General features: G+C 44.6%; 2 protein-coding genes across 4 annotated transcripts; both read right to left on the bottom strand.

The window, feature by feature from the left end:
- Window positions 1-18,100: 18,100 nt before the first annotated feature.
- On the bottom strand, window positions 18,101-28,465 carry LOC128780159 (zinc finger protein 93). Its single transcript, XM_053917972.1, has 4 exons — window positions 25,743-28,465; window positions 25,203-25,295; window positions 21,800-21,873; window positions 18,101-21,180 (listed from the first exon to the last, which is right to left on the bottom strand). Exons 1-4 carry the CDS (start codon window positions 25,912-25,914, stop codon window positions 19,537-19,539), a joined length of 1,983 nt encoding a protein of 660 aa, XP_053773947.1. The 5' UTR covers window positions 25,915-28,465; the 3' UTR covers window positions 18,101-19,536.
- A 15,526-nt stretch (window positions 28,466-43,991) lies between these two features.
- On the bottom strand, window positions 43,992-70,061 carry LOC128780160 (serine/threonine-protein phosphatase 2A 65 kDa regulatory subunit A alpha isoform). Of its 3 annotated transcripts, none has more exons than XM_053917973.2 (15): window positions 69,925-70,028; window positions 65,848-65,938; window positions 62,085-62,185; window positions 57,899-58,131; window positions 56,772-56,919; window positions 56,497-56,652; window positions 54,175-54,289; window positions 53,988-54,058; window positions 53,420-53,554; window positions 51,223-51,396; window positions 50,865-50,925; window positions 49,984-50,138; window positions 48,197-48,339; window positions 45,933-46,024; window positions 43,993-44,607 (listed from the first exon to the last, which is right to left on the bottom strand). In XM_053917973.2, the coding sequence occupies exons 1-15, from the start codon at window positions 69,994-69,996 to the stop codon at window positions 44,588-44,590; spliced, it is 1,767 nt and encodes a 588-aa protein (XP_053773948.1). In that variant the 5' UTR covers window positions 69,997-70,028; the 3' UTR covers window positions 43,993-44,587. The 3 variants fall into 3 exon arrangements, with proteins under 3 accessions (XP_053773950.1, XP_053773948.1, XP_053773949.1); XM_053917974.2 differs by lacking the exon at window positions 43,993-44,607 and adding an exon at window positions 45,325-45,769 and having other exon boundaries at window positions 69,925-70,061; XM_053917975.1 differs by lacking the exon at window positions 69,925-70,028 and having other exon boundaries at window positions 43,992-44,607.
- Window positions 70,062-71,532: the final 1,471 nt, after the last annotated feature.

Here is a 71,532-nt window from a genome sequence, read left to right as displayed (position 1 = left end):
CCATGTCCTTGGGTCTCTCATACATGATCCTTCAGCAGTTATTTCCCCTTATTTTCACCCTTAATGCCCTCCCCTTCTCCATTGGTTGCTCTCAGTCTTTTCCTTCTTCCCATGCCTCTGGCTCTGTTTTCCTCTTTTGTCTGTTTTCTTCCTTAGGTTCCTCTTATAGGTGAGTTCATATGGTATTTGTGCTTCACTACCTGGCTTATTTCACTTAGAATAACAGAAATAATAAAACACTTGTTCTGAGCTTGGAGAACTCAAGAAAATTACTTTGGCGACCAATACACAATGGGAGCGTATTTTTCTGTTTAATAAAGTAGAAATTTCATACATTCCCACCTAAAACTTCTTAGTATTAATTTCCACTTGTAGTCACCATAGTGGAAGAAATGGTAAAACATCCAGTGCTTGGTGTGCGCACTGAAACTGAGGAGCCCATACACTAGAGGGTTAAGATACTACCTTTAAAAAATGAGGCCACTGTGGAAAATAGTATGGAATGTCCTCAGAAAACTGAAAATGGAACTGCCCTTTGACCCAGCAATTCCTCTGCTGGGATTATACCCTAAGAACCCTGAAACACCAATCCAAAAGAACCTAGGCACCCCAATGTACCTAAATTAAAAAACAAAACCTTTAAGGGAGAACAGGCTGCACATCCATTGATAGTCAAACACATGGCTTCCGAGAATAGAGTATGATGAGAGTTTAGAGGTGTAAAGATTTGTCCAGGGTGGGCCTGGGGTGCTGTGACCTGCTGAAGGTATGACGCTTCAGCTGGTATCAGACTATGAAACCCAGGAACTGCATTTCCAGTTTCTCTCGATGGTCAGAAGAGGTTGCAGATGTAGCAGGACTTTAAAGGTATGAACGGCCAGGCGTTCACAAATGGACTCAGACTTCTTCCTAAGACTCTGATGAATGTTTACTCTTGAAACTGCTGGTTTCTTGGATAGAAAGACCCTGATTTTCATCCTTCAGATACTTCATTTCAGTATCTTTTTTGTGGGGGATGCCCATATGGGTTCCACTGTAGGACATAGTTGTTGAAAATGTTAGTAAAATATGTGTATAAATTGCATAGTGTAATTTTCCACCACTCGAAGGAAAAATAATGCTCTGTCATGTTTCTTAGGCTAGAAACATAAGGCACAATTTTACTCAATGAGAAAATTGCCAAGGAAGGAAAGATGTTGATTTCAAGCTTAGATAGGCCCTGGCTGGTGTACTTCAGGAGATTGAGTACTGGCCCGCAAACCAGAGGGTCACAACTTTCACTCTGAGTCAGGGCACATGTGTGGGCTGCAGGCCCAATCCCCTGCCGGGGAGGCTGGAGGCACAACTAGACATTGAAGTTTCAATCCCTGTCTTTCTTCCATGAATTCCCCTCTAATGATAAATAAAATCTTTTCCAAAAATATATTAAAGAAATTTGGATAGGAAGCAATATGTGTCATGGTTCATGTAGAACTATTAAAATATTTTTTATTTAATGCATTTTTATAGCATTTTGTCCTTGGAACTGGAAAGGTACATACAACAAAGAGACAAAGTAAGTGCTCCATAGATAAGAAGAAAAAGAGTTGCTGTAGGACCGGGTTTACTGAAAGAAGTGGAATGACACAGGTTCTCAAAGGAAGACTATTTGTGTGTCACTTGAGTATGCTCAGGTGCTACAGAATCAAGTATGTGGGGATCAAGCAGCACACAGTAAAGTAAAAGTAAATAGAGTGATGAAGAAAACCTAACTATGATATGTTTACACAATGGAACTCTACGCAGCAGAAAGAAGGAGCTTATACCCTTTGCAACAGCATGGATGGAACTGGAGAGCATTATGTTAAGTGAAATAAGCCAGACGGTGAGGGACAAATACCATATGACATCACCTTTAACTGGAACATAAGCAATAGAAGAAAAAAGCAAACAAAATATAACCAGAGACATTGAAGTTATGAACAATCTAATAATGGGCAGGAGGGAGTGGGGAGGGCACACTGAGGAGAGGGGATTACAGGAACTACTATAAAGGACACATGGACCAAATCAAGGGAGAGGGTGGAAGTGGGGGAAGGAGGGGGGTTCGGCTGGGGTGGGGTGGAAGGATGGGGTGAAAAGGCACACAACTGTAATTGAATAACAATAAAAAATTAAATTATAAAAAACATATCTCAGGATTTCGGGTGTGTTTCTAAAGAAGGAGACAATCTCCACTGCAAAATGTCGGTGGCTATTGGGCCATTTCTTCCTGACTGGTATGCATATTCAGAGCCAGCATATTTACCAGAAAAAGTGAGGTTTGCAGGGCTGTTACCATGGCTACTGACACCTGATGTCCTCCACCTATAATTTGTTCCCATCAGCCCCCCAAAATCGTTTTGTCTTATATGTGATTTTAACTTTTCCATTGCATTGAACACCATATTTCAATAGTCCTCACTTCAAAAATGAAGGAACTGATTTGCAGGCAGGACTTCAAGAGTGGAACTGTGACTCATCCCTGAGTCCTAAACTGAACATTAAGGAATAATTTGAGAGTCCACCTGAAGTTAAAACAGAAATCCCTGGCACACTCTAAATAAAGGACATGGCCCTCAGGCCCTTTGAAATAAGAGTCCATTTAATCTCAATGCCTCCAGTGAAATTCCATATTATAAATACAATGTACTAGTGATGGAAAACTATACTTGTTCTTCCAGGGAGAACTGAGAGGCAATACGACCCTGGAATAAACCTAAAAATCCATTCAGGAATTGCTAAAATGGTGAGTGTAGGTAAAAGAAAAAAAGGGAGCACTCTTGTTCTACACAAAGTGCTGTTTTGTAACATATATCCTGTGTGTTGTTTACAGTTGCACAAAGTTGTATCAGAACATTCACTATAACCTCAGAAACTTACAATACCCATTGAAAGTATGAATATTTATTAGTAGAAAGGAGCTGGACAAAGCTGCTTACTTCAGGACGAAGGCATAGTTTGTCGTACTAGTAATTAGGTTCAATCAGAAACAAGGAAACAGAAGGGCTAGATATTTATTCTCAGCACAACTGAAGTCAAAAAAAGGATCATTCCTTCCTCTGGCCCCCAGAAATAGGTCCCGGAACTACATTCTGCCCAGAAAAACTGCACATTTGTTGTAGACCAGAGTACTACGGGTACCAACTTTTTTTACTGAGTGGGAACAATATTGAGGTATTATTGTTGTGTTTGCGCACAACGTGTTATGTGAGGAGGATCCTACAAAGGGTTTTGAACCAGAGTAATCTCACTGAAGGTTTCTATACATTTGTGAGAGTAGTCATACATAGGAAGAACTTTCAAAAAAAACTTTTGTATCATTGGATTCATGTAAAATTTATCAAGAATTGCTGGGGTCGCAGACAGTGTTTGGTCTTGCTATAGCACTATGTGCATATTTAAAGGATGTGTATTTTTCTTTTGATAAGCAGAGTGTTCTCTGGAGAAAAAACGCAGTTTTCCTCTGCTGTTGTGGAGAAGCATTCCTAGTGTGTTTTTTCTCCTCTATGATCCATTTAGACAGACAAATATTATCCCAGCCACCATCACAGTAAAATCTGACACTCTTGGGTCACCAAATTGTGGGATATCCCACCACACCCATCAATTCCCTCTGACACCAGCTGGGAATCAGTGTATACGGTAACATATTGAACTGAGACTCATAAAGTATTAAACTACAGTGAATATAAATGTAAAAGAAAAATTACAAATATAACGTGTCAAACAAGCACTTGAAATTTTACTATAGAAGTATCATAATAATTTTTGACAGAAATTCATAAAGTTTCTAATTATGTTAAAGCCGTACAAAATGGTTCCTAAGTCAAATGGGGTGATCAGGTGAAGAATATCACCAAGGAGAAATATGCAGAAAGGAGACCTGGCCTCAACCCGAAGACCTCTTCACGGCTCAGCTCGGCACCTCTTCCCCACCACCTGGCGTGAGTTCAGACCCCGCCCATCGCCGGAAGTGCTCTGCTCAGACTCCGACCCCTGCCTGCTTGGAGAAAGTGCGCATGTGCACTTCGTGAGACTCCCGGAAGTAGTGGTAGAGCCATGATCTGCGTGCAAATCTTCCTCATTTGGGTGTTTCCGGTTTGCTACTAATTATCTGAGTTCCATTCCTCTGAAGTATAAACCGCACCGTCGCTACTATAGTTGAAATAGTCGTGAGTCCAGAGTACAGGTGAGACGCCCCCACACCCTGATCATTTCGCTGGTGCGCGGAGGGGCATGTTCGCGGAAACTCTGAGGCCCTTCCACCGGAGGTTTGTCCACCTTTCTTTTGTGGATTTTCTCCCAAGAGACGTGACCTGGGCAGCCGGGCCAGCCTTCACCATTTCAAGTCATAAGTCAGGTAGAGCAAACAATCCGTGTGCCTGATGGTTCGTGGCCCACGTTTGGAAGCCCCCTTTGATATCCTCCCTGTTGAATAAGATGCACTTCAGACAGAGAGAGTGCTTGTGAGGAGAGCAGTTGTGGCAGTGAGTGCAGGGGCAGCAAGCAGATTACAGATGTAAGTAGGGCTTTCAACCCAACGGATTCTGCATGGTTTTTAGGGCTAAACTATACCCCTTCGGGATGTTATTAGATCAGGTGAGGAGATCGAAGAAGTGGCATCACCTGTGTGCTCCCCCACAGAGTTAGTCAACTTCTCCAGTGGGGCATCATTGTTGAATGAGGTACCCAGGTGATACTCAGGTGGACCCACTGATTAGCAGGAGGGCTCTGGAATGCATGTGTGAGGGTGGGGAGCAAGCTTTGTTCAGGGGACATAAAGGAATACTCTGTTGGATGTGGGGTTCAGGAGAGCAGCACACGTTCTTATTGCTGTAGCAGTTTGTGGTCATCTGTGGTAGGAGAGAGCACATGAAGACAGAAAACAATCTCAGTGACGTGTCCATGTAGCAGCTTTTTGTGCCGCCCAGGGACTAAGGAGAGGAAAGGGTGGGGTATTCACTGTTTCCAGCTCGGTCTGCCAGTGATTGTGGTGGGAGTAGAGAAAAGCGCTGTGCCTTTGAAGACACATTCTCAGAGTGCAAACTTGACTCCTCAGCATATGGTCGCCTGAGAAAAGAATCCAGAGGAGGAGCAGGACCAGGACCAGGAGGACATGGCAGCTTCTCAGGTAAAAGATGTGTCCTGGGTCAGAAGCTGTGCTTGCTTATCCTCCTGATATGATTGGCTTAAAATCCAGCAACCTTTATTCTTCTCTCTGATGTTCTTGGATAGTGAGGTTGTTTTAATGTACTTATTTCCTTTTGTGTTTATGATTGTCAAAGGCAGAAGTTTATGTACAGTACTTCTCTCCTTTTTCCCAGGGCCTTCTCTACATTATCTTTATCTCGGCTGCCCGAGGTCTGGAACTACTGCCTTTACGTATTAACCTTCAAACACTGTATATAACCTCTGTGACAGATCAAGCTTGGAAGGCACCCATGTGCAACATATTTGTTGGGATGGGGTCAGAGGCTCGACTATTGGTGGAGAAGGCAAATATATGTTTAAGTTGATGTGGCTGCAGCATCACCTCTGTATATCAGAGTTAAGGAAATGCAGATTTTTCAGTGAGAATCGCTCTGAATGTTCTGAAAAAGAAGAGTCAGTAGAATAGACTTTGTCCCTCAATTGGTAAGAAAGTCTTGCTATTTAAATACATGATTACTGTACTGAATATGAGAGGTACCTGTGGGGTGACATTGAAAAAAATAAATATTTACTAATGATTATTTTCACATAATGACTTTCTCGTTTATGTATTTCAACAGTAGTGTCACACTGATAAGGACTTGTGTTCTGTGTGCATCAGTCAGCATATATTCATTGTTCCAATCCACCTGATAGTCACTTGGCTGAGGTGCTTTTTTCAGTGTAGAGTAAATAGTTTTCCTTTATCACTAACAAGAGTATAGCAGGGAATTATTGAGGGATGTGAAAAAACTATCACATTGCATCTGGACACTTTTGTTGTCTTTTTAAGTTCTGTTTGCTTAGGAAAATGAAGGCCGTACATTTATTTCATAGATAACATTGGCTTTTGAAATGAAGGATTTCATCAGTGAGGCCTTGTTCCTGTGCAGTTTTGTTATACTGCACACTCATGTCACAGACATACTCTACATGATCATTTTGCATATTTTCAGGCAATTTTACAAGAATCATATTATAAATGCAGGTTTAATTCAGTTCAGTTGGTAAGATCTAGCTCTCTAATGATATAGAAACATTTTCAAAGAAATAAAACACTTGAGAAACAATAGGTGTAATTGCTTCTCTATCATTATGTGTGTATTTCTCTTTGTTGTGTTTATAAAACACAAAGGGCATGTTTCACAGAGAGATTCACCAGATTTGCGGAATCACAAAATAACATTGATTACATTGCTGTAGACATTCTATGCTGGCTTATTTTTCATTTGCACCTACTTTCCATATGTACGAGTATGTCTGACTGTGTGCTTATAATGTTAACAATTGAGTTAGTTTGTCTTTTCCCTCTTAAGATGTTTTCATTCTTGTCAGTTACAAACAGAGCAGTGAACATCCATGAGGTCTCTACGTGTATATTTGTCTGTGTTTTATTGAAACTTGTAGCTCAAGTTTGGAGTGAACCTCAAGGTCTACCTTCTACTGTATGTTTCAGAAAATATGCTGATATCAAGAATAATCCTGTTCTGAAAGTAACTGCTAAATTTTAAAATAAAATCGTGGCTGCTATTTTCTTACAGCTTTAGAATTGTGAATGTTATAAAATACATTTAACTCAAACTTCCATTGAGTTATTTTCTGTGTTTTCCTTTTTGTGCTACTCAGAAGTATGCTAAGTGGTCCAGAGACCATGGCTTCATTAGTAAAAAGTGAGCTTCTCAGTGCCAGCCAAGATGGAGGCATAGGTAGACATGCTTTGCTTCCTACCTATGGAAATAGATTTCAGTTGTTTCACAGAACATGTGTACGGACAGGAATAGAAAAAAGGGGAGACACAGAAAAGTGCGGAGGGGCAGGGAAGAGACAAACAGATCCATACACAGAAATACATGGTAACAGGGAAGAAGAGGAACCCTGATATAGAGAAGTGGTGAGCTGATGGGATGTGGATTTAAGTTGTGAGATACCGACTTGTGGCTTTATATATTTAATATAACACTTGCTGAATTGTTTCCCTTAAATAGATTTGAAATGAGAATTACGAATCTTCAGTTTATAAGGCTTGTGAATTATATAATAATTTGTTTTCAATTGAAAACCCTTATTCACTCAGAGGGCAGAGACTTCTCTGTCCGTCATGGGTCCCTTATTTCCTGGGATGGCAAGAGGGACCTGACCTGGGACATGAAGTGACTAAGTCTGTTACCAAATGACGCTTTTTCAAGGAATATTAAAAATATCGGGCCTTATTTTTTTCCTGCCTTATGGATTTACATGTACATCTCACACTGAATTTATTTTTTTAAAAACATTGAGATAAATCTTACTCTGTTGAATACCTACATTTCTGTAACTAGTCATTAACTTTCGAAATAAGCATTGGGAATGTTTCTTAACCAACACTTAACATTCTTTTCTAACTATGAGATAATTTTAACTTTTTAAAACTATGACCATAGAAGTCATTAAAAAAAAAAAATCCCACCGAGAACCAAGATGGCGGCGTAGGTAGACACACTGCGCCTCCTCGCACAACCAAAACTGACAGAAAATTGAACGACAAGGAAGTCCAACACCAAGGAAATAAAAAATAAACATTCATCCAGACTGGTAGGAGGGGCGGAGACAGGCAGCCGGGGCGGAGAGGACTCGAGTGGCTGAGGTGGGACCAAGACTGGCGGAGTGTGGGATGAACGGGGCAGGCAGTCTGACCACTAGCAGACCCTGTGGCCCCACATTTGCGCAGATAAACCCAGAGGGCCGGACTCAGAGTGGCGGAGAACGGGGCAGGCACAGCGGCGGGTAGCGCCCCGTGGGCCCGCATTCGCCCACAGTTAAACCGGATAAACAGCGGGGAGCGAAGCAGACCGTGCAACCCAGGGCTCCAGAGCAGGGAAATAAAGCCTCAAACCTCTGATTGAAAACACCCGTGGGGGTTGGGGTGGCAGCAGGAGAGACTCCCAGACTCACGGGATTGGTTGTTGGAGAGACCTACAGGGGCCTAGAGTGTGCACAAGCCCACCCACTCGGGAACCAGCACCAGAGGGGCCCAGTTTGAATGTGGGTAGTGGAATGAAATGTTGAAATCCGGTGGAGAGTGGAGCGGGCGCCATTGCTCCCTCTCAGCCCCTCCCCCACATACAGCATCACAGCACAGCGACCAGCGTCACCCCGCCCCACCCCAGGGAACACCTAAGGCTCCGCCCCTTTAAGTAACAGACTCGCCAAAACAAAAAAAAAAAAAATGGCCCAAATGACAGAACATTTCAAAGCTCCAGAAAAAATGCAACTAAGCAAGGAAGAGATAGCCAACCTATCGGATGCACAGTTCAAAACACTGGTTATCAAGATGCTCACAGAATTGGTTGAATCTGTTCAAAAACCAGATGAAAAAATGAAGCTTATGCTAAGAGAAACAAAGGAAAATGTACAGGGAACCAATAGTGATGAGAAGGAAACTGGGACTCAAATCAATGGTGTGGACCAGAAGGAAGAAAGAAACATCCAACCAGAAAAGAATGAAGAAACAAGAACTTGGAAAAATGAGGAGAGGGTTAGGAACCTCCAGGACATCTTGAAACGTTCCAACATCCGAATTATAGGGGTGCCAGAAGGAGAAGAGGAAGAACAAAAAATTGAAAACTTATTTGAACAAATAATGAAGGAGAACTTCCCCAGTCTGGCAAAGGAAATAGACTTCCGGGAAGTCCAGGAAGCTCAGAGAGCCCCAAAGAAGCTGGACCCAAGGAGGAACACAACAAGGCACATCATCATTACATTACCCAAGATTAAATGCAAGGACCTACATCCAAGATTACTGTATCCAACAAAGCTATCATTTAGAATGGAAGGGAAGATAAAGTGCTTCTCAGATAAGGTCAAGTTAAAGAAGTTCATCATCACCAAGCCCTTATTATATGAAATGTTAAAGGGACTTACCTAAGAAAAAGAAGATAAAAAATATGAACAGTAAAAATGACAGCAAACTCACAGTTATTAACGACCACACCCAAAACAAAAACAAGAGCAAACTAGGCAAACAACTAGAACAGGAAGAGAACCATAGAGATGGAGATCACATGGAGGGTTGTCAATAGGGGAGTGGGAGGGGGAGAGGGGGGGAAAGGTAGAGAGAATAAGTAGCATAGGTGATAGATGGAAAAGAGACAGGGGGAGGGTAAGAATAATGTAGGAAATGTAGAAGCCAAAGAACTTATAAGTATGACCCATGGACATGGGCTATAGGGGGGGAATGTGGGAGGTAGGGGGTGGGCATGATGGAGTGGAGTGGGGAGGGAATGGGACAACTGTAATAGCATAATCAATAAGTATATTTTTTTAAAAAAAGGTCATACAATAACTGGAGATAAAGTCCCACCTATAACCTTTAATTTCAGAGGTTTAGGTAGTAAAGGAAAAAAAAGGGGTGGGAAGAGCATTTAAAGAAAAAAAAAACATGAAAAACAATGTACGAAATTAAAGTCTCTTAAAGAAAAACCAGTCAACTCTCTGAAAGCTTTGCTGTGGTAACACAAATTCCTAAATTTTCTTTGGCTTACCACAACAAACAACCCTTTATTTCCTCCTCATTTTATGTCTATGTATCTAGTAACTTATACCTAAGGCCATCTTCATATCAATGGGAAGAGATATATAATCTACAGGATGGTGGTGATCAGAAATAATAGCACAATATATAATGGTTCTGCTTCCATTCCAACTTATTTGTCCCTCCTTTGTTCACACAAAATACAATTACTTCTGTCCCAAAAGAAATTTTAAAAATTCCTACCTACACATGACGTCAATCACAGGTGATTATTGATTTTAGAAAGAGAGGAAGGGGGAGAAAGAGAAACATTTATTTGTTGTTCTACTCATTTATCCATTCATTGGTTGATTCTTCTATGTGCCCTGATCTGGGATAAAACCTGCAACCCTGGCATGTGGGGATGCTACTCTAACAGACTGAGCTACTCAGCCAGGACTTTATTGTAATATAGTGTCATATGCAGCTGAAATCAACATGGCATAAAAGTAGTATCTTTTGCTATCCTGATGTCTACATCAATGTATGTGATATCCAGGAGTGATCACCCACTTCCTAGGAAACATTTGCAAATATCAGGAGACTTTTTAAATTGTCACAACTGGGGTGGTACTAGTAGCGTCTAGAGAGTACAGTCCAGTGATAATGTGCACATCCAACGTTGCATGGGGCAGCTTCACACAACAGAGAATGAATGATCCGACGCCCAACACCAATAGGATAGAATTTTTCTTTTTAGATGAGACCTGCCTCCTTACCTAGACTAATCTATTTTTGATTTAAATAGGCGGATTTGGGCCTCTTAATGAATGTGTTTGTGTAGGGGCGGTGGCTGGAGGTCTCCAGATCCCCAGGCTGGGGTGAAATCTGGGGCCGAGAGTGGCAAGGCAGGTAAGAGGCACAAAGGGTTTGACTCCAACTCCTGAGACTTTAAACAAAGCAGGGTAGGAGGGCTGCCTCACAAAGGGCTTTAAAAAAACAACAACAACACGTGGCAGGTGGTATCCGAGGGGCAGAAGGCGAAGTGACCATGGGCAGGACACCCTTAAGAGTTTCCCTAAACCAACGGAGATCCTCCACCCGGCCGGCCGCAGAGCGGTCAGAGCAGCCACGCGGTCACGGTTGGGGAATCTCCTGGGGACGCCAGGCTCACCGCTGTAGGAAACGAAAGTGCGGGGATTTCAATGCCTTCATGGACCTTCAGGCTTCACACCTGTAGCAACACGGTCCGATCCCCTCAGTTTTACACTAGAAAGACCGAAACCAGGAAGGCCAGTGTATCCTTCCATGCACCGTAACTGCTTCCGGGTCTGTAAGAAGCTGCGCAAGCGCAAGTGCAGCCTGAAAGGCGGAGTCAGAGCAGCGGCAGTGGGCGGATGGGGCGGGCAATGCAGGGGCGGGGTGACGCAAGGACAAGGCCTGAGATCTTCTCAGACTTAGGCCTAGGGTGTCTGTATTTTCAGAATTTTGAAATCTATTGTACTTCGTTCCTGTCCTATAGAGCAGCGTGCCTTCCTGCCTATTTTAAGTTTATGTGTCAAACAGTTGAAGGTACATGCTTAGCGTTGTGTGTGCCACATATGTCAAAAGCAGAGATGTCTTCGTTTTAACTCATGAATTCTATTTGCAAAAGTGAAGAGTGTATTTGCATAGGTGGAACAAAGGTTGGATTCAGTAATGAAGCTCACCTGTAATTAGAATTTAATTCATTGCAGCGTTATTTATCAATACAATAATAACAAAGATCTGGAAGAAGCCTAAGTATACATCAGTGAATCAGTGGATAAAAAAGTTGTGATACATTTACACTATGGAATACTATTTTGCCACAAAAAAGAAAGAAATCTTACTCTTTGCAACAGCACTCTGGACAGCATTATGCTAAGTGAAATAAGCCAGTCAGAGAAAGACAGAACCAAATGAACAAAAGAAACTAACAGACAAAAGAGAAACAGACTCATCCATATAATAGCCTGACAGCTGTCAGAAGGGAGGGGGTCTAAGAGGGCTGAGTGAAAAAGGGGAAGGAATCAAGCAAAAAAAAAAATCTCACAGACAACAGTCTGGTGATTACCAGAGGGAAAGTGGGGTGGAGTAAGGTAGGAGAGAGTAAGGGGGGTGGGTAATTCATGACTGAATGAGACTTGATTTGGGGTAGTAAACACTATACAATATACAGATGATGTATTATAGGATTGTACACCTGAATGTATATAATTTATTAAGCAATGTGACCCCCATTAAGCAAGAGTATAATTTCTGTGCAGGGAATGCAAACTTGACTGTGAAAATCAAATTGGCCTCAGGCATGAGATAATTTAGGTCGCCAACCATTATTAAAAAAGAAAGAAAGAAAGAAAGAAAAAAAGAAAGAAAGAAAGAAAGAAAGAAAGAAAGAAAGAAAGAAAGAAAGAGAAAGAAGAAAGAAAAGAAAGAAAGAAAGAAAGAAAGAAAGAAAGAAAGAAAAGAAAGAAAAAAGAAAAGAAAAGAAAAGAAAGCGCTTTTGCTAGTGTGGCTCTGTGGGTTGAGCACCAGCCTGTGAACAGAGAGGTCACTGGTTTGATTCCCAGTCAGGGCACATGCCTGGATTGCAAACTAGATCCCCAGTTGGGGGCGTGTGAGAGGGAGCCAACTGATGTCTCTCTCGCTCTCTTTCTCCCCCCCTTCCCCTTTATCTGAAAATAAATAAATAAAATCTCTAAAAAAAAAAACCCTGATAATTACTATGATTAGTAAACTACTTAACCATGAATAAAAGCCATATTTCCAAATGTACCATCATACTCAACAGTGACTTTCAGAAACCTTCAGCTTCTTGATAAGGAAAAAGGCAAGGATAAATACTTTGGCACAAGTATTCAACAAAATACTGGCAGTCCTAGCCAGTGCAAATTAGACAAGAGAAAGAAAAGTCATCCAAATTGAAAAGAAGTAAATTTCTTTCTTTGCCAATTGAAAAACCTTACATGTGGAAAATCATAAAGATTTCACAAAGAAAATAATATTACAACTGCAGAACTATTATAGGAAAGTTGCCACGAAGAGTCCAAAAAAAAAAAAAAACTTATCAAAACAATCCTAATTACCAAGTTGAAAGGCCATACACTGAAAAAGGCCAAACAATGCTGAAGAAAGGAGATTGAGAAAGAAAGAAAGAAAGAAAGGAAGAAAGGAAGAAAGGAAGAAAGGAAGAAAGGAAGAAAGGAAGAAAGGAAGAAAGGAAGAAAAAAAAGAAAAGAAAAGAAAAGAAAAGAAAAGAAAAGAAAAGAAAAGAAAAGAAAAGGAAAGAAAGAAAGAAAGAAATCTCCTAACATGTCCAATCTATTCAAAGTATTCTACAGATTAAACGGATTGCCTATCAAAATTCCAAAGGCAAATTGGCAGAAAAAAAAAAAACCAGCCACCAAGAATTCACATGAAAACAAGCAAAAGGGATTCAGAAGAGCCAACACTCTTCAAATAGAAAAAAGTTGGAGGCTAAACTTTTTTATGCTGAAATCTTATTTCAAAACAAGAGTAATCATGGCAGTATGATATTGGATTAACATAGATACTTAAACCAATGGAACAGGAGAGAATGCCCTGTTCCACTGAGACAGGGCATAAACCCTGAAATAAACCCTGATGAAACCTTACCTGCATTAAACATAAAGACTTCTCTATGTCAAAGGATATAATCTACAGGGGGAAAATGCAGCAATGGGGACCTCCACTGAACTGACACTCCCCTTGGGGTCACAGGTCAGCCCTTATCAAACCCCAAACAGGGCAGTGACTATGAAAGGGATGCCTGAGAAGCTGAGAGACTACAGTAGAGAAGGATGTGAGGATTGGGATGAGGAGGGAGTCTTTCAGGACATGGGTGGGGTCGCCAAAATCCCAGGACCGAAAAAAGGACCTGCCTCCCCACCTCTCCCAGAGCCAGGTGGGGATGCTTCCAAACTGCAAGTTGGGGTCCTGCTACCTGCTGCCACCCTCTAAACAAAATTCCAGAGGCAAAGGTTTGGTGATAAATGAAGAGTCTTTATTCAAAACCTTCACAGCTTTCCACAAGAATTAGTCAGTTAGGCCTATCTATTAAACCTAAACTCTAACTTTTGAGTGGCAATTTTAATCACTTAAGCCTATCAGTTAAGGATAAACTTAACACCTGAGTTCTCCTATCATTACCCCCCCCCCCCGCCCCGTTCGTTTTAATTCTTATTTCTATAGGATTAGTTTGCAAACTAAAACAACATAAGATACAAAAGCTACACCATTTTGGAAGAATAGCAGGCTCTGCCACAGAGCTTGTTCCCTCCTTAGAACACCCCCCCCCCCCCGCAAAAAAATAACCCGCCACCCTCCGCCAGGCCAGCCAGATCCTAGGCTATGCCCAGAGTTCCTTCCCATTCAAAATACCGTCTGTTGGGAAATGTAGGCAGCCGCAGCACAATCACCCAAGTATCCTTGAGGAACAGCTGGAGAGCCACAGAGCCCCTGAGCCAGAGAGCCAGTCCTCTTTTTATGTCCATGCACACTGGAGGCCTTCAGTTTCTCAGCCAATCCCGTTCTAGACTGTTTATCATTGCCTGGCAACCTCGAACTGGCCCCTCCTACTTCTCCCAGTGATCTGATGACATGTTTGTGTCGGGGACGCTGCCCCCAGAGGCCTGGAGAGGGAGGATGTGGGGCGCGAATCCACCTCCTGGGGGACTTTAATGGTGCCTGAAGGCCAAAGATGTCAGTAAAGGGTAAGAAGGGAAATGACTTGAAAGCAGAGAAGTAGAAAGCAGTGAGGAGCTTGGCAGCCGTTTTAAAGCTTAAGGGAAGCACCGCGCCTCTCACCACACCACCTGAGTTTACAAGGGTGGCAGGACCGGTCACGGAGACTAGAGACCATGAAGACCACCACACCCTGAATGAAAATGGCCTTGTGAAAGGCACGTATAAACTAGAAGGGCAGAAACGCTCCGCGGTGTGACTTCTCTTGTCTCTCACCTCTCAGGTTCAGACAAAGGGGCGTCGGGAGGGAAAAGGGGACGTTCTGTGGGCGGAGTCTGGGCCGAGCGCCTGAGCGGGGGTTGTGGCTGCTGGGAGGCTGGGCTCGCGCTCCTTCAGCGTGGAGGTGACACGGAAGTTGGTGAAGTAACAGAAGTTGGTGAAGGAAACTGGCCTTTGAGGCGTTTAGCGAGAGAATGGGGCCTAATTAGAAGCCAGGCATGTGCAGTAACTGGGGGAATACTGGAGAAAGCGGCGTAGAGCAAGAACTTGGAGATAATAGCCAGGCTTGGATTTGTCGTGCGGGAACCAAAAGAAAAACCTATAGGGATACGGCCGACTGTGGTTTTACTGGAGTTTGCGAGGCCAGGGATGCATAGTGACCGCAAGCAACCCGAACTGAACCTGTGTGAGACCCAGGCTGGGGGGGGACGGGCCCTGAGCTTCTCTGCACTTGGCTCCCAAAGTGCCTTTTTTGTTTTAAAGAATTAAAAAAAAATTTAGTCCCCATCCGAGGATATGTTTTTTAAAATTGATTTTTGAGAGGAGACAGATACATTGAATTTTGTTTAATTTTTGTTTATTAATTTTACAGAGGGAGATCCAATTACTTACATCTATTGATTCTTGTATGTGCCCTCACCAGGAATCAAACCCCCAGGCCTTGGCATAACAGGACAATGCTACCTGGCCAGGGCTAAAACAGTGATTTGTTCCACTTGTTTATGCATTCAGTGGTTGATTCTTGTATGTGCCCTGACCAAGAATTAGTCCTGCAAACCTTGGCTATATCAGGAAATATCACGGGAACACTTTATAAAGTGTATGATTGTCTAACCACTACTGACTGTACACCTCAAACTAATACAATATTGAATGTAAACAGTAATTGAAAAATACAATTAAACGAAATGCTGTGCCTTGTGTCTGTGCAGCTTTCTAATTGCTATATTTTGCCATGTATAATGCGCACTTTTTTGCCCAAATTTTTGAGGGGAAAATAAGGATGCGCATTATACATGGGTGGTACTAATTCCATATCTATATAAGTGTTTTAAATTTTTACTTATGCTTATGAGTTAAAAGTGTAACTCTAGAAAGCAATAACGATATCTGTATGCAAAATAATATCCTGGAATGTGATAATCGGTTTTGTTTCTAAATATAAATAATTGAATTAAAAAATTCAAATATTTTTTTCCTGAAAGTTTGGGCCAAAAACATGGGTGTGTGTTATACATGGGAGCGCATTATACATGGCTAAATACAGTATTTTAAGTTACACTATCCATCAGTTTTAAGGAAAAAGCTTAGAATTATGTGAGCCACTTGCGTTGGAAACTAAGTTGTTTTCCTCTTTATAGCTAAAGAGGTTTAGATTGAAAGCTCATGAGGCGGAACCAACTCTGCCAGAACTGGGATTTCTTTGAGGGACTGGAGGTAGGGAGGAGGTTGGATCCAGGAACATTTCTGCAATTAGAATTAATTTAAGCAGTTTTATTTAACAAGACTGCCATTGTCTCTGTATGGATTAAGAATTAGAATGTGAAATTCCCAGCTCTCTCTGGATTCAGTTTCATACTGACACCCCGCAGCATGTCCTTTCTAGACCCCGTTAACCAGGGAAGCCAAGAGTCAAGCAACAATCCTCCAGAATCTTTCAGAGGGACACGACTTGGGATATGAGATGTGGACAGCTAAGGCATGTGATCATTTAGGACAATAAGCATTGCTCTAAAAAGAAAAATAACTTTTAAAATGTTATAAATTGTATTAGAATAAGTGGCTCTTTGTACCACACATCAAATAAATTATTTTGAAATACCTTTGAGATAAACTTCACATTATAATATAGTTATGTCAATTATATCTGAATAAAATGTAACTTCAAATTCATTAGATGTTCCTTCAGGGAGTAGCTACTTTTTAAAAAAATGTTTATTGGTTTTAGAGAAAGAGAAAATCAATGTGAGAGAGACACTTTGATTGGTTGTCTGCCATAGGCACCCTGATCAGGGATCAAACTTGCAATCCAGTCAAGTGCCCTATCCAGAGTCAAACCCCTAACCATTTGGTGTATGGAGCCACACCAGCCAAGGCTACAAAGCTTATTTTTTATTTCATTTTATTTAAGATTATATTTATTTATTTTCAGGGAAAGGGAAGGGAGGCCAAAAGAGAGGAAGAGAAACATCAATGTGACAAAGAAACGTCAATTGGTTGCTTCTCCCATGTGCCCTGACAGAGCAGGGACTGCCTGCAACTGAGGCATGTTCCCTGACCAGGAGTTGAACTGGTGACCATTAGCTTTTCCAGAAAATGCCCAACCAACAGAGCCACACTGGACAGGGCAACACAGTTTGGGTTTTGTTTTTTTTTTTAAACTAACACTGGATTTCTAAATTTTAAAAAGAGAAAGTAAAGCAGTCATCTATTAAGTGGTTCAGATAAAAGCAAAGCATCTTTACCTGAATTACCCATCAGGCCTGCTCTGACCTGCCTGAGCACTGCCAAAAGGAGTTTCTGGGTATCTAAAAACTGTTTACACATTGACTCCATTAAAAGTCACCTCTACCGTATGGGACAGCTAGCTATGAGCATGATTATTCTTATTTTTTTTTAATTTTTATTGTTATTCAATTACAGTTATATGCCTTTTCTCCCCATCCCTCCACCCCACCCCAGCCGAACCCACCTCCCTCCCCCACCTCCACCCTGGTTTTGTCCATGTGTCCTTTATAGTAGTTCCTGTAATCCCCTCTTCCCACTGTCCCCGCCCCCCCCCCCCCCCCCCCGCCCTGGCTATTGTTAGATTGTTCTTAACTTCAATGTCTCTGGTTATATTTTGTTTGCTTTTTTCTTCTATTGATTATGTTCCAGCTAAAGGTGAGATCATATGGTATTTGTCCCTCACCGCCTGGCTTATTTCACTTAGCATAATGCTCTCCAGTTTCATCCATGCTGTTGCAAAGGGTATAAGCTCCTTCTTTATATCTGTTATATGTGCACTGTCCGTGATTGAGATTGCTCACTAGAGCAAAGTTTTCTACAGAGTAGGTTCTTTGGAGCCCAAAGGTAGAGGTGAACTAATTGTTTCCATGTCATTATTTTCACTCTGATCTGAGGAGGGTCTCTTCTAGATGGCACATCTATAGGTCTTGTTCTATCCCTTCAGCTACGCTCTGTCTTTTGATTAGATCTTACTATATAGGGATCTGATAGCTGTGCTTTTGTGGTTTTCAGAATGGAGGCTAATTATTTAGTAAACATGCAAATACAATAATTTTATGCTCTTAGAAGTCCGTCAATATTCTCTCTCTCCCCTCCTTTCTTCTCTCTATAAAATCAATAAACTTATCCTTGGGTGAGTAGTTAAAAAAAGAAATGAGCTGTCTATACTTTCAGATATCCCTGATCACTTTTTTATTTCAACCACATCATGTCTATCTATGGCTACAATGAAGATACATCAGGGTTTTAATAAACTGCCACCATATTTTCCTTAAAGAGTTATTGGAAAAAGAACTTAAAATTCATAATGCTCCAATGCAAAAAAAGATGCCCTTCATGGTGACATACAACATTCTAAGTCAACCACAAACAACATCTCCATTTAGATTTTTTTTCAGACATTGTGCATTATGTGTTCAATCTTCCATGGAAAAGTAGATATGAGTGAAACTCACCTAATATACAAGAGTTCACAGATTTTTAAAAAAGCAACATTCAAACTCATCACACACACTAGGAATAAAAACATAGTAACATTAATTATTATCACAGTGGAATCACATAAATATTTTCTTCTCAAAATATCTTATACTGTCAATACAAAATAGAATACACTGTAATTACACATATAGAAATATCCATCCCCTTGATACTCTGAAGCAAATAAAAGTCCTTATCTGAGTTTTTAAAAATTAGATTATTCTGTATAAGTATTGATTTATAGTAATACCTAAAAACTGTTGTTGACCTTCCTTCTGTGGATTCAGTGATATTTTAAAATATTTTAATTGAATATGTTCAATTCATATTCAATTAAAAACTTTTGCAAATTATTTACATCTTTAAAGTCACTCTAAGGCCTAAGTTGTTTGGGCTTTTGTGAAGTGTATAATGTGGACAAGTCTTTCATCCTTAATTATGAATATAGAATTCTTCCCCAATGTGCAATCCCTGATATTGAGTGAGGTTGTAGGTCCATCCATAAGGTGTTGCACATTCTTTACTTTTAAGGTTTCTCTCTAGTGTGAATTTTCATGTGTTGAATAAGCTATGAATGCTGAATAAAGTCTTTTTACCTTCTTCACAATTGTATTGTTTTTCTTTAGTGTGAATTCTGATGTTTAGTAAGGTTTACATCCTGGGTAAAGCTTTGGCCACATCATTTTTATTTGTTAGTCTTCTATGAAGTATTAATGGTCAAATATTGAGAAAACTATGATTGAGGATAAAAACTTGGGAACATGTGTTATACTTATAAAGCTTATTTTTCTGATGAGTGAGGCTTGAACAAAGGCTAAATATCTTGCCAAATTATTTACATTATTATTATTACTCTCCAGCACAAATTCTGCAATGTTGAACAAGTTTTGGGAACAGGTTAAAGGCTTTGCCACATTCTCTACATTTGTAAGGTTTCTCTCCAGTGTGAATTCACTCCTGCTGGGTAAGATACCACTGCTGATTAAAGGCTCTGGCACATACAGTGTATAAATTTTCTGATGTTTGTGTAAGAGGCCAGTGGTAATTAAAGGCTTTGCCACATTCTTTATATTTGTAAGGCTTCTGTTGAGAATGAATTACCTAATTTGTAGTAAGATTCACTCTCAAGCAAAAGTTTTACCACACTCCTTACAACTGTAAGGTTTCTCTCCAGAATGAACTCTCTGATGTACAATAAGTTTTGAACGCTGGGTAAAGGCTTTGTCACATTTTCTACATTTATAAGGCTTCTCTCCAGTATGAATTCTATGATGTTCTGTAAGGGTTGAGGAAGCTCTAAAGGCTTTGCCACATTCTGTACATTTGTAAGGTTTCTCTCCAGTATGAATTCTTTCATGTCGAGTAAGACACCACCGCTGATTAAAGGCTTTGTCACACTTCCTACACTTAAAAGGCTTCTCTCCAGTATGAATTCTCTGATGTTCAGAAAGGGTTGAGGATGCACTAAAGCCTTTGCCACATTCTATACATTTGTAAGGTTTCTCTCCAGTATGAATTTTCTCATGTCGAATAAGACACCATTGCTGATTAAAGGCTTTGGCACATACACTACATATATAAGGCTTCTCTCCAATGTGAATTTTTTGATGGTGAGTAAGTTCTGAGTGATAGATAAAGGATCTACCACATTCTCTACATTTGTAACGTTTCTCCCCAGTATGAACTCTTCTCTCGTGTTCAGTAAGATATGAATGCCATTTGAAGTCTTTCCCACATTCTCTACATTTGTAAGGCTTCTCTCGAGAATGCGTTATTTGATGTTTAGTAAGGTACGAATACCACAAAAAGGCTTTTCCACACTCCTTACATCTGTAAGGTTTCTCTCCACTATGAATAATCTGATGATGAATAAGTTTTGAGGAGCATTTAAAGGCTTTGCCACATTGTCCACATTTGTAAGGCTTTTGTCCAGTATGGTTTCTCTGATGGGCAGTAAGGGTTGAGGACTGGCTGAAGCCTTTGCCATGTTCTCTGCATTCATAAGGCTTCTCTCCAGTACGAATTCTCTTATGTTGAGTAAGTGCTGAACACTGGCTAAAAGTTTTGCCACATTCTCTATATTTATAAAACTTCTCTCCAGTATGAATTCTCTGATGTTCAGTAAAGTCTGGGGACTGGATAGAGGCTTTGCTACATTCTCCACATCTGTATGGTTTCTCTCCTGTGTGAATTCTCTGATGTTTAGTAGGCTCTGAGTGGCAGATAAAGGCTTTGCCACATTCTAAACATTTATAAGACTTTGCTCCAGTATGAATTCTCTGATATTTAGTAAGTTTGGAAGATGGGCAAAAGCGTTTGCCACATTCCCTGCATTTGTAAGGCTTCTCCCCAGTATGAATTATCTGATGTATAGTAAGACCCGAAGGCCAATTAAATGTTTTACCACATTCTTTACACTTGTAAAGTTTACCACTAGTATGCCTTTTCTTATGTTTATTTAGATTGAATATTTGACTGAAGACTCTCCCGTACTGATTACATTTGTAAGCTTCCTCCCCAGAATGAATATTGTCTTGTTCAGTATGATTTGAAGATTGCTTCAAAGATTTGACATATTTACTTTGTTTGTTTGTCTTTTCTACTACAATAGAAATAATCTGATGAGTATTGTGCTTTGACTTTTGGTGAAAGACTTTACAGTGGTTCTCTGGAAGCTGAGTTCTCTTATGTTTATTAGGATTGGACTCTTGGTTAAAGTGTTTCCAACATTCATTGAACTGATAACTTCTGTCTCCATTATATGTACTCTGGTAACATTGAAGATAGAAAGGGCTTTAGTGACAGCTATAATTCGATTAAACATGTACACTTATTTCCAAATAACTATTCTTTGATACCTATTAAACCATGGTGGTTGTATTAAAAAACACTCCATGTTTATAAAAATTACAGATATTGGAATACAAAAACATTTAATGATGGAAAAATAATGATTTACTGATAAAGGCATTGCCAATTTCATCACATTTTAATTTTATATGTGCACTATAAATCTCTAAATTTTAGGCATGACTGACAAAGTTTAACCCTATCCTACATTTTAAACAATACAAATGGTTTCATACCATGGATTATATGAGTTTCAAGATTTCCCATATTTTCCTTTCCAAGAATATACATCTTTAGAATTTTTTTTTTCAGTCTTCACACAGAAACTTACTGATCTGCAAATGTAACTGACTTAATGTGAGGTTTTCCAAATATGTAATATCTTTGACTTCTTTAGGTAGCAATAATTTTATTATGAATAACTGTCCCAGTTTAGTTCTGTTCATATTAACATCCTTTCTTCTTGTCACACTATTCCTGAAATTCAAAGGCCTGCATTAAGTGTACATTATCAAAGCCACACCTTCCATATCTTACCAGTATTACTTTAGAGAATAAATCTTCTATTCTTGACTCTTGTAACAAGGCCTGGTTGTCTTCAGATGACATAGCTGGAAGAAAGGAAATCAGTTTTCATAGTATGACATTCAGGTGATTGCACTTAGAACTTACCAGCAATTATACACAAAATTACATTTCTAAGTATTCCAAAAGCAAGTGAAGAGTTCAAAGCAAGCCCACAAAAGGTACAATGAAAAAAAATCACACCAAAGTGAGACAAAAACTTGGTTATAATTGCCAACAATACTGCTCAACCCCCATGGCACACACTGGCAATATTGTAAGGAAACTCCCAATTCCCAATTTCTTCTCTGGAGAAAGATAATGGTACATTGTGTTCAGTGTTCTCACTGTTTTGCAGCTTCTTGAAGAATGTGTTTCTGTTTTGCACCACACAAAGAGCTAAAAGAATGGCAGTACATGGTGAACACATTGTAGTAGCAACTAAAAATAATGAGTAATTGTTCAAACACCGTATCTCTATAAGACTGAAGACAGATATCAAGAAGAGAAAGACACCATGGGATGGATCTGAGGAAGAAACAGAAAACATTTTAAACTTGGAACTTGCACAAAAGAACAAAGAACATGCATCCCCACCACAGGTGATTGTTATTTGTTTATTCCCATAGAACACAAGTTCATAAAGCCTGGTTATTTACAATTTGAACCTCAACAAAGATATCAAGACAAAGAAAAACAGAAAGATAGTGTCCAATCAGAAAAACAATATAAATCTACAGAAATTCATACTGCATTAATAAAAAATATATTAATTACCCCCCAAAAGAATTGAAAATAACCATATTAAAAAAGATGCTCAACTATAATGACAACTAAAATGACAACTATATAATATCAAAAAAACTGTGCATAACCAAAATGAAAGTGCAAAGAGAGAAAATGTAAAATTAAACCAAACAGAAATGGAAAGCTGAAAAACAGTATCAAAATTTTAAAATACAGTAGACTCATCACGAAAGATGTGACCAATTTGAAGATTCAAACAGCTTGTATAGACTTCATTAAAAATTTCAATACAAGGAAGCCAACAAAAATATGGAAAAGTGAAGAGAGCCTAAGGGACTTATGGGAAACCAACAAATTGACCACTTTGCACATTAAGTGGACCCCATAAAGACAGAACAATGAAATGGAGTACATAACTTATATGCAAAATTAATAGCTTAAGATTCTGACATTTGTAGAAAGAGACATACAAATTCAAACAGCTCACTGAATGCTAAATAGAATAAATGTAAAAATGTCAATAGGAAGACATAAGGAAATATTACAAATCCCAGACAACTCTCCTAAAAGCTTAAAAAAAACATTTGACATGGGAAAGACAGCTCCTCTAAGATTATCAGTGGCTTTCTCAGCAGAAACCTTATGAAAAAGAAGAGCATGAAATAAAATACGAAACCAATAAAAGAACAAAAACTATCAAGCAAGACTACTGTATCTCACAAAACAACAATGGAGAAAGAAAAACTTTTCCAGCTCAAAAACACTGAAAACTCACCACTGAATCTTCCCAATGAAAACTGAGTAAGAAAATACTTCCAGATGTAATTAAAAATTTCTAAACAACACTAAAACATATGAACATATAAAGATTTGTTGTACATATAAATGTATACACCAGTACAAAAATGCATAGTGGTGTAATCATGAAACACAAATCACTTTGACTTCTCCTATAGAACTTTAAAAATAAAAGCAATAAGATCTTAAATCTATGTTATAAATACACAGCATAAAAATATAATGTGATATCAATAACGTGAGTGAGTATAGGGGTGGAGATGACAAATAATAGGGTTTTTTTTTAAGACTTTATTTTTAGAGAGAGGGGAAAGGAAGGAGAAAGAGAGGGAGAGAAACATCAATGTGTCATTGCATCTCGCATGCCCCACTACTGGGGACCTGGACTGCAACCCAGGGATGAGCCCTGAGTGGGAATCAAACCAGCTACCCTTTGGTTCGCAGGCCCCCGCTCAATCCACTGAGCTACACAAGCCAGGGCAAGCAATAGAGTTTTTGTATGTAATTGAACAATCAGTTTAGAGCATGATGTTATAACTTTAAAGTACCTCCATGGTAACAACAAAAATGGAAAAGAAATAAAATGGTCTGTTAATAGGTGACAGAATTGTGTATTAGAAATCTGATGAAAGAATGCATGATAATAAATCAGATGGAATTTTTATTTAAAAAAAATCACAGATTCCGTGTTTCTAAAATGAAAGAACAAATCAAATTTCTCAAAAAAAAGCACATAAAACCATGAAGTTAGTTGTGTTCGTTACTGTAAACAAATATTAATATAAAAACAAATTAAGAATGTAATTACTTGAACAATAACATAATGGACAATAAAATACTTAGGTATTTACTTAATGAAGGAGATGCACAACTTGTATGATAAAAAGTATAAAATATTGCTGAGTATAATTAAAGAACTCAATAAATGAACTACCCATGCCATGATCTTATATTGGAATGCTAATAGTATAAGCTGTCAGTAGTACCAAAGGTGATCTAAACATCCAAAGCATTTCTATCAAAATCCCGATAACACTTTTGGCAAAAAAATTGGAAAGTTCATCCTAAAATTAATATGGAATGTCACAGGATACCAGGTAATCAAAACAATCATGGAAAGAAAGTGTAAAGTTATAGGCACTATGCTTTCAGATTTTAAACCATATTCCAAGCTGCTGTTATCAAAAAGTGTAATACAGGCATTAATACAGAGATAAATAATGAAGCATAGTGGACGTGGAGCCTGCATACAACTTCTCCTGGCCAAGGTCAAATGACTTTCAACAAGCCTTGTACCACAATATAAGAAAAGGATATTATCATAAATCAATAGGAATGATTAGAAATAATAAATCAGAAGACATGACACCTATCTCCAGGGTTCCTGGGGTTTCTGCACCAAATTCCAGGATTTCAACCTCTTCCTTCATAAACTCTCTACATGAAACCTAAAGAAAAAAAAAAAAACTAAAAAAAAAAAGGTCTAACATACAATTCCTCAGCATTGTGCACAGATATTCCCAGGTCCCCACGCAATGGAAGAGGAACCAGACCATGGCAGCCCCCACAGACGAAGGTGGGGTCTTTGCCCCCACATCTAATGTGATGGTGGAGGTCTCCAGAGCAGAGCAGAATCCTGAGAGGATATAGGAGCAAGGGACATTTTGCAGATGAGCTGTCCCTATTTCTATGACAGCAACAGAAACAAACCTGGGCTTCTCAAAATCTTTGCCACTGAAGCACAGCTTCCCAAATCACACTTTAGGGTCTAGCTTCCTTTGTGGCCTTTGGATCTCTCACCTCTGTCACCAGCTTCCCCACTCCCACCTACCTGGGTGGGCACATGTCTTTTTTCCCATGACATCCCAGCACTCCTTTATTTTCTCCAAAAAGGTGACCAGGACTGGCTTAGAGACAACAAGACCTGTTTATCAGAAATAAGAACATGAGTTTTGATAGAGATTCTCCAATTTCCAATCCAGTTTGTGCTCAGGTGAGAAGACATGGTCTATTAGAATATTCTAGAAAATATTATAGATATTATTATGATATTAATACATATTAACAGATATTAATATTTAGAATATTTTCCAAAATATTGTTTTTGTTAGCACATTAATTATTCTAGACAACATGTAACGTCTTCAGAAAATAGGATTCTATTTCACATATACACAAAGCTTTTTTTTTTTATTGTTGAGTGACAGTTGTCCCAATTTACCCCCAAGCTTTTCTTTTCTACACCAGAAAATCCCCATTTCTTCCTTGAGAGCAGGGATCTAAAAGTTTACCGTACAAGGAGACGTTCTTCTCATGAAAGAAACAAAACCCTGTGGGTGGAGCAGGAACTCTGAAAGGAAGTCATCCTCACCCAGGGAGACCAGGTTCCTGTAGTTCTCCATCATCACATCCATGTACAATTTCTGCTGAGCTGGGTCCAGGCATTCCCACTCCTCCTGAGAGAAATCTACAGCCACATCCCTGAAGGTCAATGATCTCTGAAAAAAAAAGACATTTACCAAGGGGCCACCAACAGAATTCATAATGTAACCCAACTTGAAAACAGTGTTAGGAGAAGTGGTTTTGACCTAGGAGAGTATCCTGAATCATCCAGTAAGATCACTGTGACCCAGTAATATTCTCTAATGTATTTTCTAACACTGAGAAATGAGAATGACACATGTCCACAAATGCACTGCAGAGACAGTACTTTTCAGGAAAATGGACTTTAAAATGAAGGCATCGCCCTGACCACTGTGGCTCAGTTGGCTGGGTGTCATTCTGCAAAGCAAAAGGTTGCTGGTTCAATTCTTGGTCAGGGCACATGCCTAGGTTGCAGGTTCGGTCTCCAGTTGGGAGGCATGTGAGAGGCAACCCATCAATGCTTATCTCCCTCTATTTCTCCCTCCCCTCTTTTCTCTAAAAGGTAAAAATGAAAAAAATGAAAAAAAAAATAGAATGAAGGCATCAACACAGGCACATGGATTTCTAAGAGTTATTAATTCTATCATTCAGAATCAATTGTGTATATTTTTCAGGTGGAGAAGACATGGTAAATTGGAAGTATAAGGAGTTCAAGTTTAACACAGACAACAAAGAACTGTAGTGTTTTTATCAAGATTTTATTTATTTTTAGAGAGAGAGGAAGGGAAGGAGAAAGAGAGGGAGAGAAACATCAATGTGCCATTGCCTCTTGCACACCCCCCTGCTAGGGACCTGGCCCGCAACCCAGGCATGTGCCCTGACTGGGAATCAAACCTGTGACCCTTTGGTTCACAGGCCAGCGCTCAATCCACTGAGCAACACTGGCCAGGGTTTTTTTTTTTCTTTTAAGATTTTATTTATTTTGAGAGAGAGGGGAAGGGAAGAACTGTAGTTTTATAAAAATGCAGATTCTGATTCAGGAGTTCTAAAGATGTGTTTCCACATCTTTAACAAGCTCACTTTTTACTAATGATGCCAATGTCTCTGGTCCACATGCCATACTTCTGAATAGCATGAAAAGGAAAATACAGAAATTCATAGATGACTTTGAGCTGAAAGAGTTTCATAGCATTTACAGTTCTCATAAAATAGGAAGCATAGCAACCACAATCCTTTTTGATAATGTCTTATATACTAGATATCATTCCAAGAGTTTTATATATATTAACTTTTAATACACATAAGTGATCTGAGAAAAAAGATTGTTTTTTATCTGTTGTAAGAATATTTTGTGAAACTTCCAGTACAGTAGATCTTGAGTTTTAATTCAAACTCTAGAATTTCTCAAAAAGAACACAGGCCAATACGCACAAAGAACTGTCATGAACATTCGCGGCAGTTTCTGTAACTGAGAAAGAAGACTAACAGAAACATCCTAAGCAGGTAAGGAGAAAGGAGAAAGAATAGCTCAAATAATGTTAACACTTTTTGCACATAGGCATACATATGGAAACTATGAGCACGTTAACAGTGACAGGGAATAGAATTTTTGATTCTACAAATCTCATCAATCTTTTTGTGGATGATATCCTGTGTTTTATAAACACAATTGGGAGAGGAACACACAGTAACACAGAATAAGTTACAGCTATTGTTTCTCAGTCTTTCATTTCTTTGAAAATCTTTGTGTACCATTTTTGGTGAGCTATATCTTAGAATTTTTACTGACTTGAACATACATTAATAATATGATTCTTGTAAATTTTCATGAAAATACAAAAAGAGATAAAGTGAAGTATGTCTGTAACATGTCTGTGGAATGTTAAAATTTACAGGAACTTACAATTTTTAACCTGATTGGTTAAAGCCTCCCCATCAACGGCCAATAATCTCTAGGAAATTAAAAGTAGGGTCTTCAGCCCTGATCAGATAGCTCAGTTGGATCTGGGTTCAACCTCCAGTCAGGATACATAGAAGACTCAACCAATGAATGCGTAAGTGGAACAACGAATCAATGTTTCTCTCTCTCTCCCCCTTCCTCTCCCTCTAAAGTTATACATAAATAAGGAAATCATAATCTAAATATGATCACCAAAAAGTCATTAGTTTTTTACAAATCTAAGTACACACATACCTTCTATGTTCTGTAACTCTATAATGCATTTCAATAGTAAGTCCTTCTGACCAATCTGGTGAGCAAGTCCCTTCTAACTATTCTTCTTTGTCAGAACTTTCTAAGCTAACCTGACCAGTAAAATTTGCATTTTCTTACCCCTGCTCTACAGAGCTCATGAGGTAGCCACATGAATATAAAACCCACATGTCCCTTCATTGATACTCGGGCCTCTGGGTCCATCCCAACAGGGATGTGGAACATGGGTACCTTCCCAGGCTAATCTGTCACAGAGGGGATGTGTTCTGTAGTTGAGGGTCATTAATTAAAGGTGGGAATTCTTCATGACCTTGGGAAGGCTGGAAAAGAGAATGTACAGAAGCCACTGGACAAAGAAGAAAAGTGGACAAAATGCTAACCTAGACAATCACAAAAAGAAAAGAATAATTAACTGAAAACATCACTTGGAAAAAACATCACAACTAGAGGATTAAAGGTTGCAGATTCTAAATCCACTGATGTTAAAAGGAAAAGCAGACATAGCCTCTGATCTAGTCGTATCTTTTACCTGAGAAGCAGACATGTTGTCCTGGTCCTGGTCCTGCTCTGGGTTGTTTTCTCAGGGAACAATACGCTGACGAGTCAAGTCTGCATTTTGAGGATGTGCCTTCAAAGGCATCCACACAGTCCCTTCCTCCACTTCCACCACACTCACAGGCAGAAGGACCTGGAAAAGGCCACTCTTTCCTGTCCTTTGTCACAGAAGAGTCAGGAACAATAAGCTTCTACATGGAGACCACACTGGGAGTTTTTTCTTTCTGTTTTCAGGTGCTTTCTCCTTCCACAGACGTCCACAAACTCCTAAAGCAATGAGAACATGTGCTGCTCTCCTGAACCCTCAACCCCAACAGAGCACCCCATTATCAACTCTAAACAAAGCCTGCCCCACTCTAAAAATGCATTCAGGAGCCCTCCTGCTAATCCCTGGGCTCACCTGAGCATCACCTGGAGCACCTCATTAACAAAGATGCTCTATCCCGAACAGCTGACCAACTCCCTGGGGGAGCACACAGTTGATGTCATTTCTTAAAACTCAAGTGAACTCACAGGAACCTGGAGGGGGGCCATTTAAGTTTAATGAGCAGGAAGATCCCTTGGGGATCAGAGCCCCTCTCTAAGTTATGGTTCTGCAGGTCAGCAGTGAGGACCAGGAAATGGCATCTTTACCTAGCTCCTGTGAGGTGCCTGCATTGCTCCTCCAGAGCTGATTTCAGTAGCACTAGGCAACAGATATCAGACCCAGCACACCTGAGACATCTGGGCACTGGGAGGACTTGAGGCAAAAACTTCTAGAAGGCTAGGATCCCTGGTCAGATTCCCAGGGGCAGAACTTGTCCTGCAATGGGCATGGCCACATCTATGTCCACTGAGCAGGGGAACCAAAAGGAGAAATGGGCACAGATTAACCATTTGTGCTAGGAAGGAACAGCCGCCTTTGAAAATGATGCCATAAATGCAGACTTGATGATACACAGAGGAAATCATAATACATGTTTAGTAATAAAGCAGCTTATAACTGAATTCAGAGATCAGCATTTTTTCCTTTGTTCTTTGTGTGTGTGTGAGTGCGTGAGTTTTATGAATTGTAAAGACAGAATTGTAGTACCTAGCTATAGGTTTACGATATATATTTTCTTCCATTTTTAAAAAGATTTTATTTTTAGAGAGAGGGGAAGGAAGAAGAGAGGGAAAAAAACATCAATGGGAGAGAGAATCATCAATCAGTTGCCTCTCCCACACCCCCAAATGGGGAACTGGCCCACAACTCAGGCCTCTGCCCTGACCAGGAATCGAACTGTGATCTTCAGGTTTGCAGGCAAGTGCTCAATCCACTGAGCCACACTGGCCAGAGCTTCTCCCATTTTTAAAATGCATTAATTAAGGTACATTTTTTAAAAGCCTAGTTTTCCAATATGCTTTCAGAGCTTTCAATCATTAAAATGTTCTCAAGTGTTTCATGCTCCTCATACCACTGTAGTTTAATTTTTAAACTTATTTTTTAGAGCAGTTTTAGGTTCAAAGGAAAATAGAGAGTAAAATCTTTGCCAAAGTAAATGTTTCTAATATAAAATATGGAGCCCTGGCCAGATCACTCATTTGGCTGGAGTGTCATCCCAATGCCCAAGTTGGGAGTTCAATTCCCAGTCAGGGCATATACAAAAATCAAACAATGAATGTATAAAAAAGTGCAACAACAAATCTCTCTCACTCCCTCCTTTCTCTCTCCTTCCTCCTCTCTCTCTCTCTGTTGCCCTCTCTAAAAATAAACACACAAATAACTGAACAAACACATGAATAAATAAAATATGGCAGAATCTTTTACAATAGAAATTTTATATATCCTAGTTTACTAAATTTAAGCTACAATTGCTCATACTTCTCACACTTCATTTATCCATCTTTCAAAGTCCACTGACAAAAATAAACCACCCTGGGTATTTTACTCAGAGAGAATGTTGAGGTAACACACGAGCCCAGCTGGAAGCTCCTTCTACCCCCAAGACTGGATGGTCAGTGGGAACGAGGTGGCACTACTGGAGCCCAGCAGACAAGACCATCATCTGAGCCATGATGTAGATGCCACCCAAGGCAAAGTAGGAAAGGGACAAGTCCCTGATCTCTTCTACCCTCCCCAGTCTCTGCCAGGACCTCCCTGGGCCTGTATCTGCCCAAATGAGAGTAGGCTGAGGGATGGCCCTCTGTCTACAGCAGAGCAGGTAACAGGTGGACAATGAGTCAGATAAATTACAACCAGGTGAGGGGCACAGATTCTGAGACAGAAAAACCACTGCCAAGTATATCATCCAGATGGAACACACAAAATATGAGACCAGGCATAAACATTCTCTCCAACACGGTCCCCATCTCTGTCCTACAGCAAAGTATCACGTATTCTCTGTCCTGGTAAATCCCAGGGCTATGTTACTTTCCACTACTCTGAAGTCAGGGTCTGCCTCAGGTGGCCTCTTGCCTCATAGTCTTCTCAAGAAACATAATCCCTCCATATGCCCAGGGTCTGCTTCTTTCTCCACTGTAGAATCACAAGTGAGGGCTTCCCAAAGACTGGACCACAGGATTTACATTGACAAGTCATAGTAAAATAAAGTACACTCTTTAAAAATAGCTTCCTTCATAAATGAAATTGCTGTCCTGAGAGAGTTCTGCACCGCCACATTCACTGCAGCATCAGTCACAAAAGCCAAGACAAGGATACAACCTAAGTGTCTACCAGCAGACAAAGAATGGGGCATATAGGTAATTAAGTATCTTTACCTATAAATATAAGTGCCAGATTTTACATTTCCATATACATACAGAGTGGGACAAAAATAGGCTTGCAGTTGTTTGTATAAAGAAATATGCAGGTTGTGATTATTGACATAGCTTATTTAACTCTGTTTTGCTTACTCCCAACTGTAAACCTACATTTGCCCCACCCTGAATGGAATTATACACACATACACAATTTCATGTATATGTATATGGAATAGTATATATATGGGATAGTATATATATAAATATCTCCATATACGAAATACTATATATATGGAATACTGTATACATAGTATAGAATAGAATATAGTATATATAGTATACTACTGAGTACTATGTGTAAATATATACAATATTATTGAGCAATAAAAAGAAGGAAATCCTGCTGTTTGCAGCACCTGAAAGGACCTTGGGGGCACTATGCTAAGTGAAGTCAGGCAGGTAAAGACACATGCTACGTGACCTCACTTGTGCATAAAATCTAAAAAAAACAATCTCAGAAAGAGTGATAGGATTGCAGGTTGCCTGACTGGGATGAGGGGGAAGGTGAGGGTGGTGACAGTGGCCAAAAGGCACAAATAAATGTCCACTTGTAAGATAAGGAGCTCCCAACATTACTATACTGTACTGAACCGTACCCCCCCTTATCCTTGGTTTCACTGTCCCTGGCTTCAGTTATACGCTGCCAACTGAGGTCTGAAATGTTAAATGGAAAATTTCAGAAATTAACAGTTCAAAAGATATTTTGAGAGAGAGGCAATATTCAGAGTACTATAGTTACAGTATATTGTTGTACTAATTATTATTAGTTATTAGTTATTACTTTATTATTAGTCATTATTGTTAATTTTCCACTGTGCCTAATTTACAAAGAAACCTTAAACTTATTTAATGTTATATATGTCACTTATATCGCAATTAAAATGAGAAAAATATTTTTAAATCTTAGTAAAACTTAAAAATAAAAAGCTGAAAAATAAAAACTAATTAGTAAAAAAATAATGATCACTCCCTTCAGATACTTCCATCATAAAGTCAAAAACAAAGATAAAAATTAAGTGTACACTTTATTTTCTCCATATATGAGAACCGTTAACCAAGGGGTACTCCACCCTTGACAAGAGAGGAAACTGTCTGGGATTTGGAACAGATAGATTTTATTGAAGCACAATTTACAAGCGTGTTTACCTATGAAAATAGGAGCCAGATTTTAAATTTTAATCAAAATGTAACCAACAGTGAAGTAAATTATATTATAATAAACATATTTCATGAATAGTGCATGAATGTCTTAGTTTTATTAAATGCTTTAAAATGTAACTTTTTACATTTACAAATTTAAATAAAATGCATTTCTAAGTACCCTTAAAAATCTTCCAAATTTGTCAACCTTTTCCCACTTTTATATCATCCATTTCATATCCCTCCATTGGGTAGGGCAGGGGCACAGCAAAACACTTTGATGCATATTCTAGAAGCTTGTCCAGATTTAGGTGTTCATATATCATATATAACTGGTATGTCTTAAATTTTTACATCTCATAAATAATTAATCCTACATTTAAAAGTCACACAAAACTAGATTGTTGCACAAAATTCTTTTTCAATACTTAGTCACCTATGACTCCATTCTTTTTTATGTTTTCCAAATGACCCACAAATGTTTTATTGTTGTTCTTGTTACTGTTTTACTGATACAAAATCTTTTACTAAAAATTTATTCTTTATTTTTAGAGGAGAAGGGAGGGAGAAAGAATAGAAACATCACTGTGTGGCTGCTTTTTTTTTTTTTTTTTTTGATAACTCCATTGTTAATGAAAACACTTTATTTTGTTTTTTTGGTTTTTTGAATATATTTATTAATTATGCTATTACAGTTGTCCCATTCCCTCCCCACTCCACTCCATCCTGCCCACCCCCTCCCTCCCACATTCCCCCCTATAGTTCATGTCCATGGGTCATACTTATAAGTTCTTTGGCTTCTACATTTCCTACACTATTCTTACCCTCCCCCTGTCTATTTTCCACCTATCATCTATGCTACTTGTTCTCTGTACCTTTCCCCCCCTCTCCTCCTCCCACTCCCCTATTGACAACCCTCCATGTGATCTCCTTCTCTATGGTTCTGTTCCTGTTCTAGTTGTTTGCCTAGTTTGCTCTTGTTTTTGTTTTAGGTGTGGTCGTTAATAACTGTGAGTTTGCTGTCATTTTTACTGTTCATATTTTTTATCTTCTTTTTCTTAGGTAAGTCCCTTTAACATTTCATATAATAAGGGCTTGGTGATGATGAACTTCTTTAACTTGACCTTATCTGAGAAGCACTTTATCTTCCCTTCCATTCTAAATGATAGCTTTGTTGGATACAGTAATCTTGGATGTAGGTCCTTGCATTTAATCTTGGGTAATGTAATGATGATGTGCCTTGTTGTGTTCCTCCTTGGGTCCAGCTTCTTTGGGGCTCTCTGAGCTTCCTGGACTTCCTGGAAGTCTATTTCCTTTGCCAGATTAGGGAAGTTCTCCTTCATTATTTGTTCAAATAAGTTTTCAATTTTTTGTTCTTCCTCTTCTCCTTCTGGCACCCCTATAATTCGGATGTTGGAACGTTTCGAGATGTCCTGGAGGTTCCTAAGCCTCTCCTCATTTTTCTGAGTTCTTGTTTCTTCATTCTTTTCTGGTTGGATGTTTCTTTCTTCCTTCTGGTCCACACCATTGATTTGAGTCCCAGTTTCCTTCGCATCACTATTGGTTCCCTGTACATTTTCCTTTGTTTCTCTTAGCATAGCCTTCATTTTTTCATCTGGTTTTCGAATAGATTCAACCAATTCTGTGAGCATCTTGATAACCAGTGTTTTGAACTGTGCATCTGATAGGTTGGCTATCTCTTCCTCGCTTAGTTGTATTTTTTCAGGAGCTTTGAAGTGTTCTGTCATTTGGGCCTTTTTTTTTTTTTTTTCTTGGCGTGTCTGTTACTTTAAGGGGAGGAGCCTTAGGTGTTCCCCAGGGCGGGGTAACGCTGGTCGCTGGGCTGTGATGGTGTATGTGGGGGAGGGGCCGAGAGGGAGCAATGGCCCCTGCCTCACTCTCCTCCGGATTTCAATCTTTCACTCTGCTACCCACAATCAAACTGGGCCCCTCTGGTGCTGGTTCCCGAGTGGGTGGGCCTGTGCACACTCTAGGCCCCTGTGGGTCTCTCCAACCACCTCTCCCGTGAGGCTGGGAGTCTCTCCTGCTGCTGCCCCAACCCCCACGGGCGTTTTCAATCAGAGGTTTGAGGCTTTATTTCCCCGAGCTGTAGCCCTGGGTTGCATGGTCTGCTTCGCTCCCAGCGTTCGCCCGGTTTATCTATACACGAATGTGGGGCCTCGGGGTGCTACCCACTGCTCAGCCTGCCCCGCTCTCCGCCACTGAGTCCGGCCTCTCGGTTCATCTGTGCGCCAATGTGGGGCCTCAGGGTCCGCTAGTGGTCAGACTGCCTGCACCAATCGTCCCACACTCCGCCAGTCTCAGTCCTGCCACAGCCACTCGAGTCCTCTCCACCCCAGTGCCCGTCTCCACCCCTCCTACCGGTCTGGATGAATGTTTATTTTGTATTTCCTTGGTGTCGGACCCCCTTGCCGTTGGATTTTCTGTCAGTTCTGGTTGTGCGAGGAGGCGCAGTGTGTCTACCTACGCCGCCATCTTGGTTCTCAGTGTGGCTGCTTCTTGAGCACCCCCTACGGGGGGGGGGGGGGGGGGGGGGGGGGGGGGACCTGGCTCAGCAACCCAGGCATGTGCCCTGACTGGGAACTGAACCAGTGACCTTTTGATTCACAGGCCGGTGCTCAGTCCACTGAGTCACACCAGCCAGGACTGTGATAAGAATTCTTAAAAGATCTACCCTTTCAATGAAATTTTAGGTGCACATTATAATAATGTTAACTATAGGCACACTGTTATACAGCTGATCCCTGGAACTTACTCATCTTCTAACTTAAAATTTGTACCCTCTGCACAGCAACTCCCCTTTTCCCGTCCCCTCAGCCTCTGGCAACAACAATCTAATCTTTGCTCCTGTGAGTTTGACTGTTGGATCGTTGGATTTCTAAGCATGGATTTATACATGAAAAATACTTATATGGCCCTGGCCACTGTGGCTCAGTTGGTTGAGTGTCCGCTCACAAAGGGAAAGGTTGCTAGTTCAATTTCCCGTAGGGCACAAGCCTGGGTTGTGCATTCGGCCCCTGGTCAGGAAGCAAACAAGAGATTCTGATTAATGTTTCTCTCTTACATCAATATTTCTCACCCTCTCTTTCTCCCTCCCTTTCCCTCTCTCTAAAATTTAATAAATAAAATATTTAAAAAATACTTTTTATTACCCATAAGTCTAAAAATCTTTAAAAGTAATAGTCATGTTAATTAATTTACAGGGAGGAAATGTGATTAGATTAACATAGATAAGTCCCAAATTTTGATAGCATCCAACATAATCATTATGAAAGTACTGAAAAACCAAGTTACTGGAACACTGCACATTCACTATGATAAACCCTTATGGCTAACATAGATCTTCATGGTGCAATTTATGCTGTTATTGCTTTATCATCCATTTGTTCATTTATTCAATTATTTGATTTATTTAAATTAAATTATTATTTAATGAGCACTAAATAGTAGGTTCAGCCAATATATTAGACAGATGAGAGTCCTGTCTCCCCACCGAGCTCACACAGAGAAATAAACAAATTGATAGACAAGAATGAGAAACATCTAATTATAAAATAAAATGCAACCTTCCTCTGTGCCTGACACTGTTCCAAGCTCTTTCACTCATGTAATTTTTGTGACAACCTTAGGAGGTAGGCATAATGACTGTCCCATTAGAGGAGAGACTGAGGCACGGAGGGCTGGCAGCCCGCCCAAGGTCACACAGCCAGCACCAGGAAGCATTTCTTTCCTTCTCTGGCCAGGCCCCTGTCCTCAGACATTCAGCCTCCTCTCTGACCTCAGATTCCTCCACCCTGCTGTCTTCAAAGGGTCCTGGGGCCCTGGGGGCCACAGCCCTGACAGCTGCTCTAGCCCATTGGCTGCTTCTGCTGCTGCTAGCTGGTGTCTGCACTGGGGAAAAAAGATGAGAGGATGCCCTAACCTAGGGAGCGGGTGAGCCAGCAGGTGCTGGGCAGAGGTACGGGGAAAGGCTGAGGAGGGTGGCCAGAGGCCCCATTCACCCAACTGTGGCTAACCCTAGACTTTGCTGGGGGGATGCGTGGCATGGGAGCCATGAAGGGTTTGAGCAGAGGAGGGGGAGGGTTAACTCTGGATGCAGGAAGACCCTTCTGGGGAGTAAAGGGATCAGACTGGAAGAGACTGGAGACCTAAGAAGAAGCTGGGTGAGGGTTCAGAGGAAGAGGACAAGGCTCAGCCAGGCTGAGACCATAGGGATGGAGCAGAGGAGAGGGTCAGAGTCAGGAGTCAGGGATCAGAAGGGACAGGGCTGGAGACTGACAGGGGTGGTAAAAAGGGCCTTGTTTGTGGCCCACTGCCTGGGTGGACAGTGGGGAATCTGGAGGAGGAGGGAGATTAGGCAAAGAGAGAACTCAGTGGGAACCTGTGGGCGTGAGGGGCTCCCACTCAGATATTTGGATGCAGAAGTCTGCAAGCCTGGAGACAGTGGTCTCCTAGAGCAAGGGAGGGCATGGCCTGTGCAAAGTCTTCCAGAAGTAAAAAAGCTCAGGGTGTTCCAGTACCTTCTGCTAGCCTAGGGCCAGTTGGGTAGGAGTTTCAAAATTCCACACATGCCACGCAAGGGAGTTGAGACTGCCTGCCCAGAGCAGCAGCAAGAAATGGGGCACGTGTTCTGGAGGAAAGAACCTGGGACCAGGTGTGGAGATAGGAGAGCAGGTAGGCAAGGGAGGAAGAAGGGAGGCTTCACTGGATTCTGGATGAACCCAGAGGGATCTAACAGAAAGATTTTGCAGTAATCACCTCAGTGACACAGGCCTTGTGCCAAGGCTTTTCACAAATTCACTTACTTGAGAAGCAGGTGTCATTATTATCCCCTTTTCACAGGGGCTGAAATCAAGGCACAGAGAGGTAAATAATTTGCCAAAAAGTCACATAGCTCATAATCACAAAATAAAGATCTGACTCTAGGGAGTTCCGATATCTGTGCCTTTCACTTTTGTGCCTCAGTTTCCTTATCTGTACAAAAGTTGCTGATAACAGTCCTCCCATCACAGAGTTGTTTGTTTGTTGCCAGGTTACATGAAGAGGCACAAGCATTTCCTTCCTCTTTTCCAGGAAATCATAACATTTTATTTAAAAATATAAAATGATGAACATGCATTTTGATGCTGAACAATTTGAAAAAAGGTTAACTATGGAGATACACTAATCAAATCACTTCACCATGAATAGATGAGCTCTGTGGGAACCAAGTTCCAGGTTGCTCCAGTCTGTTCTTCAATATTTATAGAAAATGAATAAGAGGGGACAGCTCCTTTGTGGCTCAGTCACTAATTCAACAAATCACATAAAGGGAAGGAAAAGGCTGCAAAACATTAGACAAACTCATGAAACTAGGTTCTGACTATTAAGATCATTGACATCCTTACCACATGCACAGTGCAATAGCCTGATATTATTCACTAAGTACCAATGGATGTTGCAACATATGGTAAACAGCAGAAAGGGTGCAGGGCTCAGAATCTAAATTAGACACAACATATTTAACATGGAAAACGATTTGGGGTTTTTTTTTTATTGATGACTTCTAAAGTTAGAGTTTTTAAAAAGTTGAGACTACCTCGTATTTAAGAAAGAACAGTAAGAACTGTTCTTATATGAGATGTCACAAAGCTTGTTTCAGAAGTCAATGATGATTTACAAAAAAAAAAAAGATTTAACCAACTAAAATCTATTTCAATATGTTTTTATAAGATATACTAAATGTGAGAGACATAAAAATGAATTCATTGGAGAGAAAAAAGAAGACCCAGCATTTTCAGTATTCCTTGAAAGAATCATGGGATGACAGACTCAGTCACTTCTTGTCCCAGGTCACCTGCCTCTTGCCATCCCAGGAAATGAGAAGGGACCCACTACTGACAGACAACTGTCTCCCCTCTGAGTAAGGGTTGTAAAAGGAAGCTATCTGGTGATGCAAATACTTATAAAACGAACAAACCTTGTATACGAAAGTTCTGCAATTCCAATTCAACTCTGTTTACCAGGAACAATTCAGCAAAACCCGGTATCTCAGAGATTAATCATCCACATCCCATCAGCTCACCATTCTTCCACATCCGGTTCCACTTCTTTTCCTGCTACTTATATTTCTGTGTATGGATTTTTGTCTCTTCCCTGTTTCTCTAAACTGTTGTCCTTACAGTGTTTCCCCTTCCACCTCCCCTGCTTTTTCTCCCCTTTTCTCTGTTCCTGTCTCTACACCTGTTCTGAGAACCTCATGGAACCTATTTCACCTTCACTTGCACTTTCTCCCTGATCTTTCTGATTGCTCCCATCTGCATACACCTCTGAGTCTGTCTCCACGCGTCCCATGCCTGTGCCCCCTCTGTGGCCCCTGTTACAGTCTTTCCTGTCACCCCCAGCGGGCTTATTCAGTGCTGTTTCTCCCTCTGATCCGTCACCCCCAAACCCCCTTTCTGTCCCTGTTCTCGCTCCCCCGACTCGACTCTTCTCCTCAGAACCACTCCCTACGCCTGAAGGGCCTCACCCTCTGCTGCCCCCACGTCAGCTCCCCTCGTCTCTCTGGGGCTCCCCCGTCTGCTCCGCATTTCTCCCCCGTCTTCCTCCTCAGGCTCCTTTCCCCCCTTACCTTTTCACTCCTGCGTGGCGACCCCGTCCTTCCCATATCCCCTTTGTTGCTGTCTCTTAGGGCCCCTCACCGACATCTTCACCCCCTCACGCGTCCGTCTCTCTCATTCCGTCTTCAGATCCCCTCACAGGTTCGTTCCGCCGCTTTCCGGCCGCCCCTTGGCCGTCACCGCTTCCTCAAAGCCCCTCCCCGCGTGGGGCAGGTCACTTCTGGGGACACCATGTTCTCCGGTCCTAAGTCCCAGCCCCTGGAAAATGTGCTCTTCCTGGGGCTGGGGTCTCATTAAAGGTGCGGCAGGTGGGGAGGGTCTGCAGATCCCCAGGGCGGGGTGCAGTCCGGGCTCCAGAGGCCATGAGCTGCGAGGAGGGGGGAGGGGCGCAAAAGGTTTGACTGCATCTCCCGATACTTTTAAACAGAGCGGGGTGCAAGGGCTGCCCAGGGGACACCTTTAAGCAGATAAACCACGTGGCAGGCGGAGCCCCAAGGCCCGAAGGCGAGAGACCACGGGCCGGACGGCCTCACAGTTTTCCGGAAAGGAACGCTGACCGTCCGCCCGGCAGCAAAGCGGTCAGGGCACCAACGTGGCCACGGTTAGAGTATCTCGAGGGGACGCCGGACTCACCGCTGTAGGAAGTGCACGTTCGGGGGTTTCAACGCCTGTAGTGACCGTCAGACTTTATGCGTGTAGAAATGTGAACTGAGACGCTCAGGTTTGCACCAGCAATACTGAAGCCAGAAAGGCCAGCGTACCTTGCCATACTCCACAGCCACTTCCGGGTCTGTAAGAATCTGCGGGTGCGCGCTGCCTGAAAGGCCGGATCAGGGGTGTGTCCTGGGCCCACCATTCCAGCCTGGAGGAGGCGTGAATTATGGCCGGGCCAGACTCCAGACGGCGGGAAGGTGGGGCGGAGTGATGTAGGGGCGGGGCCTGGATTTAGCTTTGCACTCAGGGGGTCTCTTATTTTCTCAATTTTGGAACCTGTTCTATTTCTTTCCTGACAAGTGGAGCTGAGCGCCTTTCTGCGTGCTTTAAGTTGATGTTCCAAATAGTTTAAGGTAAAAGCTTAGAGTTGTGTGCGCCATGTTATGTTGAAAGCTGAGATGTCTATTTTTAACAGGTGTAAACTTTTTGCGAAGATGGGACAAAGGTTGGATCCAGAAATGACTATCACGTGCAATTTGAATTTAATCCATTGCAGCGTTATTTACAATAGCCAAGATCTGGAAGCAGCCCGTGTCTATTAGTAAGTGGATTAGTGAATAAAAAGGCTGTGGTTGGCTGAAAAGTCTGTTACAGCTTTTCCATACAATGGCTCCAGTAGTGCTTAGTTGTCTTAACTTCATGTGAAACAATTTTGGTAGATTGTATTGACAGTTGTGATACCAGTGTGCATTTTTTAAAAAGTATCAAAATTGGCGAATTTTTGTGCAGCCATTTTAATAATGAAGATGACAGGAGACACGCAACATTTTCATTCTATTACGGCTTTATTATTTCAAGAAAGGTGAAAACGCAACTGAAATGCAAAAAGACTTGTGCGGTGTATTGAGAAGGTGCTGTGACTGATGGAAGATGTTTTAGCCCCTGTCAGTGTGGTTCAGTGGTTTCAGTGGTTGGAGCATTGTCCCATAACCAAAAGGTTCCAGGTTTGATTCCCAGTCGGACCATGTGCCTAGGTTGCGGGTTCATCCCTCAACCTAGGATGTGATCCCAAGTGACCCTGGTCCAGACATGTACAATTCCTGGTCCTGGCACTGATCCCCAGTGTGGATGCACATGGAGACAACCAATCCATGCTTCTCTCTCATCCATGTTTGTCTCTCTCCCTTCTTCTCTCTCTCTGTCTCAAAAAGCTAAAGAAAAGTCCTTGGGTGAGGATTTTTAAAAAATGTTTTAGCAGCACTCCTCTCTACCCATTAGAAGCCAATAGCGGGAGATAGCCGACATACTCAAAATATCCAAATCAATGAAGTTACTGGTGAAAATGGAAAACATGTGTTTTATTTTACAGAAAAACTAAACAGGCTTTTGGGCCTACCCAATACTACTCCATAATAAAAGAGGGAGAGGAGAGGGAGAGGCCTGAAGAGGAAGAGCAATCAGGGCAGTGTGGCTCATCCTGGCCCCACCCGTCTTGTCGCCTGTGCAAGCTCCAGGACCAAGGGCCTAGGGCAGCCAACTTCAGCTCCCACAGAGGCTCAGGCTTGCAGAGCAAGCACAGCCTGCAGTGGGGGATGATCAGTAACTGCTCCTCACAAAATAGAGCCATGCTTTCATTTGATTCTCCCCACTGCAACTTCATAGAGGTGGAGTCAACCTCTAGGTGGAGAAGCCAGGACTTAATGGGATCACAGGGCCAGTGGGCCTTTCCAGGTGTCCCATGTCTGAAGCACTTCTCAAGTGAGAGCTGATAGGTTAAAAGGGCTATGTGATCTCAGACCACATAAGGAGGGAATTTCTTCAAAAGCAAGACAAGCCATAAAGAAACCTTGAGCTATACTCAGCAGACTAATTATTAGTAATCTGTTAGTTGTTTTGGAACTATTGTTTTCCTAATAGATATAATATGTAATTATATAACATATATTCTATTTATATAAGTATTACATACTTATCCTAAAATATGAATAAAACAATTATGTCGGTTGTTTTTAACCACTAAACACAGATTTCCCACTAAAAACTAAGATTTTCAACATAAAAGATAGAAGTAAAAAATGACACTGAACAGGTCTGGGGTAAGGCATTTTGCATTTCTAACAAGCACCCAGGGGATGCTAAGCTGTTGATCCAAAGACTACATCCGTGTCAAGATTCATGAGTTCATAAGAGATGATGGTTTGTAGACTTCTTTCATTTGGTGTTTTTGTCTGGTCTTAGTGTCAGGGTAATGCGGCCTCAGAATGAGTCAGGAAGTGTATCTTCCCCTTCTGCTTCTCGGAAGAGTTTGTGAAGAATCAGTATTCTTTGGAGTGTCCTTTTGGTGTATCTGCCCCACAATGAAGAGTTGTCTTAGACTACACATTAAATGCATCGTGACACGTAATCACAAAAAAGTCTCGTAATGTTTTAAGTAATTTATGATTTTGTGTTGGGCTGCATTCACAGCCATCCTGGGCTGCATGTGGCCCACGGGCCGCAGGTTGGACACTCCTGCTTTGATAGAATTTAGTGAAGTCATCTGGGCCTGGGATTTTCTGTGGACAGTTTTTTGATTAATTCAATATATTCCTAACACACGAATACTCCTGCTGTGATTTCTATTCCATGTAAGAGAGTAAAACTCTCAACAGCAATCTAAGTCAAGCTTTGTCATTATAGCGGCTCAGGTTGAGTTCAGGTTTTGCCCCCAATGACTCATTAAAAAGCCTACAAGGATTTCCACATTTTGCATCACGGCTAAGAGATCAGGACCTGTTTCCTACAGTGCTTTCCCTTATTTAGCTTGTAGGGCCAGCTTCCCTCCTTGGCTGGGCCCTAGGAGGATCTTAAGCTTCCAAAGAATTTTTATGTCTGGATTTGTGAAGTTGTGAACTGGTCAGTCTGCAAGACCCCCACACCACACACCCAACACATTGGGTCTGTTCCCCCTTCTGGAAAACACAGCTGCACAGGGGACTACAGGGAGTGCTGGGAGACTTCCTCCAGGTAGGAGGGGCAATAACAGGGCATGTGGTAAGCCTGCAGATGTTTTGATTAGATGGGAGGATTGGAGGGACAGGGCCTTCCTTCCTGACACTCCTTGAGGGTTTGAAAAGGAGTAGTGTTAAGTCCACCACCTCAATCCCTCTGTCCTCTCTCCTTGGCCACAACCCTAGCTGAGGCCCTGACCTCACTCTTCAGGACTGTCACCCCCGCTACCTCCCTGGTCCCCTGGCCTTGCTTGACCCCAGAAGGATCTTCCCAAGTCTCACTGGACCCTATTCCTTGTAGCCAAGTTCAAGATCTTCACCCTGTTATCTGGAGGCTCTTTGGGATCTGGCCCCTACATCCTTCTCCATGCCCACCTGTACCATGCCATTTCTCACTTACTCCATTTCCCGTACTGGATTACTTGTTTCCCTTACGAGTAGAAGGAAGGTGGCTTTGCAGTTTCATGACATAACCAAAAGGTTGGAGATGCGGAGACATGTGGTTTTATAGGAACAAAGGACGTTTTCCAGGTGGGAGTGGTGAGGCTGGGGACACTTGAATCCTGGTTGCCAAGGTGACTGCACTTTTCCTTTTAGTACCCAAAACCAGGTGTCACTGAGTTCCAATCTGTCTCCTTAGGAATCTTTTTACTGTTTCCCTTTTTACCCTCCACCTCCCTCACTCCATGGTACATGCTCCAGCTCAAAATTCCTCTCACTTAAACTAGAATCCTCCCGGGCATGTCTCCCCCGTCGATTCTGATGCTGTCACTCCTTTGCCAAAACACCCTGTGGCTGTTGTCTTCCAGCATAATGTTGAAATCCTCACCTTGCTCCAAAATGTTCTATGTACTCTGAAATCAGCCTCAACTCCTTGTGCTGTTGGTCCCTGCCCATGTGAGTAGCACAGCTAAGATGGAACTTGGTCTGTCACTGCATTGTGTGGGGCACACTGCTCCACTGGCAGGCCTGCTGAGCCACGCCTGCAGGTTTTCACATCTTGGCAGGGACCCTCCGCACTGACTCTGGGCTTGACCACATGGTTGGTTGGTTTTGGCTTGTGGTGCAAAAGCACTTTTCAACTGGGATCTGTTCTCTTGGAAACTGCTTTGGAGACATATGCTATCAGGTAAAGAGGTCCAGCCACCCTAGACAGGTTACATGGGACAGATGCTGTCCCAGCAGGCCTCAGCTCAGGTGCCAGCCATGGGAGTGAGAAAGTCATCTCAAACATCTCAGCCCCAGGAGACACCACAAGGAACACTAGGACCTTCCAACTGAGCAGAGTCTGGACTACAGAATTATAAGGAAGAATACATCTTTATTGTTTGAAGTCACTAAGCTTTGGGGGTGAGTTGTTGTGCAGTAAAATATAACTGAAACACCATGGGCCATTCATTTGAATGTTCCTTCAATAATTACTGGTAGGCTGCCTGCTAAAGCTGGAACATTCAACATCATGCTGAAAGTGATATCGCCCCTCCAACCCCCACTTCCCGCTCTCATGAATTCTTCAGTCACTCAAGTCCTTCAGGTATTTATATCCTAGGAAAGGTACATCTGTGTTAGGCTAGGCGCATGGCCACATTGAGCTTAAACCACAGGCCTTGCCCTTATGAAACTAACATAAAATAAGCAAATAATGGGGAAAACAGGGTTTCATTCACCCTCATTCCTCCAGGACCCAAACTGGGCCTAAACTAACAAACAGTAGGGACTCACTAACATAGGGACTGAGCTGGTGAAATCACCTTGCCACCCAATATACCAATTTCCCCTCCACCCTGCTGAGCCAAATTTCACTGAAGTATCACATCCTCATGTCCACTGTGAAACCTTACATGCACCGCCATCCACTAAGTCTCTTGCTCCTCTGTCCAGGACTCACTGGCCCCTGCCATCAGTTAGAATTCAGGTGACCTGCAAGTGATGAAACCCCAAACGAACAGTCACTCAAACAGTTTAACTCAGCTAGGTTAACTGATACCGATATGGGTCGTCACAGCGTCAGGACCAATGCTCTTCTGATCCTGTTCTGTTCACACTGATTGGCCAGAATTTACTTACCTGCCACACCAAATTTCAAGAGACCTAGGAAACTGCCTAAATTCAGGCAGTCATCTCTCCTGCTCTGTTACAGCCCTGATTATCCTGAGACCCTCCTGAGGGCTCAGCCCAAAGGAGGTTCTCTGGCAAGTCAGAGCTACCCTGACTGACTGCTTCTCTGTGCCAGGCACCACTACCCACCCGACATGCATGAACTCATTTAGTCTTCACAACTGGCCCTACAGTCTAGATGCTACAGTTACTCGTTTTATAAAGTACAAAACCAAGTTCAGAGAGACTGGGTAACCTACTCGTGGTTACACAGCTCTTAATGGAAAGAACTGGGATTTGGACCTAGGCAGTCTGGCTCCAAGGCACCTGCTCTTCACCACCACCAATGTCTGCAAAACTGAACTGAGTACGGGACGCTGCTGGCCAGCGCCACCTCAGGGACCCTCTATTCCGTAGGCTGGCTGCACTCCCCACAGGAATCCCATGCCCAGTAATTGGGGCTTTCCCCAGAAACAGCAGAGACCATGGCCCTGATATGGAGCCCCCTCCTACATGCTAGTGACAGACCAGAGGACCAGCTACTTCTAGACCTTTATTTCTTTGTGAAAAGGGGAAAAAAGAATAAAATAAAAATGGCACAGTTGACACAAAAAAAACCACTGAGGGGGAGGAAGGGAGGTGAAGTAGATTGGGGAGGGGTCCCCATTACAGCAGCAGGAACCAGTGACCCAGGATGCTCACCGCTCTCCCTCCTCAGGTAGGAGTGGCCACCCCTTCCTCCCAGGGTCACTGCCCTGTTCCACCTTGTACTCCCCCAGCCCCTTGGAAGGTAGACAGTAAGAAGTCAGATTCCCAGGCTGGGGAGAAGAGGAACCGTGCTGGGGTGGGGCCTGGGGTCAGACCATGCACAGGGAGTGACAGCCAAAGGCCCCCTGCTGTCTCCCAAAGGAGGGAACTTGGGGCCTGGGGGTGGACACCAGAGGCCGGCGTTGGCTCCTCTTCCAGCATCAGGCGAGAGACAGAACTGGGGGAACAGGAACAGGCGGGAGTCAGAACCACAGCTAGCCCGCCCACAACTGCTCCTGTATCTCCCCTGCCAGGAGCTGCCGCTCCCAGGCCTTGGCCCCTCCTTGCACACCACCCTCCCGCTGGGTCTCCGCTGGGTCTCCGAGTTCTCAAAGCCTTACCAGTCAGGGCCTCCTGAGCAAAGTACTTGACATCCACATCCTGGTCCTGGGTCAGCTTCTCTAGGATGGGCTTGACTTCACTCTGCAGCGTGCTGGAAGGGGAAGGGGAAGGCAAAAGAAAAGGTGAGCTGGGCAGGGCTGGGGGCATGAGGTGCAGACACAGGCTCACACGAGAATTAAGAGGTCTCTGGGCCCAGAACAGGAACAGGAAGGTCAGACAATCTGGGCAACAGGGGCACAGAATCACAGAACCCACAAGTCTCTGAGGTCAGTGGATGGATGTCTTGCATCTATTTAACTTGTTTACTGAGGCCTACTGAGGATGAGATGTGAACAAAGGTAAATCCAACACTCTTCATTCTTGCCCATGAGGAGCTTGGGCTAGGAGTGAGTCAAAGCCAACTGATGGTAAGAAACAGAGGAGAGGCAAGTGCTAAAAGGGAAGTACTTGACCCTCCGAGAGCCCAGGGGAGGCATCTGCTGTCCTGGAAGGACAGCACAGACAGTCCATTGTGTTGGGAAATGAAAGGTGTACTTCAGAGAGGCACTAGAAGTTGTGAGGTGGTGTCCTGGACCAGACGCAGAGAAAAGACATCAGAGAGGCAGGCATCATGGGTCCCCTTCCAGGTGACAGACAGCTCCTCTCCTTCCCCATATATTCATTCTCGCTTCTATCATCTAGATCTGTTCTATTTTTTAACTTGATATAAATGAAATCACAGGATACATTTTTCCTGGGTCTGGCTTCTCATCCAACAAAATGATGAGTCATGTGAGTCAGCTTCATTGTCGAGTAAAGCAGTTTCTTTTCACTGATGAATAGTCTTCCTTGTATGAATAAATCAGTTTACCCACTGTACTGTTGTTGGGCTCTTGGGTTGTTTCCATGTCAGGGACAATGTGAGTAAAGCTACCACAAACATTCTTCTGTTAGAAATAAACACTCATCTCTCTAGGATATATACCCAGGAGTGGATGTGCTGGCTCACAGGGCATACCTTCACTAGAATTTCACCAGTTTTCAAGAGACTGCTCCCATCCACAGCCCCGCCTGCAGTGTACCAACACCAAACGACTGAGTTTTTTACAGTTTAGCCATTCTGGGGTGTGTTTTCACTTGCATCTTCCTGGTAACTAGTGATGTTGAGCGTCTGATCATATGCACATTGGCTATGTGGGAATCTCTTTTGTAAGCACACCTGCTCAAGTATCTTTTTTTAAGGTGTCCTGTCGGGAGCGTGCACTGCAAATGCCTCCTCCTGGCCAGTGGCTTGCTCCCATAAACTCTCACAGTGCTCTCTCAATGAAGTTCTTCATTTTACTGCGGGACAACTTATTAATTTTTTCCTCTGGTGAGCTTTTTAAAAACCTGTGCCTATTACAAGTATTGAGGATATTTTCTGATGCTTTCTTCTAAGATATTTTTTTCCCCTTGATCTTTCTGATTCTGTTATCTCTAATTTTATGCACTCAGGTGAGTGGTTTTCCTCCCACATGCCTACCAAACTAACCCAGCCACCTATGGAAAACACCCACTTTCTTCCCTGAACTGCAGTGGCACGAGCTGAATACACACAGGTCTGTTTCTGTGCCCTTGATCCTGTCCCACTGGCCACTCGAATGCTGTGCCAACACCTCACTTTTTACTTATAGCAGTGTCAGAGTGAGTCTGGTATCTGGTAGTGCAAGAGTTCCAACTCCGTTCCTCTACAGGATCTCCTTGGCTTTTCAGACCTTGTGTTTCCATGTAAATTCCAGAACCGACCTGTCACTGCTGAGATTACACTGAACCTACTGACGCTGACTGAGATTACAGTGAACCTCTACATGAATTTGGGGAACTACCCCATCCAAAAATATTATGTAGATCTTTTTTAAGTTCTCAAAGCAGTGGTTTTATAGCTTTCACTAGAGGTGTACACATCTTTCATTAACTTGACCCCTGGGCATTTCATGGTTTTGGTGCCCTTATAAATTACACACACACACAGATATTTGTATTTGTTAATTTCATTTTCTAATGATTTGTTGTTAGTATATAGACCTGCCACCCTCTCACCCCTTCCCACTAGGTGAGGTAGGTCATGTGAATTCTCACTCTAGACCTGAGGAAACTGACACCTTGGGAAGAAGAGACCCACCACAATGACACAGAAAGGGAGGAGCAGTGCAGGGTCTCAAACTCTAGGCTCTGTCTTCAGAGGTCAAAAATTAAGATGACCAGACTTGCCCCGCCAGCATTTAAGGGTCAGTACAGGCCTCACCTGTTGTCCAGGATGGGTCCTATCTTCTGCAGGGACTTGGCCACATTGAAGCGCACGTTGGCAACAGGGTCCCCAGCCATACGCAAGACTGTGGGCAGCATGTGCTTTGTGGTGATGTCCTGCCCACAGACCTCAGAAAGCACCTGGGGATGAGTGGCAGAGGGGTGATTATCCAAAGTTCATAGCTAACTCCCACTTCCCTCTTCTTCTGACCAGACCACCCCAGTGATCACCAGGCCTGAGGATAAAGCTAACCAATATAGGGACTCTGAGCCCAGAGTTACCCTCCCAGGGGACAATTTATCTTCCTGAAGTTCCCATCTCCCCTAACACCTTCCTAACACCACTATCTCCCGGCCCAGGTAACTCCCAGCCTAGGTGGTCCGGGACCCATCCCCAGACTTCCCTTCATCCTCTGGGATGGGCTTGATTCCTAAACCCCGGGACCCCCTTCCTTAGTTCAGTGGTCTCCAAGGTGAGACATGGGTATAAATTATCTGAACACTTAGTTATAACTATTTTTAAATGTTATTTCCTTTTGCCCTGGCTGATGTGTCTCAGTAGATCGAGTGCTAGCCTGAGAACCAAAAGGTTGCTGGTTTGATTCTCAGTCAGGGCACATGCCTGGGTTGTGGGCCAGGTCCCCAGTTGGGGGTGTGCGAGACGCAACCAACTGAAGTTTCCCTCACACTTCGTTGTTTCTCTCCCTCTTTTTCTCCGTCCCCCCCCTCTCTGAAATTAGTAAATAAAATCTTTTTTAAAAAAAGAACACATTTTTAAAAATGTTATCCTTTTATTTCTAGCCACATGTATGGTTTATTTGTAGTGACCAGGAAGGAGCACTTGCTCTCATTACATAACCGTTCTAAGCCCTCTGCATGTACAACCAGGTTATCGTCACAGCCTGATGAATGAAGTGCTGTGATTGCCAGCACAAATCCTTTCCAGATGAGAAACCTCAAGCACTTAGAAGTGAGGTCTGCTTCCCTAGGTCCGTAGCAAATACATGCAAGAGCTAGAATTAGAAAGTAGGTCTGTGCCCTGGCTATTGTGGCTCAGTTGGTTGGCGCATCAACACATAAACTGAAAGGCTGCGGGTTCAATCTCCATTTGGGGCATAAACAAGAGGCAACCAATCAACTTTTCTCTCCTCCTCGCTCTCCCTCCCGTCCCCCCTCTCTAAAATCAATAAGCACGTCCTCAGGTGAAGATAAAAAAAAATAAAAAATAAAAATTAGGTCTAAGCCCTGCCGGGTAGCTCAGTTGGTGAGAGTTTTCTCCCAATCAAGGTGTCAGGTTCGATCACCAGTCAAGGCACATGCAAGAATCAACCAATGAATGCATGAGGAAGTGGAACAACAAACTGATGTTTCTCTGTTTCTCCCTCTCACTCACTTCTCTCTCTAAAATCAATAAAAAAAACAGGTCTGACTCTAGAGCCTGCACACTTTCCCATTCTATCATAAACAAATATGCATGACAATGTGTGGGGAAAGGAGAGGGTGCTCAGAAAGGTTTGGCTATCACTGCTTCAACAGGTCAAGCACCCCTCCATTGTCCTGGGTTTCCCACCAGGCAGGTCCCATCCCCCTAGAAGCCCTGAGACTCTGACTGGGGGAGCCCCAACCTCTGGCCTACAGTCTCCTAGGGTTACATCCCTGCCAGCCCAGGTACCCACCACTTCCCCACTCCTAAGCCAACTGTCTCCCTTGAGGACCCTCCACCCTCCCTCTCCCAGGCATGCCTAGTTCCTAGGGTTAGGCCGGTGGGTAGGTGGGGGTGCTCACATTGATGCAGAAGAGTGTGGTCATGCGGTGCAGGTAGTTGGGATCCCCAGACATGGCCAAGACCTTGGGGATGATAGTGGCATGGGCCCACTCCTTCCCAAACTTCTCCACCAGCTTCTTCAGGTTGCTGGTGGCCGCCTCGCGGATGGCATAGACTGCAGGAGATCAAGGGGGACACAGCAGGGATTCAGAAGGTGAAGGACTGATGTGTGTGGGATCCAAGAGCCAGTCTCTACTGCCTCGTGAGCAGCCCCTAGGTCTCAGGCCCCAGGTGACCCAATAGCTCGTCACAAAAGGGCTCTCTACACACTAAATGTGGGCTTTTCTTTTCATGCAGTATCCTCTCAACAGCCCCAAGACGAAGGTTCCATTACTGGCCTCGTTTTATAGATGGGCCAAAGGGCTTTAAGAAGTGATATGCTCAGGCAAAGAATTTAGTGCTTAGCACTTGGAATGGTGCCTGATACAGACAAATGTCAACTTCTATTTTTTTTACCAGTCTTAGTGAAAAGAGTGAGCAATGCTCACAGTGGCTCTAAAATGCTGGGATGAGAAGTCCCACATTTTATAGAAAGTGTGGTAGGTGACTTGCTTAACAAGCATCAAAAGCCAGGAGGTGCAATTCAAACCCAGGCCTGTCTGCTCAGTGGCCCTCGGACTCTCCACTATACCAGGCGGGCCCTGGGTGATCTGTTATGTCCCCCTCCAACCCTACACCTCTCCAGGATTCTAAAAAGCAAGAGAATTGGCCCATATCTGATGAGCATCTGATGCACAGGAGAGTGACTCCAGCCTGCTCACTCCCTGCACTGGCCCCAGCCAACCTGCCACCCATATTCCTGGAGCCCCATCTCCTCCTCCAGCCCACCGGAGGCACTCACCATGATCCACGAGCCAAGCCATGCACAAGGAGTTGAGTTTCTCATCAAAAAACTCCACCCCCTGCCGGAGAAAATGAGTTAAGGGATGGAGGGAGTCTGGGTGGTTTCCAGCAAGTCCCCACACAGACAGACAGACATACACTTCTCAGCTTCTCCGGAGGGGCTCCTTTCCCTTCTTTTCCTAGTTGAATTCTATGCATATTCCAGGGCCCTATTTCCTGTGTCCCTTCCTCCTACTCCCTTCACAGTCCTCACAGCCTGCAGTGCCAGTCACAGTTCCCTTGTCTCACTGTACCATCACTAGGCCCTGGCAGTTCCTCCCCTGGCAGTGTGCCTGGCACCTGGCCTCCTCACTCACCAGCTGTCCAGCTAATAGGGGCATGTACTCAATGATGGCCAGCCGCACTCGCCACTTGGCGTCCTCAGCCAGTTCCACAATGGCAGGGAGCAGGGACTGGGACAGCTGCCGGATGCCAATCACCTCATTTACGCAGTCCAGGTTGGAGATGATGTTCAGCCGCACCTCTGGGCACTGAGGAGAGGACAGGAGGGTTCTGAGAGCATGCACTGCACATGGTGACCCAGGGCAGGGTGAAAAGAGCTCAACAGCACCAACTCTGTGTAACAAACATCTCCTGAGGACCTACTACTGCCCAGGCCCAGCTCTCAGCCCTGGGGACACATTAAAGGCACTCAAGAAGCAAGCAACATGGATTATCAAGGGAAGCAGCTTTTCAAATCTCGTAAACAGCACAAGAAATGTTCAGCTATTTTGAAGGACTTGCAGGACTCATAGTATAAAAACATGGAACCCTGGAAAATATAAACATGTAATAATCCCACTATGCTGTTTGCTAGCTGGGAGCCCTTCTGGATATCAAACTGTCACAAGGAAACATCCATCCAGCCTCAAAGGGTGCGTAAGGCTATTCAAGTGCCTACCACAGAGTGTGATCCACAAATGGCTTAACACTGTGGGAGCTTATCATGATCATTTCTATTACTTTTATTTTCTCTGCTAGTCCTTGAGCTCCGTAAGGAGCACGTCTCATTCAACCTTCTCTCTCTCTAGTACCCAGCATAGTCTATGGTCCATAGCAGGTGCTCAATCCATTGCTGCTGAAAGAATGAACAATGAAATAAAGTATTTTTAAACTGCCTGTTGACTACCAATATTATGAGCACTGATTTATAATACATATATATAAACCCCATCTACCTTCCATAAAGTATGTGAAGCAACTTACAAGACAAGGCACATGAACACAATTAATTCTTGTTAATTGAAACAGAAGCTCTACCAGATCCTTGTCCTACGTCACATATTCTGGACAGTAGACCCACCAGCTAACAATCCTTTCTGACGCGAATCAAGTAAGAAATGAGTCAATGAAGAAAGTAAGCAAGTACGCAGCGCAATGAAGGGTTACTCAGCAGACTGGCACATTCCAAAGGTTGGTCTCTAAGCTCCTGGACTATTCTGCCTGGTTAGTGTTTGTTTACCTGGGCTCCTGGGGCCAAGCCAGATAGACTGTGCTAATAACCCAATTTATGCTGGGGACCTGGGGCCATGAACTCTGAGGGAGTGCAGACACAGTAACTAACTAAGGTCAGCCAGGCTGGTGGCTCCATCCCAGGCTGAGGTGAACTTCCCTAGCAGCAGCACTTCGTGACGCCACACATCATTAGTGGGAGATGTGAGTGCTGTCCATGTGACTCCAGGGGTGGAGGACCACCGGAAGCTGGTGGCCCTGTACCTCCCTGGCTGCGGGACTTCACTCTTTCCTCAACAATAGCCTTGGGATTCCTTCCTAACACCCGCATCTATTCCAGCTCCTCCATTCACCAGATTTAAGTCCACACTCCTTCTCTCTGGCTGGGGCCCATGAGACCCTCAGCCATTGCCTAGCACTCTCTCTCCTTTTATACCCCAGGCCAACTAAGCTAGGGATGCTCACATGACTGGCTCTGGTTAATAGGGTACAGGGGTGTGAGTAGGCTGATGGGTGCCCTCTTTTGGGCACTGCTCTTACAGGTCTAGGCCTGCTGCTGTCCAGTGCCTTCTCCCTTCATGCTGGCTGGGAGGGGCCAAAAATCAGAGCAGCCGCCTCAGACCCGGAGGGCGCTGAGGAAGGCAGAGCTAAATGCCCATGTAGGCCCACCCACCTCTGGACTATTGTGAGAGAAACAATTCTCCGTCTTATTTAGGCCACTGTATTTTGGGGGCTTAGCGTGTACCGCAATAAACATAAACCTGTACTGTCATGGAATCACCCACATGTCTCTCTCCACTGCCAATCTCTGAGGATCAGAACCTTCCTGTCTTATTCTGGTACTTCCAATGCCCAGGAAAAGGACTAGCACAGAGTAAGGGCATGCAAGACAACTGCCCAATAAACGAACGAGTGACTGCAAGTCCATCGAGCCCACATTCACTCATCAGAGATCTGGGCGTCTGGGGATTCTAGGAGACAACTGGCCAATCTGAGAAAACAGCTGACCCACCACCAGTTGCCTCTGCAAACCTGAGTTCGGAGCCTGCCCAGTGCCCTTACCTCATCCTTCAGCTGAGCCAGGAAGAGGGGCAGGAGGTGCTCAATGGTGTTGTCTTTGCCCAGGATGGGAGAGAGGCCCATGATGACAGAGGCCAGGGCCGATTTGACATGTTGGTTGGCATCGGACACCAGCTCCTGGGAGGGAGAAGGGGCAGCCATGGGATTAGTGGCCAAATATACTCCAGTGCCTACGAAGCTTGAGTCGTGGTCTGCTTTTGCCCTTGTCACTCTTGGTGCAGAGTCAGCTTAGGTTACAAGGGGAATTATGATTTCCTTCATGTCCCACCTGCTTTGAGTTCAATGACCCCTGCTCTGGCAGTCCCCATCTGATCCCAAAGCACTGTGGATATGGGGACTCAGTGGCCTTTGAGGGGGAAGCACTCCCATGTTGAAGCTCAGCTCCCAGTCTCAGATTTTGCCTCCCCTCAGGGTTCCCAACTACCCAAGGTGGCCTAGTCCTAGAAGGCTGGGAACTCAGTTTGCATCTGGCTGTCCCTAAAACCCGATCTCCACCCTTCTGTTTGGCAGGCTCCAGTCTGCTCTATTTCTCCCCCTAAATCCCCTTTACCTTGATACAGGGCAAGATCTGGGTCATGATCACATTCTCCCGACAGTCAGCTGAGAGATTTTCACAGAATTCTGTGGACAGGGGAAGGGAGGAGGGAGCAGTGAGACCTGATGTCCTGGTTCTACCCCCACCCACTTGCACCTCCTGGCCCCCACCCACTTGCAGTGTTCTGGTTGCCAGCACCAACCTTTGACCTTGTGGGAGGCTGCGGCCCTCACCTCAGCCTCACAGTCTTTCATCAGGTTCTGGAAGGCAGGGACCAGGTCTGTCTTGGTGATCTCAGGCCCCACGGCTTTCTGGAGCTGCAGAAAGGGCAGGAGGTGAGGGAAAGTGAGGAGGTTTGGCAAGCACTCTGGGCAAATGAGACCAAAGTCAAAATTAAAGGTACCAGAGTTAGGGGCAAAAGTATGACCCTAAGCATTGCCAAGACCTAATCCTGGCCCAGGGGGTGACTCCAGGCAAGTCTCTGGGACTATGAGCTGAGGTTTCCTCACTGTGTGGGGAAGCTGAGCAGGAGAGTTATGAGTATGGCTCTACAGTCCAATTGCCTGGCTCAAATTTACTTATCAAGTTCAACTGTGTGAACCTGAATGGGTCAGTTGACATCTCCAATCCTGTTTCTTCCGAAGCAAAATGCAGACCACAAGGGTACCTACTGCATGGTGGTGGTGTGTCTACATGAAAAATAGTAAGAGACCTCCATACGGCTCAGGCTATTTGGGCTGGGTTTTCCGTTACCTGATCCAAAAACATTCTGATATAGTGGCTCTCGCTGTTTGATTTACGCACTTTTTTTTTTTTTCTTTTTTAAAGATTGGTTACCAGAAGCACTTAGGTAATTAAGGGGCAAGAAGGCATGCTGGGCCCTGCCTGTCCTGACACCAGGGTTCTCCTGCAAAGCTGGGTCTTGAAGACCTGGTAGGCAACAGGGTGGTTTGAGGCTTAGAAGGAAATAAACAAGTAAAGATCTTGGAGGGCCTAATGCTACCCTGGGCAAACGTCACCTTGTATTCATATAACAGATGCACTGTTTAACCACCTAAGATCCCTGCCCTCACAGAGCTGAGCTCTTATCTAACCCCAGTGTGAACCAGGTCACGCTGTCCAGGGGCCAAGGACAGGAAGGAGCTTCTTTCACTGTGATGCTGAGGCTCCCAGCAGAACTGCGGCAGCACAGCCACGTTGTACTAACATTTTCGTAGAGGAAAACGGATGATCCTGGGAAATGTCATCCTCAGGCTCCAAGTCCTTCCAGCAAACACCAGGGGAAATATTCATACAGAGACAGGGAGCCAAAGGGTAGACTGGCTCTGAGGCCTCTCTGCTTGGGCCCTGCCTATCTCTCCACTCCAGCTTCCTCTCTGAAGGGCCTCCAGGGGCCAGCCCTGAATGTGCCTGCCTGTGCTTGCTCTCCCCTCCACAGGTCCTTTGCACATGCTGCTCTTTTTCTTCATCAGTTCCTGCTCCAGCTCTTACCCGCTCATGTTCTAGAACCAGATGTCACACCACCTCCTCTCCTTAGCATGTCCACGCCCACATATGTGTCAGCCCCAGCACCCAGGACACTTGACTATGACATTTATCTCCCTGGACATTCCCCTTTAGGCCCTCTGCTCCATGACAGATGGGAATGTGCTGAATTCACAGCATTCCAGTGCCCACCAAAGAACTGGCGCTTGACACACATGCTAGTGGAGTCAAAGCACATCTGAGTGCCATGGAAAGAGCACTGTCCCGGGAGTCAGAGATATGGGATTTGTCCCTGTTCTATCTGCCTGTGGTGTCACTGACTCGTCAAGCATTTGGGCAGTGAGATGGGGCTGGCCTGTGCTCCCCCCACCAAGATTCATATGCTGAAGTCTCAACCCCCCAACATGTCAGAAGTTGACTGTATTTGAAGACAGGGTCTCTAAAGCGTTAAAGTGCACTGAGGTCATGAGGGTGGCCCTGAAGCAAAACGACCGCAGTCATTATAAGGGGAGATTAGGACAAACACATGCACAGAGGGATGACCACGTGAGGATACACGGAGAAGACAGCCATCTGCAAGCCAAGGAAAGAAATCTCAGCAAAACTACCCAGCTGACACCTTAACTTCAGACTTGTAGCCTCCAGAACTGTGAGGAAATGGAATATACCCAGTGTGTGATGTTTTGCAACAGCAGCCCCAGCAAACTCATACAGACTATGTCGTCCCTTTTGTCCAAGGACAGAACATTTGATCAGGTCAGGAAGGCACGCACGCTACCCTTCTCTGCTCCTGGGTGCCCTCTCCCATAGAACCTGGTCCTCAGAGCCCTTCTAACACGGCGCTTTAAGGTGCCACTATCAAGCAACCAGGTTGGCGTGTGAAGTGAAGTCCGACGGAATGATCAGAGATCGCACTGCTCACGCACCTGACGATGTCACCACGATGACTAAAACCCAGCTGCTACATGTGCCACCCCTTTGCATCTGAGGGCCTCACTTTGCCTATATGTGAAGATACTGTCAACAGTCCCTCACCTACCTCTGTGAACTTGTCGGCCACCATGTATCGGACACGCCAGGACTTGTCCTCAGCAGCCTGGCGCAGGGTGGGCATCACCAGGGCCTCCAGATCCTCCTGGGGCAGGAGCTGGGCGATATTCACACATGCCTCCACTGCCAGCAGCCGCACCGAGTCCTGGGGGGAGGATGGGGGCAAAGAGAGGGCAGCAGAGGCCCCATTAGCACTGGGATTCCCTTTCGGATGCAGGGCCCACTAGAGGGAGGGGTTGGGGAGGGCCAGAGAGCAGAACCCACCTGCTCGTCAGAGGCCAGGTTGGAGAACATGGGGATGATCTCACTCTTGACGTTGTCCAGCTCCAGCACCTTGGCAAACTCCCCCAGCTTGGAGGCTGCGGCCCGCCGCACCATGGGGGTATCATCTGAGCACAGGTTCCGGAAGTACCTGGGGGTCAGGATGGGGCTTAGGAGGAGGAATCCTGGGACCTCAAGGCAGCGGGCAACATGGCAGAGAGGAGCAAGCAGACTGTAGTCACAAAGGTCCTGACTTTGCTCTCTGCATCTTCCCTGCCCTATATAATAAGCTGATAGGGACAGTACCTATCCCACAGGGTCATCGTGAGGCTTAAATGAATTCACATGTATAAGTCACTGCACATGAGTCTGTGGAGAACCGTAGGTGCCAATTACATTACAATGACTACATAAAACTGTATAGCTGACATGCTGGTCTGGGGCAACTCAAAAGTTTTACTTTTCAGCAGTGACCTCTCCTGTTGGAGACGCAGTAGGCTGCAAGCAGATCTCTAAGCACACGTGGGCAGCTGTCCGCCTGTACTCTGCGTGAGTAAGGGCTCAGGGCCTAGGCTTGCTGCGCAAAAGTCTGTGGGCTTGGTGGGTGCAGAGAAGTCCAGAAGGAGGAGAAAAAACACATTAATGGAAATTTCCATCCAATTAAAACCATTTTCATTCATTCTTCAGGAAGGAGAGTCTTGCAAGCAAGGAATTCCCTGAGGTATCAGGCCCAGGGGGAGGAGAGTGGAGGAGGCTGAACCAAAAGACAGTGCATCTACCATGGGTTCTGCACCTGGGGCAGGCCTAAGACAGTGCCACACATCATCTGTTACATGCTTTTATGTGCCACATTCTGTTCTAAGCACTTCATATGCAGTCATTCTTTCAAATCCTCATAAGAACCAATGGGAGAAGGAACTGTCATTTCCATTTCATAAATGAGCAAGAGGCAGTATCTGGATTGGAGATCAGGCCTTTGGTGACAGCTTCTCCCAAGAGTGGGGAGTTGGGGGCTGAGAGAGCTCAGGGGTGTTTGGGACCTGGGGAGGCCTAAATAGGCTGGGGCTTGAGAGAAGCAGACCAGGCTAAGGGGGAGGCTGAGCTTCTCAGGGGCCAAGGCCAGGACTCACTGTCGAAGTTCTGCCTTCACGGCACTGGATACACGGGGGTAGCAGACAGAGAAGAGGCCACAGGCCGAGGTGCGGGAGGTGAACCAGTCGCCGCCCGCCAGCCGCTTCACCAGTGGCACGAAGTGGGCCTCCAGGTCAGAGGGTGAGTGCTCGTGTGAGATGGCCCGCAAGGACTCCACTGCCTTGTCCCGCACCACTGTCTCCTCCACTGTGGCCAGCGACTCCAGGGGTGGCTACGGCACAGAGCATGAGGTCACAGGATGGCTACCTCCCCACCACCCCTGGCCCTGAAGCCCCGACCCTCCATGGGTTCATTTTCTCCAGAAACCTTCTGCGATCACCCCACCCCAGCCTTCAACCAGCATGTCTTCTCTTAAGAACCACAACAAGCATCATTTAGAAGTCCTTAAGGGAGCTTCAGTGGAGTGGGTCTAGGAATCTCAAAATGGTACATGTCACTTTCTTTTCCTTTAAAAAAATATCTTTGGAATATCAAGGTAACTCTCCCCTTCTTTTTTAGATTTTATTTATTTATTTTTAGAGAGAGGGGAAAGGCAGGGTAAAGAGAGGGAAAGAAACATCAATGTGCAAGAGATACAATGATGGGTTAACTCTTGCATAACCCCAACAAGGCACCTGGTCCACAACGTAGGCACATGCCTCAACCAGGAATTGAACCAGTGACCTTTCAGTTCACAGGTCAGCACTCAAATCCACTGAGCCTCACCAGCCAGGGCAATACATGTCAGTTTCTGAGAAGAGGGCCACAACTGTCACTAGCTTCACACTCCAGGCTCTAAACTAGGCCACCTAACCCCAGGGCCTCTAAGGGCTAAACTGTGGTTTCTGACAGGCAACTGCATCGAGAGCTCACATTAGCATGGGACCCCAGGGCTCAGAACTGCTCAATGGTTTGTTAGTGTGAGGCCCGGAGGGACACTTGACTAGCTCACCTCTGTGTCCCCAGAGTCCAGCAGAGCTCCTAGCACAGAGCAGGAACTCAGTAAGCACTGACCTAAGGAAGGGGGACTCACTCTATGCTGTTCAAATAAAGGTGTGGAGGTCTGAAGTCCTGTGTGGCCTGACAGATACAAGAAAAGGAGGCAGGAAGAAATCACAAAGGAAAATGCTGCCAGGGCCCAGGTAGTTAACAGAATGAAGCACTGAGCAAAGGTGACAGGTGGGGACAACAGAGAGAGGCAGAGAGCATGGCATGCAGCCTGGAAAGGAAAGCTGCTTCCCAGATCATCAACCATCACTGAAGGGGTGGGGGGACGACACAGCTGGTAAGAGCCAATCTGGTTTTCCAAGAGTGGCCAAGGGCCAGATTTTAAATGTAAAAAAAATCTCATTTAACCTGTGCTACATTATGGATGGACCTTGAAGACATTATGCTAAATGAAATCAGCCAGTCAGGATTCCCGTAGATGCAGAAGGTAGAACGGTGGTTTCTGAGGGCAGGGGGCGTTACGTTACTAGTCAATGAATATAGTTTTCCTTTGGGAAGGTAAGATGCGAGACGGATGGTGGGGATGGCTGCTCCACCATGTGAATATACACAGCACTGTACACTTAAAAATGGTTGAAACAGTGAAAATATATGTATATTTTACCACAATAAAACATTTTAAAACAAATCAAATAAAGACATTTTTCAAAATCTCATTTACAAAAGATTGGCAAGGATTCGAGAGGAAAGTGTAACGCTGCGCCAGCCCAGGGACCCCCCCAGGGTGAGGCCTTTGTCATAGGTCCTACTAACTCCCAGGGTTTTGGGTTCAGGGACAGCTCACAGGGGTGCGGTGGGAGGGTGATGTCACTGGGCTACTGCAGGGACTGGCACTCAGTCAGCGTTTACTGAGTGACTGAACTGGAACTTACAGTAACCTTGTTATTGTCAGAGGCCTGGGGACCAAGGCTGGGCAGTAGTTAGTTATGGGCCTGTGCCCCAGTAGGTTACTGCAGAGACAGGTTCTTGCAGTATGGTGCCAGGATGGCCCACACCAGGGTCACCCAGGAGGGCCCCCCAGCACACACCTGAAGAATCAGAGTCTAGGCTGGGGCCCAGGAAGGTGCACAGTCAGGAAACACCAAGTAAAGACCCACTGTGATGGGGCCTGTGTGACAGCAATAGAGGACAAGGTTCTCAAACTGAGACCAAGCAGGGAGGGAGAGGGAGAGGCTCTCAAAAAGACAAGGTCCAGACTCTCAAAGGGATCCGCCATTCCAAAAAGGTTAGAACTAATTCCATTTTACTACCACCAAGACGGAGGGCTGGGTTGGGTCAGGCGCCCTTCTGGGTTCCCACAGCTCACAGTCCTTGCTCATGTATGTGGGATAAACAAACTGCACAACAGCTGTTTTCCATATCTCATAACCTGTCAAAATCCAGGTTAACAGCTTCCTCCTACAGGAGGTCTTCCATGACATCCCCCCCCCATCTCATCTAAACTGGGTTAGGTACCTCCTCTGGGCTCTAAGTAAAGGCCCCGGCTTCCTTCTTTCCCAGCTCTGAGCAGCCTTTGAAGCATCCCGGAGCCCTCTGAGGATGGTACAGAGAAGAGGTAGTGATTAAGAGGTAGCAACCTGGGTTCAAATCCTGACTGCCTCTTTCCAGCGCAGGTAATTCACTCAAACCAGCAGTGCCTCAGCTGCTCATCTGTAAACTGGGGCATTTCTCACAGGGTCACTGTGGGACGTGATGGGTTACTGTGCCTCGGATGCTTGGCACATACACCACTGAGCACTGAGTGAGTGTCAGCCACTCTGACCTGACTCCCGTCTAGGTTCCCAGCACTGTTGGGCCCAGAGGACCTCAGGATGTCTGCGCTGGCCAGTACCAGAGGTCACATGTGACTGCTCCCCAGAAAGAAGTGTGGGAAGATTGGGATTCACCTCACTGAGAATGCTCTGGGGGAAGACTCTGCCCTGAGTGGGGAAGGACCCCTGGGTGCCAGTGCTGGCTCCCAGCGAGCCTCAGGCCTACCCCACCTGTGAGCCCTGGAGTTCTTAGCAGTGTTTTCTGCTCAAGTCCTCTGAGAAGCTGCTGAAAGCTATGAATTCTCTCAGAAGAGATGACAAAGGCCAGCAGCTGCAGAGGGTTCCATGGAGTTCAAGGGCCCCTTTCAGGCCAGTCCCCAGACCTCCCATTCCTCTTGTTACATAGCCCTGTTCTATGAAAAATGTAAACAAACTCATTCACATATAATTCCCTATGTACGTACACATATTATACATGTACACACAGGTGAACGCTCAGATACCACCAATGAATGGCAATTATCAAATTCCCTTAGACTTAATGCTGTTTGGGACAAAAGAAATCACCACCACATTTGCTGAAATCCAAGATGTTTTATATACCACTAAAAGCAACAGTGGCTGCTAATGGTAACTGCAGGACACCATCAAGTGCAGAGGCCAAAGTCTGAAATGTGTCTTTAGAAACCATGAAATACAGAATGACTTGGGGGGAACGTGAACGCTCAGGGGTCTGAGGAAGAGAGAACCACGGCCTGGGCCAGCTCTAAGACGCTTTCTTCCCAGATCACAGGACTGGAGTCCCCCCTTCTCCTCTCCCAGACAGCAGTTACTGTTACCATCTGACCCACGTCTGTGTCCCTGGCCATCAAAAGTGCAGGGCCAGACAGGCAGGCAGTGGGTGGGGGCCTGAGGGAGAGTCAAACAGACACACCCAGAATCCCAGCCCTGCCCCTTACTCGCAGTGCGACCCTGGACAAAAAGCTCACTCAACCTCTCGGTGTTCTGGTGGTTCATCCATAAAAAGGGACCTTCCCTACCCCAAGGGTGGACATGACCCCGTAACACATGCATCCATGACAATAGCAGCTAACACCTGTGCCTAACAGCTTCTTCTTCCTTTTTTTTAAAAAAAGATTTTATTTATTAAGGGCTTCTTAAGTCAACTATAAAGACGGGTATTAATGAGTTTCATTTAGAGATGAGCAAAGGACAGATCAGAGGGGTTAAGTAATTTTTGCAAGTCACACAGTAAACCAGTGGGAGAAGCCAGCCTGACTCTGATGCAAAGCCCTGACTTGTTGGATTAAAGTGAATGTCCAAGGCCCATCTGTTCTGAGGGGATGACCCCCCAGTGCCTCCGACATCGTCCCCTCCTTGACTTCCGAGGGGAGGGCAAGAGTACTTCCCCACATTCCAGACTCACCAGCAGGCAGTGCACATACTCAGGGCCTCCCACCAGGGTAGTGAAGGTTCCCAGCTGCTCCGCCAGGGCCAAGAGGACCTCATCCTCATCGTAGATGGTGTCTGTGGGACCAAGACAGACTCTGTTCCAGTCGCCCCCGAAGTCTAACCCCAGCCCCTCGGTGACCTAAGCAGGAACAAGCAGCCTCACTCTGCTTCCTCAAACTGTGGGCACCCACAACCCCCACACCGCCCAGGGCTACAACAGAGATCAAGGCACAGGCCTGGGTCGGATGACAGAGCACGCAAGTACCGCTTCTGCCCCGGACGAGGTATGGGACACAGGGTGAGTGAGATCACCTCTGAGTCTGTTCTGCACCTGTAAAATGGTGCTCCTCACCTCCACCTCTTGGCGAGGGTTAGGGAGGAGCAAATGGTCCACATGAGTGAGAGCAGAGCCAGTGAACGGGAGCTTTTGGGCTCAGTCCAGCTTTCATTCTCGGCACAGTCTCTCTGCCAGGAACCTCTTTCCCTTTGGCCTCAGAATTTCTTCTCCATCCTTTGAGACTTGGTTCGGCTACAGCTTTTTGCCAAGAGTTCCTGACCAGATCAGACAGGTCCCTTCTCTGGGCTCCCCCAACTCATGCCACCTTTATCAGAGTCCCTTGTCACAGGAGTCCAGGCTGGCTCCTCTCTGTGTCCCAGTTCCTGCCAGAGACCAGTGGGAGCCCAATCGGGTTTGCTGAAATAACTACATGACTGTGTGAGGAAAGAATGCTCTGTCCTGATGCTAAACCCTGATGCTGAAGACCTTTCCCTCCAGCTCCATCCAGTCTTCCCTGAGGTGGTAGAACTGCTGACCTCCACGGCAGTAAATGCTAACATCCCCTAGCATCTATGCTAGCATCGAAACTTCCTGAGTTTAAGTCAGACCTATGGCAATCCAGCCAGACTACATTTCCCAGACTCCCCTACAGCTAGAATGGCCACATGACTATGCTCTCGCCAATGGGTGGGAGTGGAAGTTGCAGGTTTGAGCTCCGGGTCACCTCTTTACCACAACCCTCTCATGATGTCATCACCATTGCCCCCATCTTGTGGGGCTACTCTTCTTTTCTGATGTTGAAATGTCAGGGCCTAAAGGCAGATATCAAGCTACTTCCCTTTGTCTCAGGGAACCTGCACTCAAAGGTCTTTGCCACAAAACCACAAGGTATGTTCAGGGCAAACCTGGGATTTCTGAGCATACTTTTCATTAATGTCTACCTGAGTACAAGTCTTTAAATGGCAGGTTACTGTGCAGCCTGAAACAGACACACAGGTGACTTGACTCACGCTAGAGCTCACCAATGTCTCACAAATTATGGCCAAAAATTACCACAGCACTGGTCTCTTTAACACAGTGGGGACATTATGTGGTAATTTCCCCTCATAATGCCGATTCTGAACCTTCTGTAGGTGGAAGCTCAGAGAAGGCTCTTAGCTAGTTCTGTTTGAAACACTATCAGCTTTTCTGAAAGACAGAGTGTATCTGCCATTTAGTATTTTGAACACTTTGTGATTTCTTGAAGCCCAAAGTAAAGAAAATCTGATGTCACCTGGGATTACAGTGGCCCAAAGAAAACTTCCTCTTAAATGAGTGGCTCTTCCTCAAGCTTACGGTTCTCATACTACTCTGTCCCCCACAGTCCCTTCACTTGGATTATTAGTATTATATGGGATTCTACAATATAATAAAGATACACATACATTACACTCCCTGAATCTTCACAATGGCCCTAACTGGTATTACATGAGTATTCCCCCTTTACAGGTGAGGCAATGAAGCCGTTGAGGCTGACAGAACCCAGCAGTCTAGCCCTGAGGTCTCTGCTCTTAGCTGCTGTCTCCCAAGGTGACGTCCTGCCTCTGACCTCCTTTCACCCATCCCACCCTCAATACAATTCTGCCTTACCCATAGGTTTATTTGTCTACATCTCATGCTCCCACCCTCTACCATGTATCTACAATGGCTGCCCTGCCTTCATCTGCTGGATTAAATCCAAACTGCTACCTGGTAACCCAAGGCCTGCAAAATCCAACCCACCATCAACTCCCCTGCTCCTGCGCCTCTCCCTGGTGAATTGCCAGGTTCCAGCCTGCCTCCATTTGCGGCTTCTTCCTGACAGTTTTCCTGTCCAGGCTGCCTCCCCACCACCTCACTACAGAATTGCCACCAGCATGCACTGAGCGTTTTCCCCAGACCAGGCTCCGTGTGAAGCACTTTATCCTCCCACCAACCCTGTGAGTTAGGTCTGACTCTTACAGATGAGGGAACTGAGGCAGACAGGCAGAGTGGCGAACCCAGGTTCGCCAAGCAGGTTGGAGGCTGGTTGGCACCACTGGGTCTCAACCCCAGGTTCCTCCAACAACTTCTTTTTCTGTAACTTTTTAACTGTTTTTTTTACACTTTGCATCACACCCCTTGTCCCTCACTGCCTCAGAAGTTATCCCTGTCTTAGCATTTGAAAGCTTTCAAGTCTCTCTAACAGTTCAGCAGTAGAAGCCACCTGTTTTGGGGCGACCTGCTCAATGTCACGTGTGCAGATGCCAACTCCTCACATGGCATTCACAGGCAGATACACCTCTGCTCCTGAGTCATAGCTGTGTCACTGTGGGCAAGTCCCTGTACCTCTTCAGGCCTCACTTTCTCATGTGTCAAATGAGAAAGGGGCAACAAGCTCCATCCCCTTCTTCCCTAGGACTGTCACTAGGTCCAAGAGAGAAGATCGGATGCAAGAAAGCTCATTAGTGACAGAGCTCTGTGTGACTGAGGCTTTCGTTGCAATTTTAATTCATATAAAGTTGTAATGAGAATAAAGGGAGAAGAGAATTCACTAGTAATTGGTGTCAGACATTGCCCTAAGCGCTGCGCCTCAATCTTCAGACAGGAGTGCTTAGAACAGGCTACTCGTTAATAGTTAAGCAGCACTTACCACACGCTGGCCACCGTTACAGCACTGTACATGTTATCTCAGTCTTCCTGTCAAGTTATACAATTATGCCCACTTCACACATGAAGAACTGGAAGCAGGCAGATATGAAATATATTGTCTGAAGTCACATAGCTAGGAAGTAGCAGAGCTTAGATTTGAACCCAGGTAGTAGGGACCCGAGGGCATAAACCAAAGCTGTGAGTTTGGAGCCAGCATGACTAGATAATATCTTCTCTGAGTCACTTCCTGACTGTATGACTTGAGGAAATGAATTACTTCATGTTTTCATGCCTCAGTTTCCTCATCCAAAAAATGGGGGCAGTCTTACCTACCTTAGGAATTGCTGTGGGATTAACTTGGATAATGATGGTGACTGACTCACTGAGCACAGGCACCAGTCTGGGGACTCTAGGTGAATGAACTCGCTTCTCAAACAAAGGGTTTAGCACAGTGCCTGGCACACAGTAAGTACTGGTGACTATTATAATACGTGTTCATCCCTATTTTACACATAAAACTATACAGAGTGTTAAGTAAGTGGTCTAAGTCACCAGCTTCTAATGGCTGGAGTGCAATTCACACCTGCCTCCACCTGCTTCCAGGCTCCTGTCCCCAGTCCCTGCTCCTGACTTCCCAGATCATTTCCGCAGAGGACTGCACTTCTCTCCAGAGTCCCTGCCCACCCACGATGCCCAGCACAGGACAGACACTTACAAACGATCTGTTAAATCCATGCTGAGGCCCCTTATCCAGCAGGTACCACTCTGATAGTCCCCACTCCACCCGGGCCCCAGGACTGCATCTCATTACCTGTAAGGAAGGGCAGAAGCTCACTGCGGGTCCTTTCCACACCGAGGGCCAAGGCGATGGTGGACAGCTTCTTGATGCTGTTGAGGCGAAGCTAATGAGAACGAGAAAAGGAGGGGAAAATGAGAGCAAGCCCAGACTCAAGGGACTCTGACAGCACCCACAACTAAGTATGTGTGAAGATACCAAATAACTTGGTGACTGTCACTCAAGGTCACAAGTGACTGTCACTCGAGGTCACAAGTGACTGTGACCTTGAGTCATTAAGTTACCATGGGGGCAACAGCCTCAGCAAAGCATCTTTTGGGTCTTACTGGGCCAACACCCATGCAGTGGTGCTCTCTAAGATCATTCTGTGGAAAACCACAGCCCCCTCTCCCTACCCACACTCTCGCTCCCTCTTGCACTGTGGGACACACTACACATCAAACAGTGGCAGCCACGTCACAGAGCACTTCCTCTGTGCCAGCCCCAGTACTAGTCCTTCAATGTTCTGTATGTTTTAAGTCTTCTACAATAAAACTTCAGGGGAAGCAGTGACTTAGCTGCCTATCTCTTCTTTCCTCTTTGTCACCTTCAAGCTGCGTCTCTGGGTTCTTCTGACAGGTGGGCTGTGGGGAAATGTACACCTGGGCCAGAGCCATAACAGGCCAGCAGCAGCTCTAAGGACAGTGAGATGTGGCAGAGAATATCATCGTGATGGTGCCAGGAACAACAGCAGCTAACGTTTAGAGGATGCTTACCATGTGCTTGGCAACATTCAAGGGCTCAACATGGATAATGAACATATTTAATCCTTAAACTCTGCTCTGAGGTAGATACTGTTACTAGAATCCTCCCTTTACAGGCAAGGATGCTGAGGCACAGAGAAGCTGTCACATGTTGGAAAGCAGCAGAGCCTGGATCAGAAGTCAGGTGCCATGACCCTTAATGTGAACGTCATGCTATCACTTAGGGAAGACGCCCAAGGGGTGGGCCCATGAGAATCAGGTCATCTCTGCCTGGGTGGAGAGCCTCTATCCTTCCACTGGCACCCTTGGAGATTCTGGGTTGGGTATTGTTAAGAGTATCTGTTGGGCCCCGGCTGGTGTGGCTCAGTGGACTGAGTGTGGGTCTGCGAACCAAAGGTAGCCGGTTCCATTCCCAGTCAGGGCACATGCCTGGGTTGTAGGCCAGGTCCCCAGTAGGGGGTGTGCAAAAGGCAACCACACATTGATGTTTCCCTCCCTCTGTTTCTCCTTCCCCTCCCCTCTGTCTAAAAATAAATAAATAAAATCTTTAAGAAAAAGAAAAAAGAGTATCTGCTGGTTTCTTCAGTAGACAGCACTATAAAGGCTTATAAAAAGGCCACACAGGGTGGTGCTTTGGAGCCGCACTGCCTGTGTTCAAGGCTAAGAAGCTGCTTTACATATTAGCTATGGGATCTGGGGCCACACTTTGCACCTTTCTGAGCCTCAATTTTCTCATCTGTGAAATGGGATTATAATATCTACCCTCAGGAGGTTACTGTGAGTACCAAGTGACATAATACTGGGAACACCCTAGCATCAGAGGTAGATCAGTAATGGCAATACAACCACCTCACCCTGTTGACCAGGTCCTGGTGGTGTTTGGGTACCAAAAAGGGCACAAGCAGCAGTTGGTTAGCTGTCCACCAAGGTCTCTTTCCCTCCTCCTCCAGTGAAAGAATAAAGAGAGCAAATATGTCCATGGTACTATGTGCCAGGCACTGTTCTTGGTATGTTTATGTTTTAACTTATTTGGTCCTTATACCAATCTCATAAGGTAAATATGGGATCACCTCACAGCAGAGAAAGCAAAGGCTAAAGGAGGTGAAGAAACCTCCTGCACTTGTAGGTGGCAGAAGCGGGATCTGAACCCCAGCCAGCTAGCTCTTATCCTGTAACCACCGACAACCTGTGTTTGTTTTTTTACTGGGGGGTGGGGGGAAGGGGGGCCGTGGACCTCTTTATCAGGTCTAATGGCAACCACAATTTTGAAACCCAGATGAGCATAAACAACACCAGAAGTATCTGCAAAGGCTGAAATGAGAAAGGAACACCGTCATGATTTCCATTGCTGACAGAGTCACGGGTTTTGCTAAGGCTACTGGCCACTTACAATATGTTCTTGAAGGGGAAGTTAAATTTGACTTAAATGTTAGAGAAAATAAAGATGTTACTCTTCTCACCCGAATTCATGGACCTGCCCTAAAAACATAGATGGACCTCAGGTTAAGAGCTGCACTGGCTATACTGTTGCTCCTTAACCCTTGGTTTTCAGCTGTGCACATGATCCCCACCCCACCAAGAAAAGACATTTCCTAAGTACCTCTGGATTTTACCATGAGTCTAATGCGTGGTCAATGAAATCCAAGTGAGAATGCTGTGTGTGACCTCTAGGGAGTATCCTTATGTGAGAGCGGGTTGGGTCATAGCTTTTTCCTCTCCTGTCTGGAATGGGACTATGATGGCTGGGGCTTTAGCAACCATAATGGGACCTTGAGGTAACCTGGGGGATAAGGAGGACGATGGACAACAGGCAAGCCTGGGACCCTAACACCACAGAGTGTTACACCAGCTTGTACTGCCACCAGATTTTCTGATCGTGAGTCAGAAATAAACTTCAAGCTCATTTATTTAGAGTTGTCCTATTACTTACAGCTAAACCTAATCCCAACTAACAGCACATGACCTAGTTCTAGACAGAGACACAAGAGCAAGTCAACTGAAGAGCTCCTAGGAAAAATTTTCCTCCTCGACAAAAGGACAAGAAAAACCTCTGTCCTAGAACAGCCCCTGCTTTTAGCAACGACTTAATAAGAGCCGATGCGGCAGCACACTTGTGACCGTAGGAAGCAGGTGAAAAGGGCGCACTCTGACCCAAATTCTGTAATATTCTTGTTAGTAATAAAGGGAAAAATGAGCCCTTTACTTGTTTAAACAACTACTTGTTGGGTTCTCTGTAACATTTTTAATATCAATAAAAAATCATCCCACTTAAAGAGTGCTTATTTTGTATAAAGCTCAGGACTTATGTTCTCATGATTCTTTTTTTTTTTAAAGGTTTTATTTATTTATTTTTAGAGAGAAGGGAAGGGAAAGAGGGAGAGATCATTGATATGTGAAAGATACATCAATTAGTTGCCTCTCACACACCCCCAACTGAGAACGTGGCCCGCAACCCAGGCATGTACCCTGACTGGGAATCAAACTGGTGACCCTTCGGTTCGCAGGCCAGCACTCAACCCACTAAGCCACACCAGCCAGGGCTCTTGCAATTCTTGTAACAAACCCATGAGGCAGATACCACCTTTGTGTTTATTTTACAGACAAGGAAACTAAGGCACTGAGAAGAAATGCAGGTCACCCAGTGAATTCGTGACAGGGTCTGGAACTTGAACCCATGTTCCTCACCACCATTCAATCAACTTCTTTTTTGGTTTATACTCTCAGATGGCAACCTTATTTCTAAGTTCTGCTTCACCAAATCCCCAGGCACTGTATAAAAAGGGGTCAGAGCCTGTCACATCCTATTGCTAAGATGTGGACACAGGCACGCTGCCACAAGGTCTTAGACAGTACCCTGGCTGAGTGTGTCTTTTACCTTTTCTTCCACCTCACAAGAAAATCAAAGCCCAGAAGGGCTGAGTAACTTGTAGCATGGACAGACCCTGGTCTGCCTTCTCCCATGCCTCCTGTGCATCACCTCCAGGCCCAGAATTTCCTTTGGGGATGGAGCAAGGGGCCACAAGCCAGGAAATACAGGCAGCCTCTGGAAGGTGGAAAAGGCAAGGAGACAGATTCTCTCCTGGAGACTCCACGAGGGAAGCAGTCCTGCCAACACCTAGATTTTAGCCCAGTGAGATCCCTGGCAAACTTGTGACTCCCAATCTCATCACTGTGGACATTTTGGGCAGATAATTCATCACTGTGGGGCCTGTCCTGTGAATTGCAGGAAATTCTGCAGCTCTCCTGACCTCTATTCACTAGATACCAGTTAACACCTCAGCTGCGACAACCCACAATGTCTCCAGACATTATCAAATAAATGTCCCCTGGTGGGCAAAACTGCCATTACCTGCCTGCTCTTTCTTCCTGGAAGGCGCTTCCCCAGCTTCTTCCAGGGGCTAGGTCTTTCTCCTGGTCCCATTTTAAACTCAGCATCCTCAGAGGTTCCTTCCCTGACTGGCCCACCTCGTGCCTGCCGTGAGCTCTGCCCAGACGGACTCCTGGCTCCTTCCCTTGCTTCCTCCTTTAAGTCTTTGTTCCAACATCACCTTCTCAACAAGGCTTTCCTTGGACACTCTTGAAAACTTCACTCCCCACCCCTCTTCATTTTTCTTCTTAGCACTTATCCCCATCTAACAAACAACACATTTTATTGAGCATCTTGCTTATCATCTGTTTCCCCTCACTACAAGGTACGCTCGTGAGGCCAGGGGGTTTTGTCTGGTTCCCTGCTGTGTATCTGTACCCTACACAGAGTACAGGCCCCCCCCAAATATTTACTGGGTCACTATCACAACATCCTGCTGTTTCCTTCCCACGACATCTCGCACGTGTTACTGAGGTATTCAGCTGTTTCACATCTGTCTCTTATATAACAACCGATGTCACTACTATACCAACACCGTACCTGGCATGTGGCAGGTATTCAGTGAACAAGTGTTCTTACAGCAGCCCAATGAACTAGATAATTACCTCCACTGGAGAGAAGAGGAAACTGAAGGCTCAGGGAGCTGAACTAACCTGCCCGTGTAAATCAGCAAGTGGAAGAGCCGGCCGTACAGCCACAGCCTGTGTCACTCCAGAACCAGCAATGTACCCGGAACCTCAGTGGTTGGGCCCAGGGCAACCGGCTCTTTTATAAACAGAAAAATGGAGGCCCAAAGGGCGGATGGGACTTCTTCAGCTACCACTCCCGATAATTAGAGCTAACATTTATTAGGCTCTTACAAGAAGCCAGACACCGTTCTATGGCACTTGTATTATTAACTCGTACAGTCCCTCACCATCCCCCGACTAAAGAGGCCGCGACTATTACTATTAGCCTACATTTCGTGGAAAGCAGAGATCCAGAGCACTGAAGTAATCTGCCCAAGGTCACGCAGCGGGTGGTAGGTGAACGAACCCGGGTGGGCAAACCGTGGAGTCCTAACTCTTCTTAATCCCACGCCAGCCGGGCTCAGGGACCTGAGCCTTGCCTATACCACTCACCTGAATGTATCAGCCCATTTAAGTCAAGCGCCCACAACCAGGACAACGGGAGGGTCCCAGAAGCTGGGCGGGGCTCCACCTCTCAACTCTTTCCTAAATTTAGCGAGATCTCTCTACAAGGTGGAACGTCTTTGACTCCCAACGCCAAACCGAACCGGAAGGGAGGGCAAGTATTGGGAAGGCAGTTTTCACCTCTCAGCCCCCATTTGGGGAATTGACCCCGTGGCACTGAGGCCCAATAGCAAATACCCAAAAAAGAGAAAAACCCACCCAGGTCCCACCAATCAGTCGGCCCCTCCCCCACTCGGATCCAACCCCAAGGGCCCATTCAAAGGCCACCGCCAATCCTCGAGCCCTCCCCACTCCCGAACCCAGGAGGCCGACTTCCCACCGTGCCGCGGCCTCCCAGGCCCCGAAACGCCGCGCGCACTAGGCAGGCCCGGGACCCTGGAGGTTCGCCCTCGCTCCC

The sequence above is a fragment of the Desmodus rotundus genome, unplaced genomic scaffold (genome assembly GCF_022682495.2).
Source record: "Desmodus rotundus isolate HL8 unplaced genomic scaffold, HLdesRot8A.1 manual_scaffold_57, whole genome shotgun sequence".
Classification (NCBI taxonomy): domain Eukaryota; kingdom Metazoa; phylum Chordata; class Mammalia; order Chiroptera; family Phyllostomidae; genus Desmodus; species Desmodus rotundus.
The sequence above is the reverse complement of the archived record's forward strand: the minus strand, read 5'-3'. Positions and strand labels throughout refer to the sequence as shown.

What these genes read in the sequence shown, in the direction of transcription:
- LOC128780160 (XM_053917973.2), bottom strand. Translation starts at nt 69,996, where the DNA reads ATGGGACCAGGAGAAAGACCTAGCCCCTGGAAGAAGCTGGGGAAGCGC. An exon ending in TGGCTCAGCTGAAGGATGAG is followed by an intron (nt 51,397 to 53,419) that starts GTAAGGGCACTG and finishes TCCTCTCCTCAG; the next exon opens with TGCCCAGAGGTGCGGCTGAA. An exon ending in CCCTATTAGCTGGACAGCTG is followed by an intron (nt 50,926 to 51,222) that starts GTGAGTGAGGAG and finishes TTTCTCCGGCAG; the next exon opens with GGGGTGGAGTTTTTTGATGA.
- LOC128780159 (XM_053917972.1), bottom strand. Translation starts at nt 25,914, where the DNA reads ATGAATTCTGTTGGTGGCCCCTTGGTAAATGTCTTTTTTTTTCAGAGA. An exon ending in AAAGACATGTGCCCACCCAG is followed by an intron (nt 21,874 to 25,202) that starts GTAGGTGGGAGT and finishes CCTTTCTTCCAG; the next exon opens with CTATGTCATCTGAAGACAAC. An exon ending in TATTCTCTAAAGTAATACTG is followed by an intron (nt 21,181 to 21,799) that starts GTAAGATATGGA and finishes CAATGTTACCAG; the next exon opens with AGTACATATAATGGAGACAG.